The sequence below is a fragment of the Blennius ocellaris genome, assembly GCF_963422515.1.
Source record: "Blennius ocellaris genome assembly, chromosome: 3".
In the NCBI taxonomy this organism is placed as follows: Eukaryota; Metazoa; Chordata; class Actinopteri; order Blenniiformes; family Blenniidae; genus Blennius; species Blennius ocellaris.
This window is the reverse complement of record NC_137652.1, coordinates 10,678,809-10,750,897: the sequence shown is the minus strand read 5'-3', so window position 1 is coordinate 10,750,897 and position 72,089 is coordinate 10,678,809. Positions and strand designations below refer to the sequence as shown.

The 72,089-nt window shown below is 39.5% G+C and overlaps 3 protein-coding genes across 3 annotated transcripts in view; 1 reads left to right on the top strand and 2 right to left on the bottom strand.

The window, feature by feature from the left end:
* Positions 1-37,767: 37,767 nt before the first annotated feature.
* Positions 37,768-64,124, bottom strand: suclg1 (succinate-CoA ligase GDP/ADP-forming subunit alph). The gene is made up of 9 exons (XM_080520776.1): positions 64,049-64,124; positions 62,172-62,272; positions 57,371-57,487; positions 56,950-57,162; positions 55,933-55,990; positions 55,367-55,450; positions 49,982-50,133; positions 44,978-45,166; positions 37,768-38,184 (listed from the first exon to the last, which is right to left on the bottom strand). Exons 1-9 carry the CDS (start codon positions 64,080-64,082, stop codon positions 38,158-38,160), a joined length of 975 nt encoding a protein of 324 aa, XP_080376902.1. The 5' UTR covers positions 64,083-64,124; the 3' UTR covers positions 37,768-38,157.
* A 1,192-nt stretch (positions 64,125-65,316) lies between these two features.
* Positions 65,317-68,435, top strand: cisd2 (CDGSH iron sulfur domain 2). Its single transcript, XM_080494172.1, has 3 exons — positions 65,317-65,506; positions 67,289-67,503; positions 67,606-68,435. Exons 1-3 carry the CDS (start codon positions 65,404-65,406, stop codon positions 67,693-67,695), a joined length of 408 nt encoding a protein of 135 aa, XP_080350298.1. The 5' UTR covers positions 65,317-65,403; the 3' UTR covers positions 67,696-68,435.
* Positions 68,436-69,779: 1,344 nt separating this feature from the next.
* LOC308149363 (sodium/hydrogen exchanger 9B2) overlaps positions 69,780-72,089 on the bottom strand; it is a 10,124-nt gene continuing 7,814 nt past the window's right edge. Inside the window, exons 9-13 of the mRNA XM_080521074.1 lie at positions 71,825-71,974; positions 71,482-71,590; positions 70,766-70,902; positions 70,417-70,639; positions 69,780-70,082 (exon numbers count right to left, since the gene is read on the bottom strand). Of these exons, the coding sequence (XP_080377200.1) occupies positions 70,021-70,082; positions 70,417-70,639; positions 70,766-70,902; positions 71,482-71,590; positions 71,825-71,974 (681 nt within the window). The 3' untranslated portion in view covers positions 69,780-70,020. The remainder of the gene's footprint in view (positions 70,083-70,416; positions 70,640-70,765; positions 70,903-71,481; positions 71,591-71,824; positions 71,975-72,089) is intronic.

Below are 72,089 nucleotides of genomic sequence, written 5' to 3'. Positions count from 1 at the left end.
TTCCACAGATGGAGGCAGAGGGCAGAGCGGTTTCAGGATTTTTTGATTGTGCATTTAAGCCGACCTGACAAGTGGCTGAATGTAGAACAGCGAGTCCAGAGGAGTTCATGCTGTCTGGGATCATTGCTGGGCCTCGAACACGAGGAGCAGATGGAGCAGTGCCCGGTGGCATCGGCGGTGAGAGAAGGCAAGAGAGAAAAACTGCAGATGTTTCTGACAAAGACACCAGCGTTTGGATTAAGAGTTTTTTTCTTCATGTCAAGTATTTTGAGAAACATTAGCAAACCTTATCTATAAACACTGTATTGGAATTGTATATCAAAATATAGCTGCATCAAAGAGGAAACCAGGATGTGTGTATAAGGTATGAATTTGATATCAGCGTTGATTCTTGCCAACATAAAACACGTGGGGTCGTGTGGTAAACCCAAATTATGCGGCTTGGTATATGCGCAGCCGCCCGTATTAAATCCCAGTAGGTTAACTGTGCTTATAAAATTATACCCTCAGGCTACGTGTCCCACTTAATGCCTCAGTGTTTTTTTTTGTGTGTGTGTTTTTTTTTTTTCTGTTAGTCATCTTGACTTGGCATTTCACAAGTTTTAATTTCCAAACACAAAGTCAACAGCTACACCCTTGTGGCCAATCAAGGCCGTTCCAAATAATGTGTTGATGAAAAATAAATAAATAAAGGACAACAAGTACGTTGCTGATTTGCATGTTGATTTCAAATACAATCAGGCAGCATTTGGTATTGCACACTTGACAAGTGGTTTTAATCTCCAAGCAGACAGTGGGCATGAAGATGGGGTGGGGGGGGGGGGCTTTGTGCTTTTTGCATCCACCCGCTGTTGAAGGAGCACACCTGTGTAGTGTCAATCACACAAAAGTTGCACATTACATTAGATCTTGCCAGACATCAATTACAGAGTGCAACTGGAAGGAGAAACAGTATTCTCTCCAGGATTAAGCTGCTTTTAAATTGGCTGCGTCGAACAAGATGAGCTGTGGTGCAGAAACGTAAAGTAAGCCAGAGGATGGAGGCAAAGAGAGCGACGAAGAAAAGCTTTGGGTAATGAGCTTTGTGTTGAGAAAAGAGGGGGGGGGGGGGGACTGCACTGTTGTGCTTAACTTTAAGAATAATGGCTTTGATTGTCTCAAATAACACACAAAAAACTTGAAAAAATTATCCACTGACTGGTAATTCAATTCACTATAATGCTTTAAATCAGCTAAAGAAATTGCTCTTCACAATTAGCTTTTCTTTATTCCTCCTTAGTGCAGCTTTAAGGATATTTGTATGTGTTTGTTTTACCTTAATTTTACAAAACACGATGTTTCTTGCCACTTTTAAAAACTATACACTCAAGCCTTTGATTTATTTTCCTTTGGTTGAAAAGCAGTTCAATAAATGCACATCTTGAAGCATGATGAAATCAAACGTTTCAGTGTATTAGCATTTGAATTTATGAATATATGGTTGTTTTTTTCTTATGATAATAAGAACTGCTTTAGAAAAGCTGCAGATTAAACAAATTAGTATCTAAATCAAATACTGTATACATACCCTGTAGATCAAGCAAAAACAATTCCCTGCACACGAGACAGTATTGTCGTTACCACACTCACGTCTTCTCGATTGCCTTTGCTGGTGGGCTGATGTGTTTTATCACCAGCCAATTTGAAACTCAATAGAATTGCTAAAAAAAAAAAAACGTCCTCTCACTTTCCCTCCTTGTTGGAAAGAGCTCACAGTCGCTGTGTGAGTGGGTGCATTTACAAAATGCAGCATGTTTTTATTATGATAAATTAAAACTTTCTAACTTAATACGTTTTTCACTCCTGTTTCAGGATGTAGGGTGCCCATGGATGGGGTGAGGTTGTACTTGGGGTAACACACATTTGGAGGCAAACTGCACATTAGATCGAGTTCTATAAGGTTCTCAAAATGTGTTGTAAAGGAGTGATTGCTTGGGTTCCAGGACTCTTTTTGACTCTTTAGGAATCAGAGATCACATAATTGGCACAAAGTTTGTCTGTTATGAGGTTAGGATGAGATTTAAACATGTTGAAAAAAAAAATTTACTTGATTCTTTCTTGACTAGAGGAGAAGTACTGTCTGTTGCTTTGACTTCAAAAGACTTCAACTTTTGGCAAAAAAGTTCGCCATACATTGTACACCAATCGTACTTTATTATTCCCCTAGGGGAAATCACTTTTTGTCCCGGCATTGACGAGTCCTAATGAAGAGATGCAGCCACATACGGCCCTCGAGGGAGTTGGTGAGGATCAAGGGTCTTGCCTCAAGTCCACACCTTGAACCTCAAGGCCACCATTGCCCTAAAGACCGATTGACGTGGATGCCACGTCCACTGGGACAAGTTTGGGGGTCCTGGGTTTTGCTCAAGAACACTTCAACATCCCGATCGAAGGACAAACACTCTGGCAACCGAGCCACAGCCATTCCCACTGTCATGTTTGAGCAAGTCTGCGATCACAGCAGACTAATCTGGGGTGTTCAGAGAAAATAAAAATCATAGGCAACCACACATCGAAAGGTTATCCTCACACGAGGGTGCTAGATATTTCTGGATGGGATAATAATGTTAACACTTGGTGCTTTTGTTTTATTTATGAAATAACACTGCCTAATTTGGTTAAGTATTAGCAAATGTTTTCTGTTAAAATGACTGCTTGTTTCCTTCATGACATAAACAAGATGAACGTCCCATCTTTGTGAAATGTTTCCGTACAGATATTCCTTCCATCTCAGCTCTTCCATTGCTCCCATCAGATTTACTGAAACCCTTACAAATCACAGCATAAGAAATGAACTTAAGAAGTGCTGAACAACTTAAGAAGTTCACTTTTCATGGTCTTTAAAAATTGACCCCTGCTGGTCATTGTGGTAGGGCAGGTTTAACCATCTACACATTCGATCAATGTTTTTTGAAACTCTCACTCTATTAAATTGCTGCCCAGAAATATGCATATAATGCTCCTGGCAAGCAGCAGATAATATTTTAAAGCACTGAAAAATACACAATAAGATAATTTTTTGTGGGGTTGCAAGAGTCAGATGAAGCATTTTAAGACTCCGATACAACAAAAGTGATCTTGTTCGACTCAAAAGCAGTTAAAAGTTATTAAGGTGAGACAGATAATCCTCCAACAGATGAATGTATCAGGTTCACCTCATGTTATCTTTGAGATGTAGCAGCATGTACACCAGGTTTCTGTTCCTTTCTTTTCATAATTATTTTAGAGGACTATGCAACTTCAAAGGCATCACTGTCAGAAGATGTTGCTGATCCCAACTGCTGTGTCTCTCGTCTCCTTCCCAGACACAATGTTTCAACACAAATGGAATACAATTAATTGCTAAGGAGACTGGCAGCTGGCAGGAAATGACTGAGGCAAAAATAATAATAAAAATCTCACCCATCAATATGGAGCCGAGAATTTACTCCTGTAGACTGAGTCGTACGGAGCGCAGTCATTCTGTAGATCAATAGAATTACACTAAATATATGTCCTAAAATGATCAAAGAAATGATCTGCTGAAGTGCATTCTATGATACTGAGACATTGGGCACACTGTAAATCATATACGGCCCGTTCATTTGACCATATTGGTTTTGTAGTGTCAACAGCCATGCATCGTGAATGAGATCCAGGACAGTGGGGTAGCAGGAAAATACATCATACATAATAAGTAAACATCATCGGTGCATTCCGTGTTTTTATTGAAGAGAATGTGCCGGTCCAAGTTTCAGTTTTTCCAATTTTCCAAATAATCTATGGAAAAGAACATTGACGTCAGCGCCCAAGTTTCTGCTGAGACACATGGTGCCTTATAGTGACCAGGGCAGTGGATACCACAACTGGGTCATTTATGAAAGTATCGCTAAGACGATGGGGAACAGCAGCTACAGTCATAGCTGGCTGCAATGCCAAAGAAAAATACATCACTTGAAGCTGGCACATAGAAAGGCCAAAGATCAAAGAAAGCAAATCAGAAAGAGCCAGGACGTCACATCGTGTGAAAAGCTTGAGAGCTGTCGCGTCAACAACTGACAGTTGTGGTCTGGGCCGGATGGTGTCGCTGTGCCATAATTTTCTCCATTATTTCTCCAGGTCATCATGGAGTAGAGTTGGCAAACAGACACTCAAGGGATATGAAGAGCTTGATGCAGTCAGCAAAAAGCTTGATTCATTCTCGCACAGACAGAACCCCCCCCCCCCCCGCGTCAGATCACGATACAGACTGAAAAACACGTCTTCTTTTCCTCGTTAATATGCATCTGACATTCCGTACATGGTGAGATGGCTCTTTTTCAAAAGGACACATTTGGACGCTCTGTTGATAAACACAATTTTAAAGGCAAAATGGCGACTCGAGTCTGCGTTTGATCCCTTAACACTGCATTCCTTCTCCACCTGTCTGCTGCAAGTCTATTCTGAAAGCCAAACTACCCTGTTTGCAAAATAACTCTGCAGTCTTGAAACACAAGAGTCACACAAGCAGTAAACATGTATATACAATAGATGGATCCTATTTGCAATACATGTTTTAACTTCTACTTATGTACTTCTGTTAACCCATTAAATGCATACATCCATATAAAACCCTTTCCTCAACAGAGCCTGAATGCAGATTTAAAAAAATCAATCAATCAATCAATCAATCAATCAATCAATCAATCAATCAATCAATGTTTAGGTTCTGACATGGAGGTGGAGGTGGCATCTCCAGCTATTGAGGGGAGAAAAAGAGCAGCAGATGAACAACTGGAACAAAAAGGAAGTCAAGATTTTAGGTTGCACTGAACTCCTTCATTAAGGCCCACGGTCTATTTTTCTGCAAAACAAATCGACCCATGGCTACCAAAAATAAATGACCTCAAACCTTTTTGTCAAAAACAATTAAGACCCAAGTTCAAAGGTCAAACTGAGATTCATCCAAAAATCCAACATTCATAATCCCATATTGCTACAAATGCTTTATTCTCCAAAGCAGCAGCAGTTATTTTTGATCAATAATATTTGCTTCATTTCAGTTATCACACTATCACATTTGGCATGGTGGCAGTATTAATCTGCGATTAATTATTTTTTTTGCCTTTTTCAAACTGTTAACACATTTCCACCACTCTTTACTCATTTTTCTGTCAAAACACGTCATGCTGTTAATCCTTATATCAGCCGTCCACCCACTACGCCACAGATAAATCCGCTCTTTCATTTATAAAAACACTGTTTATCTCTTGTTTTCGTGGTTATTGCAAATGGAGGGAAAAACTATGATGAATGTGCTTGTCAGTGAGGAGCCCTGCTCCGGATAGATTTGAATTAAGAAAAACAACAAATTAAACTGAGGTAAATATTTGTGATTAACTAATGAATTTACTGGGCAAATGGCTCGCCGGCATGCAATTCATGTGACAGTAGTTAATAGTTGTTTTACTATTTTTAAATGTGTGAAGAGTAATTATCTCGGGGATCATCCAGTGGAATTAACTGTGTTCTTTAAAAAAAAAGAGAGAATAAAAAGATTTGAAGTCAAGTATGAATCCTGCGTGAGCTCAGTAAAAATGACATTTTTCACATGGCATTATTTTCTGGGTGACTCAGTGGTTCAATGTTTAGTGCCATCAATTCACAGCGATGAAGTTAAAGGTTTTAAGTTGTGTCCAACACTGTCTTTTGTGTATTTCCTCCATTGCTTTCACACAGTCATCAGCACAACCTTTTACAAAGATCTAAACTCTTTGTATCTCATTGTAAAAAAAGACCATTCTGCTTTTCAGAGCCTCTAAACTCTCCCTCCACGACCTCATCCTACAGTCTGGTCCTAGAGTCTCTCCAATGTTTTCATCAGTCATTCTTCCAGTCTGCTTCAGTGTTTTCCACAGCAGTAAATATTATCACCAAGACTGATTTGACTAATTATCAGCCTTTTAAAATCTTACAGAAATCCCCATAAAAACTGGAGCAAACTCATTTTACTCCTCAATGTCCATTGCAAAAAAAAGTGGGAGAAAATAAAAAGAGTATATTCCATTACTTTACCAGCTGCATAGTTCGGGGGGGGGGGGGGGGATAAGATGGATTTTCAGCTTAAGCAATAACTATAAGTACATAGAAGGAAAACCTGTGGAATTAGTGAAGTGATTTTCATTTGGAGTGCATTTACACTGAGATTAAGGGACACTAAAGTGTTGCAAAATTTTTTATTTTCTCGCCCGTACACTACAGAAATAATCATTTTCAATATTACAGTGCAATTCTTATACAATCTGTTGTTCTTACCTGTTGTTGACTATGTTCAGCCTCAGTCCGGCCCAGTTACCACCTGCGGAGTCAGACAACAACAAAGTGAAGAAAGGAAGTGTCACAACAGCTCAATTGGATCCTATTCAACAATAAATTACCAGTTTCATTTGATCCACATCAAATCAAATTACATGATCAAGTGGAAACCAATAATCCCGTGCTCAAATGCATTCACAATGACATTGTTTTAAGATCAATATATTTGATCAAGAAACCACCAAGATTACATCATCAGAAAGAACAACAGAACTTTGAGTAGGAGCAGAAAAGAAAAGCAGAAATGTGACAGAGAGGAAACAATCTCCCAGAGCAGGCAGGGCTACAATAAGCCAAGACTGGAGATAAATGAAGAAAAATGCTGACAAAAATGTGGAACAATTTAAAAGCAAAGGACAAAACACCACAGGCATGGTGATGATTTGGGAATATCAATATACTGAAGGTTTTGAACATAGCGCTAACGTAGAAAAAGAGAAAATTGTTGCTTGGAGTGACCATGCTGAGTTTTTGTTAAATCCTGGAAATTATTGGTGACTGCAATAGACGGGTCCTGCAAACATTGTGACTTTGGACTTCAGGATTTTGAACAAAGCACCCAAACTATGGTGCACCGCCATAGTTTAAATTTCAAAACGAAGCCAAAATAACTTTGTGTCTATAAAAACACAAAATTTACTTTGCAGTACACCTCCTCATTGTGTTTCTCTGGGTTTTGTTCGTGTGTGTGTGTGTGTGTGTGTGTGTGTGTGTGTGTGTGTGTGTATGTATATATAAAAATAAACATAAACGTCTACCATAAGTTTGGATTTTGTTCCAATGCAGGTCCACGACTTTAATTTGAATATTTCTAGAAATGAATGAACAAAGTGGCAATAATATACTGTAACACACACACACACACACACACACACACAGTATAGAGGAGAATCAGGGAAAGAGAGAAAGATTAGAAATTAATATTTTACCTGCAAGTTTTTCCTCCAGCTTTAGTGGTTTGGGGGCTGCTGGTGCTTGCAGCCAACATGCCATCCTGCCGTTTTGCTGAAGAATTACTACTGTGGCGTTAAATTCTGCTTGACAATGTAAAGCTCATTAATGACTCACTTTCTCAATCAGCCATGAGGTAACTTTTAAAGTGAAACTTTCTGCCTTTATATCATCCCACTTGGTAACGTGCTGCTCTGTAGTCACAGTGCTGCATCGAGAGACGCTGCACATGCTGGTGCTCCGGGTAGAGGAAGTAAATAAAACTCCCGGAAGTAAACAAAACTATGTTTAAAAAAAAAAAAAATACGTCAATATTATTTTTTTTCATTTTCAAAACTAGAGAAATTACTCTTTCAAAAAATCTAGTAAAGTTTAATAAAATGTAAAAGTTCGGAAAAAAATATCCATCACATTCTTCATTTTAACATGTGTGCCTGCAGTTTTTACTGTATTTCTCAGTCAAAGCAGCCTTTTGTAACAAAGAACATCTGACTGAGTGTACAGAGTCCCAAAGTATGTGCAATCAGCATAGTGTTTTCAGAAAATTAAGAGAAATTTAACAAATGTTGCCAGTTATTTTGCGAGCTTATTCGTATGTTCATGTCATTTTGTTTTTTCAACAAAAGTTTCAGTGTGAAACACCTGACCAATCACTGCCATTCAGTTTGTCATAAACTGCTAAAGAACAAGTCTATTACAAGCTCAAAAAAGAAAGAATGCTTCATTAACCCTTCTGAGGGAACTGATTTCTCTGTATCGATCATTTATGTGAAGGGTTTTGTTCAGTTACGCACAGTGGCAATCAAACCTGCAAACCTCCAATCACACCAATTTTTTAACCTCTTGGGGATCATAACCCTGAAAACCCTGTAAGTTTTGCTCTGAAAATGCAGCAGATTCATGCATTGAAAGAAAAAAACCACGAAGGCTTCTATGGTGCATCGACATGCACTACACCCAAGTGCAAAATTGTTTATATCAATATAAAAATCACAGGTCAGCAGACAGACTATGGTGAATTTGAATATGTGCATTTTTTCCCATCCTCCTCGACAAATCAAAACCTCCATGATGCAATCAATTGAGATGACAGAGCATCTTGTTGAAAACACGATGCACTGCTACTGGGTTAAAAGCTCAGCTATAGACGGATAAAAATATAGTATGCTAATGTTTCCCCTCATAGCTTTGAATGACCAACAGCAGATCAGGCATTGATGATGAGGATGTAACGAGGGTGAAAGGTTTGCCCATGTCTGGTCAGAAAGACGTATCTACGTGCGTCACATAAGGACTTCTCCCCGAGGACCTGCTTACCTGCTGTGCCCTCGAGATTAGGTTCAAGACCTTTCCTTTGCTTCTCGATGAGATAATACCATTATTACATAACACAAATCCTGCTCGGTCTCAGGGAAAGGGCATTTTAAATAATAATGTGTGAATTAAGTGCTTTGCCTTGACTGGCTGTGCGAGTGCCTTGAAGGCAGCAACTGCAACTTTAAGCAAAACGCTGGTGCATTAACACAGTTTTTGTAAAGTTCTTTTAGTAAATTATGTTGGCCAACAGTTTTCTCTGTATACAACGAGGTTTCTGGTTCTCAGCAAATGTAGGCGTAGAGCTTCCAGTTAACTACAACCAGCTGCAAGGAAAAATCTGTTTGATGGGAATGTTGAGACTGAACCAAAATACAGGCAAGTTCATGGCTTTAAAATAGAAATAAATGTGCTGGGAGATACTGTGCATAATTGAAGAAAGATTTTCTTTGAGATTTTAGGAAGATAAAATAGCCTATAGAGTAAATTCTGTTTTACATTGTTATACATTTACTCCCAGGAAATGTTTGAATATAAATGTCAAATTAGCTTGTATATGTTTGCCTTTTAGAAAATGATAAAATACCAAACCTAACTGGGCCCACTCACAAAAATCTCATTCAACACAGTCACATGAATTTACTTAAAAGACCCTTCAGACCAAAACCTGTTAGGTTGGTGCAATGCTTGCCAAGCTTTCCAAATCTGAATGACGCTTCTCTAAAGAAGAACAACAAAATAAAATTATAGTACGTGGTTGTGATCCAAACAGCAGCCTACACCGAAGAGGACAGGACAGCAGGTGTGTGAAAAGACCTCGGCAGCTCCTGCTGGTCTGGATCTGAGCTCCCAGGGAGAGAGCGTGTTGGCAGGTGTCTTGACATTGAACAACCAACTGTCAAAAAAGCATGGCTGTGCCTTATTAAGTTAGCATTAAGCACTATCCCGGTGGTTTTTGAGGTATCCAGTGAATATATGACATCAGGTTTGCCATACTGTTGCTATAAATACTTCTAATGACAGCATGTGCCAGCCAATAAGCTACCAGGCAATTAGCTAATTGACCATTTGGGGCAGAATTATGTAAAGCTGCTCACTACATGCATGTAGGAGGAACATCTTACAGCAAACAATGATCACCTTCATTCATTTTTGTTTTTAATAAGCCTATTTCCAGTTCAAAGAGAGAAGAGACCAGTCACCTGCTGTATATTGACATGAGCCATATAATCTGCAATCTCAGTGAGTTGAACATATTTTACATTCTCACTCTTTGTCACCAATATAATGTTTGTGGACCGTTTTATTATAAACCTGTAAAAATCTGTCAATGAGTGTTTGTTGCTGACAAATCTGACAGAAATCTACGATGAAAAAGCAAGGAATGACACAGCCGATACATCTGCATCACTGTTGGGGGCAGTGTTTAGCATACAGGTTAATACTTTTTGATCAAATGATCAAATGATCAAAAGCAGAGATCAAATGTATTCTTCTTTCAGCTGTTTTTAAGGCTTACAAGATTATAGAATCACTCCAATAAAAAAATTGAAATGATAAAATATTGAATTTAATCAAGACTATTATTTTGATGGGTAATTCCAAATGCAATTGAACATATTTTGAAAAACAAATGAAAGAGAAGTAATTAAATACTTGAATTCATAGAAAAAACCTCACATTTAACATTTTTCTGACATCTATACATTTTCTTAAATGTATAAGTCAACGGATTATTGAGAGTGGTAGTAGAATTATAATGGCATATAAAGAAAGCAATTCACAAATAACTTTATCTGTGCTCATATAAATTTAAGTCGAATATGTACTATATGTAGAAAATTGAATACAATAAGTATTCAGTGCACAAGCTGGCAATGTCATGGCAAATTGATATCTATCTATCATCCATCTTTGTTGCTCTTTCATGCTCAGTATAAATGGGGGTCACGGCAGCATTATAGAGCGCAACGACCAGACCCGAGCTGTAATCTCTCCAGCAGAGCCCGAGCCGACCTCGGAGCCTCCTCCCAGTCGGACGTAACTGGTAAACTGGACAGGTCTGGAGTGAAGGCCCAGAAAAGCATGTCCAAAAACCCGTGAAAAAAGAACACACTAAATCCTCTACTCTCCCTGGACAAGCCACATGGGAGGGCAACGTGGGCCCACATCCCACTCAGTCCAAGATGGAGGAGCACCTCTTTGCTTAAGCAGGGTGAGAGAGCAGAGAGCCAAGTGAGGTCACGGGCCCCCGCAACAGATGCTGGCTCTTCAGAGTGGATTCATGTATTTGTAAATCTGACTTTGGAAGATTCAGTGGCTTATCTGTCACATCACATGTTGCACGTCACTGTGCAGATGGAGGAAAAGATGAATGAATGGTGAAAGGGGCAGTTGGTGGAATGTAAACAGGCTGCTTACTCCCACCCGAATTCTACTTTCAAACTAAAATTCTTATTCCTTCTTATTCTTATTTTTATTCTTATTATTGATTCCACAAAACATCATCCCATCAACAAATTTACATCTTAGGTACACGTTTACCAGATAAACATATCAACCCATTCGTTATAGGTGAGTACCTTCTTATCATAAACACATTTCGACTTAGAATGAGACAAATAATGATAATGATAATGATAATGATAATGATAATGATAATGATAATAATAATAATAATAATAATACTAATTGTGTAGAATACTCCTGTCACACCCCTGATTATTTTCATTTCCTTCTTACAAATCTAAAAAAATAAGCAAGCAAAAGATACATGTGAAACCTGACCATATTAATTAAGTTTAACAACAAAATAATAAACAAACAAACAAACAAACAAACAAACAAACACACACACACACACACACACACACACACACACACACACACACACACACACACACACACACACACACACACACACACACACACACACACACACACTATAGAGAAGAATCAGGGAAAGAGGAGAAATTAGCTTTTAGCTAATTCCAGCTTTAGTGGTTTGGTGCCTGCTGGTCAGCCCACATGGCAACCTGCTGTTTTGCTGTAGAATTGCTACTGTGGTTCTTTGAATCTCTCAGATCTTTGATTAAAAAACTTGAATGTCACTTGTAATCCATTAATACGCAGCCTTGCTACACCTAGATTTAAAAAATACATTTAATAATCTGTTTTGGCTGGTCTAAGTGGCCTAATCACTGTTAGAGGGAGGTCGCTTTTATCTCCCGTGCCGTCAGAATACTTCAGCAGACGGGGGTCACTTTGATAAGAGTCTAAATTGCACTGTGATTATAGCGTACCCATTTCAAACTTAATGAACTTACCTTTGTAACCATATTAATCATATCATAACTAACCTTTAGTAAACTACATAAAGTTTGAGCTAACCATCTCTATCTATGTAATGTCTTTGATCTATAAATTCACTTTCATTTTAATATCACATTACAATGAAATGTATGTTTTTGATCAGTTTATCGAACAAGTTGTTTTTTTTCCATATACAAAACTTAAATTTGAGAGCTACTCTGTGCTACAGTAAAGGCAAAAAATATCTGCGGCAGAGCAGGCTTCAGGAGAATCTTCCACTCGACACTGCACCCTTTGGCAATAACTTAATTATAGCTACAGCACCTTATAAATCACTGCTCTTCACTGCTCTACCTGTCTCACAGAGCGGAAAATGGCCCTAAGGCCCCAAAAGAAAGAAGAGGTCCTTCACCCATCAGCTCCAATCAAAGGTTGATCCTCCAACGTAGCGTGAGAAGAAGTTTTGAAATATTTTCTAAGAGAGTAGCAGCAAAGAACTGACCACAGTACACCTGTCATCGTAAATCATCAGGCATGTAGATCACATATTCCAGTCAGTGAAGTTTTCCCTTCCCAGAGGATGCTACAGTCTTGTACTGTTAGTGTATCGCAAGATGACATCCTCCAGTCTATGAATTGTTGAGGCCTCTGAATATAAAAGCCCCCCTAGTGTATAATGTCAGAACAATAGTGGTTATGTACTGAAAGGATGACTGACTGCAATGTTGGCAATGAGCATGAGAAGTCCAAAACCTTTAAGCCGCTCTGAATTATTATTTTGTTTTTCTTTGTGCGGGCAATGTGGCCATCATATAAGATTATTCAAATGCTAAGATCTTTAAAGAAAAACATGAAAATCTGTCAGGAAAGTATGAATATTTCTGGGGTTTTTGTTGTCCTAACATTGTAGTATAAGCAGGCTGTGGCTGCCTGCCTGCAAGTAGACAGTGTGTGTAGAGGTCAGAAATGTGATTTGTCTGACCGTCTCATGATGATTATGTAAAGTTGCAGTTATTATCTATTCTATTATGTAAACTTATCTTTTGCTTTTTTTCCCTCACAAAAGCAATGGAGACTGGTGGACATGGGTAAAGGAATGGAATGCTTCGAAGCTCTCCAATGGTTCAGATTTGAAGCACAAACCTACTACTCTTGGCATAAATGTCAAAACACAAAGGCATTTTTCGCCGAACTACACAATATTTATGTGCATTCATATGCAGCTATCTGTTTATAGACACATGTTGAAGTCCTGCCCCACATACTTAGCATCAGTTATCTTAATATATTGTGGCTACACCCGTGCCCCCAAAGTAATGGTCACTGTCCCCAGAGGCCAACTCCTCTGACTTATAGTCGATGGATTCCAAGATTGCTGGAATGCTCTCGTCTGTGGCATTACCCAGGAGACTGCCAGACGGCTGAACAGACTACATCATAAAGTGCTGAGCCCATCACTCCCGTGCTTCGGCCTTTACACCAGCCCTTTTAATCCCCCTGACTTTACTATAAGACTCCACTTCTGGTTAATAAAACACAGAATGACCTGCCTCCGTCAAACATTTTCCCCTTGCTTTCTGTTTATCAGCCGCATGCTTCTCTGATCATGTAGTGTGGGAAATATTGTTGTTTCAGAAATGGATTTAAAATCTGGAGAGGCTGCTTTTAGTCAGTCCTCCCCAAGAACTATGGAACAGAATGCCAAGATGACCTGAGATGTGGCCCTAATCTTATCACTTTCAAGAGTATCGGCTCAGAAATTCCTCTTCTGCCGAGATTTATGCTAGTTTTATCAAAAGTGGCCGTTTGTATGTGTGTGTGTGTGCGTGTGTGTGTGTGCGTGTGTGTGTGTGTGTGTGTGTGTGTGTGTGTGTGTGTGTGTGTGTGTGTGTGTGTGTGTGTGTGTGTGTGTGTGTGTGTTATTATTTTTGTTAAACTTAGTTATTATGGTCAGGTTTCACATTTGTCTTTTTGTTTTGTTTGCTTATTTGTTTACTTCACGGTCCACATGGTAAAAGTCATTACCCTTCAACAGAATTTTGTGAGAAAGAAGTGTGTGTGTGTGTGTGTGTGTGTGGGTGTGTGTGTGTGTGTGTGTGTGTGTGTGTGTGTGTGTGTGTGTGTGTGTGTGTGTGTGTGTGTGTGTGTGTGTGTGTGTGTGTGTGTGTGTGTGTGTGTGTGTGTGTGTGTGTCGGGGGGGGCAACTGAAATCTATTTAAACACATATCAGAGGTACAAAGCTTGGAGCAGAGCTGCAAGGATATGAATGGAAGCCACTGCAATCTATCTGTATGGTGTGGAAATGTGTGTGTGTGTGTGTGTGTGTGTGTGTGTGCGTGCGTGCGTGCGTGCGTGCGTGCGTGCGTGCGTGCGTGCGTGCGTGCGTGCGTGGGTGCGTGCGTGACTTTGGCAGCTGGAAGGACTCTGCTTTAATCTTGTGTCATGCATTTTGGGCTTAGTCTTTTACATTGGCGGTAATGTTTTTGGTATGAATCACACTGAATACCTTTGTAGGGCTGCACAGGGGGTCGACGAAATAACAGTGACAAGTGACAACTGAATTCCAGTGAAGTAGTGGCTTGGAATAATTGTTATATTTGTGAATCTCTATATGATTCATAATATTTTTTTTAATTAATGATAATTTGCGTAACTACTTGTGCATGAAGAATAATTATCAGCGGACTCCCCTCAGATCCACAAAGCTACGTGGTATCTTTAATCTTATTTAGATTTTTGGGGCTTGTTTTTGTTTCGGGTCTCATCACTTTGATCAAGAAATTTCCAGACACGGCAAGCATCTGTTTTCATAAATACACTGTGGGCTACCTACCCAGCTGAGATGAATCATCTATAGACAGTAAGTGAGTGAGTGCCCTATGGGAACCAACCAATAGATGGTGCAACTGTTGTGTTTTACTTAACTTTTGTCTTATTTTCAAGGCTTGTTCTTTTTGTGTTTCATGTCTCAATCAGGTTTTGATCCTGTTCAAACCGATGTCCTGTGTACATTTTTTCCCCTGCTTTAATTTGTGCTGGAACCTTGTCTTAATTATGGGAGCTTTCATTTCCCAACAGCTCAAATTTCCATTCAGTCTCTTCTTGTCTTGTTCTCCTCTCCCCCTTTCTCCTGTTCCCACTTTAGGTACCTATTTCAGGATGGATGCATATTCTGCATGAAATTTACAAGAAATTTGCCAGTTTTCTTGAGGTGGCAGGAACAAAGGTAATTTGGGTCAGGCCATTTCATATTTCAGGAGAAATTTGAGTGCAGAGCTCCTGGAAATCCCCACATGGCTTAACCAAACACACATCAAATTACTGACCATTCAAAGAGTAGTTAGCAATAAAAAGATAATCTGTTGAGAACAAGCTCGAGGAGATTGCAAAGGGGAAACCATGATGCTATTCTTGTCTCTCAGAATGGAAGAGTGAACAGAATTCTCTGTCCTTGTGGAGTATGTATAGACCTTTATTCCTGCCCGGCTAACTGCCTGTTTTTTTGCCCCACATTTTGATTGCTGTTTGACTTTCCTGGAATACATTTCTGTTGCTCTTTTGTAAGTCCTTTATTTTTTGTCTACTGTTTTTTGATCATTCTGCCCACAAAAGACTTCTTTGGGTTTCTTGCACCACAGGTCTTTTCTATGCTCCTGAAGGTGGCAGATGATCAAGACAGTAACCAGGTCAATGTGGACTTGTAGTCTGGATAATAGTTTACTGAAACTATTATGTCAGTAATACATCCAAATCCGGGCTGCTGCTCAGCTATTCAAGTAAATACAGTTTAGACATTATCAATTAAATAGAAAATATTTCCTATGGGCTTTGGATATTGCATAGAGAGAATTAGGGTGGAATTCCATACACTGATCAGCCATAAGATTATGACCATGTGAATATGTGAATATTAGCTCATAGGCAGCAAGTGAAGATTTCGGTCCTCAAAATGGATGTGTTACATGCAAAAACCATGAAAAAAGTGAGGGTCTGACAAGGGCCAGATTGTGATGGATGGAGGACTGGTCCAGTGCATCTCTAAAACTTCAGCTCTTGCAGGGTGTTGCTGGTCTACAGTGGTCAGATTCTGCTAAAAGCAATCTAAGAAAGAAAAAGAAGTGAACCATTGACGGGGTCATGAGCAACCAAGGCTCACCAAGTGCACATGTGAAGAATACTCCACATCCAAAGATGGGCTACTTTGTCTCAAATTTCAGCAGAAACAATTGGAGCTAATCGTCTGCAGGATGTTTAAACATGCAGAAATGACACTGTGCAAAAGCATTTTGAATCCAACAAAACAAATGTATTGCTTTAAATAATACAGCGGAGGCATCAAGTGCAGGTTGATTCAAAGTGTATTTAAGCTGACAGCGTATCAGTTCAAAATCATTTAGGAACCTGACAGTAACGCACAACCTGCACCGGCTACTCGAGTAAAAGCCTGCCATCATAGAGAATCAATGAATCACATAAATGGAGACTTTCGGACAGACTCTGCTCAAAGACATTCATGGTGTTTCACTTGATTGCACTTGATTGCCCCCACGCAGAATATCCCCACCTGCCCCCAAATCTCTCTCTCTCTCATACACACACACACACACACACACACACACACACACACACACACACACACACACACACACACACACACACACACACACACACACACACACACACACACACACACACGCACGCACACACACAGAGTATAAAAATAAGAGTGAGGCCGTTTCAGTGCTGTCTGAGAAGCAGCTCATTTGTACCACACCGTTACTGTTTTGTACTGTTGAGGTTTCTGTTGACACTGTTTCGATTTAGTTTTACTGTATCTATTTTTACGGCCATTAGTATTTTTTTTTGTTTTGTTGCTGTTGTTCTTTTGGATTCCATTTCACAGTGAGGTGTCTCTGTTATTTAATCTTCGCCCAGTATGTGGACACGACAACTCAGCAGGCTTCAAACCGCACAGGAATTACAAAGTTGTTATTCTCTAGTTTGGAAACTCAAACTGCCACTGAGACATTGTTGCTGTACACACGCACACAAATCCACATGCATACAGCCACACAAAGTCACTGGATGGCAAATGGAAACAGAAACATGTGCAACAAAGTGTAAAAAATAAAGTGGCTCATCAGGACAGAGAAGCTTGTTCAGTTGGATGAAATCTTATATCACATTTCTGTTTAGTGTCAAAACATATAGACACAGGGTTGTGGCCAAGAGTTGAAGTCTGTCAGAAAAAAACAAACGTTTATAGCTTTACTTTTTATTGAATAAGTAGAAATTAACTTTGAAAGGACTGATTTGTGCATGTATTTTATTCTGGTCTCAAAATTCTGAGCAGCCCAGGTTGTTCAAAACTGGAAAAACACTATTCCACATCAGCCATTTTAATGAAGTGTTCTTTTTTTAAACAATGAAAACTATACTTACATATAAATGAACTACTATGACTTTTGAGTTCATTCCTTTTTTCTTTTCTTCTTTTTATATGACACAGGGCCATTAGATGCCCTTTTTTAACTGTATTTTAGATTTAAAATCATAGATGGCAGACAACTTCCTCCAGCTCAACAAGGACAAAACTGAGGTTTTAGTTATCAATGTTACGGGTTCATAGTGTCAGGACCAGAACTAATGGTGGGGACAGGTTCTGTCACTATGGCCCACGTTTGTGGAACAGCCTGCCGCAGGGCCTCAGGGCCACAGAGACTGTTGGTGTTTTGAAAAACAGGCTCAAAACCCACTTTTATAATTTAGCATTTAATTAGCTGACTAATTAGCTGATTTGACTTACTTGTTATTCTTCTTTCTAATGTTTAATGTTTAGTGTTTTACCTTAATCCTTTATTTCATTTATGAATTCATTTTATAAGCTCCTACTTATTTATTCTTATTAATTGATTAGTTTTACTTTTTATTTTCTTATCTTTTATTTTCATTTATTGATTCACTTTATCAGCTCCTATTTATTTTATCCCAGTGTCTCCTCATATGGGCTCTCTGCATCGGGAGCTGAGTCTGGTGTGCCTATGGGGGGCTTCGTCCTGGGGATCGTTCTGGCCACAGCGGCAATAATGTGGTTCACTGACCGTGATGTGGGCTCCTGACTGGCGGGGTCAGGGTGGTCCCTGTGGCGGGGTCCCCCATAGCTGCAGGCTGTGGCTCCTCTTGGTGTGGACGGCCCACATAGGATGGTGTTTTCTCTCCTGGATCATCAGTGCCTGGCCATTCTTACAGCAGTTTTTATATTTTGTTATGGAGATTTGGGGTTGGTGGTGGTGGTGGTGGTGGTGGTGGTGTGTGTGTGTGTGTATGTGTGTGTGTGTGTGTGTGTGTGTGTGTGTGTGTGTGTGTGTGTGTGTGTGTGTGTGTGTGTGTGTGTGTGTGCGTGTGTGTGTGCGTGCGTGCGTGTGTGCGTGCGTGCATGTGTTTTTATTTTTCATTTTCTTTTCAGTGAAGCACTTTGTGTTACAGTCTTCATTGTATGAAAAGTGCTCTATAAATAAAGTTTGATTAGATTTGATTTGATTTTTAGAAATACAATAGTGGATGCCATCTACATCCTTTAATTGACAATCACAGGTGGTGATGCATGAGCAACCATTAGATTACATCCATTATAACGGCGCTGTCCCTGCCATGTAATCACGTAAAAAGATACATAAGAAAGGAACACTTTGTCTGTGAAGAATGTTCTGTGTAGGTCTGCACTTAAAGAAAGTAATTCCTGATTATTCATGTTGAGCAAATGTTGGAAAGCTGATAGATGCCCGGGTTTGGTGCAGCCAAAAAGGAGGAATAAAAATTATTTTAGAAACATCTGCTTGGTCATGATTGATTCTCTGGATCAGCATAATCGTAATGAGATCCCTTCCATCTAGTGTCTGATTGATTTAAACAACACTGTCAAATGCTTCCTTCCTGGCCAGTACTAATTTAAAACAGATGGCATCGCCCTTTTTTGGCAGGCACCTTGGAACAAGCAAAGCCATTAAACAAGTGAGACTATGTATACATTATAAAGGTCGACTGGGCTTGTATTTGTCCTCACACTGGCCTATTGATTAAGCATCAAATAACATCAGACAGACAGTAGATGTCTGGAGGTCGTCTAATCTGAGAAGACTCAGGTAAAGCTCTGCCCTGTTCGGAAAATACAGAAGGAAATAGTCATTCCTTTCAAATGACACCAGACGGAATATGTAAAGATGATTACATCACGCTTGTATTTGGAGCTGATCAAAAAAGATCCGCAGCAACATGAATGAAAGCCGAGCTGCTAATGACCGAGCTAAACGACGCCAAAAGATTCAAATACAAAACCGTTTCACAGAACTGGAATCAATTTCATGAAGTTTTTCAAGACACGGCAAACCTGAAAGAATAAGTGAAGAGTCAGGATGAGTTTGAAAACATTCACTTCTATGGAGTAATTATCACTAATTAAGTCATGAGGGGGAAAAAATTCACTTTGAACATTATCTCTTTTTTTAACATAAAAGTCTGTGGAAGCACTCCGACATTAGGATATGCACAGATAAAGGCACTTGAGCAGTCAGCAAGACGCCCTACAGAGTCTGTCAGTATCTCCCTCTGGGTGCAAGCTATCTTGTAGTGCTGCAGCCAAAGCAATGCGATTGAGCAGCGAAAGCTCAATGAATGCAGATATATTTACTCGGAGTGTTGCTCTGGGAAATCTATCTGATATACATTGCTACTCAAAAGCCTGGTGATCATTGATTCACAAAACGTGCAGAAATGCTTTGAGGGTAGGCATCTCTGAGGCAACACACACTCTATGTACCCGCTCTCAGCTAAAGTGCAATGCTGCTGGAAAAGAACAGACAAAAGGAAAAGAGGATGATGATTATGATGAAGAAGCATATCCCTCTAAGAAAATGTATGCTGTGGATCACTACAAGTCACTTCAAAGCTTCATAGAAAGCTTTTCCTCAAATAACCCTGCAAAAATTATATGCAGTACTACCATGGGTCATGAATAATGAATAAGTTGTGTTTACCTTTTATGGCTGCTTTGCATAATTTGCCGTGACTCCAGTTAAATTCACTATAAAGCTGCTCTATATATTTCTGTGAAATTTTGAAGACGTGTGCCTCTGAACGGACAAGATAATTTGAGTAACATTTCCCTGTATTCATAGCTTCGGGATGAAAAATCAATAAATAGATGGTGAACACTGGAAAAGTGTTTTTTCAACTCTGCAGGAGACGGTTATTACCTGTGATTAGCTGCCTTGAGACACGAGGAAGGAAGTCAAGACACATACAGTAGATGTTTCACAGGCCATGCAGCCTGCATACCGAGCTGTTGTATTCCAGCCAGGTGAGTGATGAATCTGTTCCATGGTTTCAGATGGATAGTCCAGTGTCTGGCAGGTTTTTTTTTTTCTGTACCCAAGTGATTCAAATTGATCCAGCATGAAACATGTGCTTTCTGTGTTGGGAGAAGAAGAAGAAGAAGAAGAAGAAGAAGAAGAAGAAGAAGAAGAAGAAGAAGAAGAAGAAGAAGAAGAAGAAGAAGAAGAAGAAGAAGAAGAAGAAGAAGAAGAAGAAGAAGAAGAAGAAGAAGAAGAAGAAGAAGTCAAGGGGTTAAGGAAAGGTGTTAGAAGGCTTCCTAAAGGAGTTAGTGAAAGGCAATCTTGCAACCACTTTTATAGGATTTTAGAAATAAAGGGAAGGTTGGATCGTGGTCTGTAACTTGCTAAGACACCTGGGCCTTAATGGAACCAGACGTAACCCGGGTAAACAATCACTGAAAGAGGATCAAACTGTTGCTTTTCTGAATGTGTTAAAAAGGGAAAAAAGTAAAAAAAAAAAAAGAAAAGAAATTGCTTTTCATGGTGTGCTTCTTTTTTCTTATAACTATACTGAGACCTAAAAGTCTGGGACGCCTCAGATGCTGCTACTTCAAATGTGACCATTTGTTTTTGAAGTTTGCCTCTCATGAGTTTCCTACCTCCGCTAAAGTAGGTCTGTAAGAACACAGACATCTTATACACTTAATTAAATCAACTTCAGAAAGTATTTCGAAATTCCCTGCAGCTGAACTGCCATGAACCTAAAAACATGACTCGGAACACTTTTCCATTCAAAGGCACAATAAAAAAAAAAAAATGTGACTGCGCAGATTTTCTTCTGAAATACATCACTGCGCAAAATTTTGGAGGAGGCCGGTGGATGAGAAACAAATAATTCTTGATTGTTGATGGAAATTTCTGTGAAGCGAAATACAAAAACAAAAACAAAAAACCCCCCCACCAAATTAGTCAATATGATGTGCCCTGAGAACAGCAGCAGTTTTAGTCAGAACATTTATACAGTTTTCCAAGGCCCTCTGCAGGTTAGTCGTTTAAAGCATGAACTCATTACAATACTTATGTGGATTCAGGCCGTCTCGGCTGCTCCTGTCTCCCCATGTCATCTCAGACGGATGTGACGATGTGGAGATCTGTGCTCTGCAGGGACCAGTCCATCTGTTCAAGGGCTTTTTTGTTCCGTTTGCGGCTGAACACAGTTCTCTGTCACTCCGGCTGCATGTTTGGGTTCATTGTCATCATGTGGGATGGATTTGGGACCAATTAGACACCTCCCTGATGGTATCCCTAAATGAATCATTATCTAAATATCTGGAGGGCACAAAACGTTAGAAGAGCACTGTCTGTAGATTTTACAGGGTCGTGTGGTGTGGAAGTGGTGTCTCAGAAGAAAAGCAGGTTCTGTTTGAATCTGTCTTTCTGTGCGGAGTTTGCATGTTCTTCCTGTGCATGCGATTTGGAAGGGTGGTCTTCATTCCTTCCACCCATTTAATACAATCCATCTAATGGTCGAAGTGTTGCAGAGAAAGGGTAGAAAAGTATGAATATAGTGATAATTGGTCATGAGAAATCAAACTTCACAGTGGTGCTGGTGTGTTGCGATGGATCAAAATTGCCAGCGATGGTCATTTTCAAACAGAATAACTATCCTTTCCAGATTAAATGTTTGTTGTTCATGATGCATTTTTTTTGACAATTGCAACGTACACTATGAGCAACTTTAGTCCAAAAAGTATGGTAAGTTTTATTTTTTTTTTTTTCTTTCTCTAAGATATCTCTCCTCCAAATGCAACAGATCAACGTGAAAAGAGCAAAACTTCACAAGACACTGGTTCATTAGTATTTCAGGTAGAAAGCAGCCATGTTTAGCACATGCTGACAAAAACACCAGCTGTATCTTCTGTGTTTTACCAAAGGAAAATATGTCATGGGCTCAAATTAAACCATGCCAGAATAAGCCTTTTAAAAATGATAATGCAACTTCTTTAAATGCTACAATCAGTTATACTGAAACTTTTATTTCGCCAAAGTAAAAAAAAAAAAAAAGGAAATTAGATTTCTGCTTCTTTTTTAACTACAAGGGATATTGGTGCATATTAATTGAGGCACTAACAGTAGCTCTCTTTTAATGGTTAATTACCAGGATGATAAAGCCTGCATGAAGAAACACTACGGCACTTCACTCATCATTTGTTCAGCATCACTTCTGATTTCCCCGGACACCTTCAGGGAATCTGCTATATCAATTTGCTTAATTAGCTACGTAAACATCTGCAAACCTTAAAAAAAAAAAGGAGCATATTATACATTTAAAAACTTCCTGTATCTATGGAGGATGGTGCTCATAACAACCTTCAATATTTCATGAGCACCCTTAATGTGCAAACCATAATCACACAGAGTTCTTTTAATGTGAACAAGACGACAAAATCTCTTCAAAAAAACACCTTGCGCTTTCCTTTCAGCTCCTGCGAGCCGCATTTCTCTCCCAACTATGTTGTTATGCAAGTGTTCAGTTCAGACTCTTGCTCATTCACAATTCATGCTCATTGCTTGTACACCCACATATTCAAACCTCTCCACTGCACCCCCCCTACCCCCCCCCCCCCCATACAACCCTTCTCTCCTTCTCCCCCCCAAAAAAATTTAATTTAGAGTCCCACAACACAACATCTGTTTTCATCAGTTCATTTTGCACTCTACTGATGGTTTGTGCCTCCTGGTATGTGTGAAGCTCTATGTCACTTCCAGGACAGGCTGTCATTTATTCAGCAGAAGACATTTTGTATGCTCTTTGTCACATTCTTCTCATCTTGTTGCTCTCCCGTGTATGGGAATAAGAGGACACCAGTGATGCTGCCAGCTCTTCTAATTCATTTCAACATATTATATCAGTTAAGCAGTGAACGACAGCGTGTTAAACAAATGTTTATAATGCATAAGTTGGAGTCCAGCGTGGCACTGCTGATCCTTTGTAATGACAGCAGTTATCTAATCTACACCCTCCTCTCGAGCCACTTTTGTGTTGAAATTGCTCCGCTCTCCAGCGGCGTGTGTGTGAAAAAACCCCGCTATGTACAATTTGAACGCCATCATTTAGATGTGAGCACCCAGCGTAGCAGAAGTGATATTCTTATTAATGTCCTGATCCCATGTCAGCAGTTTAGTCACTGGCAGTCAACAAACTGTAGAGTCAAGCAGAACCTCTGTACTGCGAGGAGCAGATTAAAACCCAGTGTGACTGGTGGATGGCAATCCTAATTAGTCCATTTTGGAGGAAAACAGGGACTTCTTTTTGTTGTGCACAACAGTATACAACAGAGGCAGAAAATCCAGAATTGTTTTTCCAACACCTGGTAAGTCATGCGGGGTCAAACTCACTGTTACAGGAGAGAGAAGCAGGTCGTCTTTCAGCAAACTGAGAGAACACACAAAAAGAGAATGACCATGAGATGTACCACAGGGGAGAGTGAGATATCTTTTTGATACCAGCTTTAAAAGGTGCAGAGATAATAATCCACTCTGGGACTTGGGAGCCGCTAAACATTTGTTGTTGTCATCATAATAATATTATGAACGGCAGGTAATGGGCAGACCTGATGCTGAGACATGTTGTTTATGTCCCTCGGTTTTGTGAGAACCAGGTATGTCGTATGACTTATCATGCAGCTCATTTCAGAGAAGAAAGGGGAAAAAGAAGAAAACATTTAGAAATTACAAAATCAGACCGTCAAAATTAGCCGATAATACATCAAAACTGGCCTTTTCACACGTCCCTCCGCTCCTTTGTTTACCACACAAATTTTGCATAATGGCTGAAAGAGTGCATCGTTGGTCAGAAAGAAAGACAGAGCAGACTTCTTAATGTTTTAGGTGGAAATAACTATGTAATGGATAGTTATATACTGTAGCTCCGCAATAATTTTGGAACTCTTAAACCTCTTGACCTCTGCTTTCAAAAGAGAACCATCCATAGTGAATTAATAGATTAATGGATTAATGGCCAGATTACATGAGTGCTAATACTGCAAGCTTTGCCATTTTTCATTTGCATCATTTCTTAATTTTTTTCTGTCTATCTTTTCCATGAAGTATAAATCACGGATTCCCTGTGGTGTTGGCTGGAGACTAGATCAATCGATCTTATAGAACACGATTATGAAGAAAGACCATAGTGTGGATAGTTGATCAACGCAAGTGAACTCTCATGTCTCATTAATTTTTCTTCTGCATTTAATCCGACATCAGGTTGCGATGGATTTGGAACTAATCCCAACTGACTGAGGACAATATCGGGGAATGCACACACGGGGACATTTTCTCTTTAAGGTGATAGTCCGAACCACAACAGCTTGAACCTTTGAATAAACATTTTTTAAAAAGCGACAAAACAGTGATAGAAAGTCAGCAGTCTCTAGAACTGATAATGCATTAAAAAATGGCAAGGAGCAAAAACACATTTAGATTCAGAGCTTAGCTTTATGATTGATTGTGCATATTCTCCTTTTTTTGAAGAAAAAAAGGAGGTATGGATAGGGTGGGAGTGAGCTGCAGACCGTGAGCACCGGGTACATATGACTTCAGTTGGCAAGATAAATTGCTATCATTGGCTGGATTCACTGGAGCATTAACTCCCCCCAAATCTGCAAATAAATATGTTATCATTGCCAGTAACCTCACAGGCTCAACATGCTAATATTTGTTGCCGGATACACAACCACAAGATACACATTTCTTTCCACTCCTTACATTTCTACTGAAGTATTTTCGATTTTGTGAAGACACATATCAAATCAAACAATTTTTTTTTTTTTTTTACTATTATTCTTTCTGAATTCAGCTTCAAACCTTCCACTAGGTTTGAGAAATGTGCTCATTGCTGTATTATTACCGAGATGCAGACACAACGCAGCTGAGCTGTCAACACTATCAGTATCAGTTTGAGGTCAAATGATGGCATGCACACATTATTTTGGTCTGTTTCGGTTCATTAGTTATTATTTGAGTCTGGTATTTTCAACTGCATAACACCTGTTCTTGATAGAAATGGAAGGACTATTGATGAAGAGGAAGAGGCAGCAGGAACAGTTGAGATGAACAATGTTCAAACAGCAACAGACGGATCTTAATAAGGTAATGTTGACTTTAAGGCCTTGACTTCATCACAGCTGCTATGGATACGAGCTACTGATACTGTTACTGATGTCCAAACACCTCTCACCATAATGTCAGCACGACTGAGTTAGTTCAGGATTAATGAGGGGCTCCTCTCTGGTCTGCAGTTTCCCAGACTGATCAATGAGATCAATGTGACTCAGTCATGTAAGAAAACATAATAATCTGGTCCTTTTGTTTTGATTTAAATGATTCTCATTGACTAAATGGTGCAACAACTGTTACCTGGAATCTGTTGATGATGCAGGCTTCCGTGATACAAATATATTTTGATACTCTTAAGTTTTTGAACCTTTTTCAAGTATCCTTTGAGACAAAAGCTTTGGCTGAAGCCAGAGCTCACAATCTGAAAGAGACGAGCGCTGAATCAGCTCCTCCTCTGTTCACACATGCAAATGGAATGAGCTCAGAGAAATTTGATAGACTGTTGATATGTGTTAAATAGTACTACCGTGCTACTGCTAAATATATTCATGTATTTTCCTGGTCACAGTATTTGCCTTATGCTCATTTGAAATATGACAATCATCTGTCCATACAGTGTATATAATCTAACTAACTAACACACACCATCCCTCTTATTTTTCACATTTTCATTTCAGTCATCTGGTGACGTCCTTCTGCAAGTGATGACTCTATTGACTGACCCCCTGGCTGCAACCCTTAAGTCAAATCTCTAGGACTAATTAATGTCAGTGGTGTGATGCATTGACAGGCAGGAACAACATGTAACACGGGCTTCCCTCTGCTCAAGCACTCGGCAGCAGACGAATACTTTTCACACCAGGTTGAAACGCTAAAAAAGAATAAAATAAAGAAACTGCATATTCCCACCGCAAACTTATGAATGCCATGCTGCTCCCTGAGCAAAGAGCTTTAAGAAGCGGCTAAACTGATAATACAGATTTGAATAAATGCTGGTGAGAACCTGTGTCGTGTCTTGGGAATATAATATCTTTGGTCAAGAAATTCATGAGACAAATATTTGCTCTAAAAATATAGAAGTAAAAAGCCAGGGATTTGAGTCCCACACCTCGCTGAGCAATGCTGGTTTGGTATTCATTTCCCAGCTGGATGAGAGCAGAATTTCGTGGACACGTAGATTATTCATGTGTGACTCCAGCAGTACCACTTATAGCCCCCATATCTCAACAACAGTCCAGAATGTAAAAGCGACCACATCCAGCTGATCGATGGTGCACGTGAGATATTTATAAAGCAAATGTAGCGTCTTAAGAATAAGACCACGGCAACTCTTTTCAAACAGGAGCTTGCATTTTCCTCCCGACCCTCATCGATACACCCGGGAAGACAGGCAGCACTGTCTCTTGTCTCAGGCATGAAGAGTCAGACATGCTGCTGAAGAGAATAACATCTGACAGCACAATTAGATTTTTTCTTTTCATTTTCCTTTTCTGAACAAAGCAGAATTGGCAGGAAAAATTGCATTCACCCAATTCCATTTTTGATGTGATCTGGGAATTGTTAAGTGTGTGAGTGATGGCCTTAAAACATAGCGAATTACTGATGGTGGGAGATGAGCTGGTAATAAAATTAAAAGCCCAGAGCATGCCCCCCACACACACACACTTCCTGCTCTCACTTGTTGTCCTCTCTGCTTCAAATGCAGCAAAGCTTTTTCACTGAGTTACCATAGAGATGATTATTGCAGTCGCTGTTGTGAAAAATTTGGCTCTAAACCTGAGGGACGGTACGAGCAAGGCAGATATGCAAAGCATAGGCGGAAGAGGAAAAAAAAAAAGATAAATAAACAGGCACGCTCAAGAGAGACTGCGGAGGTTTTTCGGGGTCAAGAACTTCGAGAATCAAGTAGTTTACAGCCTACAAGAACTTAAGATATATTAATATTAATTTTTTTTTTTCTTCTTTTTCTGTGGCAAATGTTTACCCTCCTTCCCTCAAGTATTTATGTATATTCTTCTTACAAGTAGCTCCATTTAATGGAGAACAGGCGAAGGTCATGTCAGGCCTTGGAGGCCTTGTCGCGGCTCTCGTCCAGGCGCCCTTGAGTAAGACACTTAACCTCGGCTGCTCTCCACTGGAGCTCTGCAGTGGTCAGCGGTTGCAGACTGGGGCTGTGCTGAGCTGCTCCCAGGCGTGAATGTGTGCACACTGCACCATGAATGTTAAGCAGGGCATAGCTGGAACAGAGCGGCCATGCTCAACTGACTTTCCCAAGATGAAATAAAAGTAAAAAAAAAAAAAAAAGCTACGAGTGAAAAACCCCCCCAAAAAACCATGTATTCTAAAAGTATGTCATTTTCAGCACAGTGAGCTGTGAGCCAAAGGTTAGGACTTACAAACACGGTCAGAATATGGAAGCGAGAGAGTGAGAGGTAAAAACAAAAGGTGACGGGAAAAAAAAAGTCTCCACAGCTGTGAAATAAGATTTTTGCTCATAAAAAAACAATGTGGGATTGTTGATTCCAGTGTTGGGCTTTTGCCCCCTAACAGAAACGGTTGTGACCACACGAGGATTCATAGAGGTTTAAGTAAATGTGAGACTCATTAAAATTATTGTATCAGTTCATTTGTAAATGTGATACATAAAAACAATGTAAATGTGAAACGGGTTTATGAATGATAAAACTCATTGTTTTAACCTGCTGAAGGATTAAAATGCACGTTGCTCACAGTATCTCTGTAGTGCACATCATGCCCAAGTGGTAGAGAATTTGGATGTATAAATGAACATATTTTTTCAGCTGATTCACTATTCTCTATACAGCTCCCAAAATATAAATGGTTCATACTACTTTGTGCCAGTAAAGCTAATTAAAGCTAGTTAACTCTGCTGTGATTATTTTTTTCTTAATTTGGGTATGATGTGGGTGAAACAAACGTGGCTCTAATGATATAATAACTTCTCCTGAGTGTAAAAAAAATTTTTATTTTGATATTGTGATCTTACATCGAGTTCTGATAGTAGGAAAAATATCTACAGGTTTTTGTTGTTGAACACACGTGCAGTAAAACCTATCCCTGCTGATACCATTCGAATTTGCAAAACGTATGCATTACTTTCTTTGCAGAAGAAAATCGTTGTGTATTCAGAGAATTTTCAGTGGTGTAACACACTGCAATTATATTTTGAAGGAACAACTGTTGCAACCACTGATATAATCATTACTATTATATCCACAATATCCAGTCTTTAAGTACAATATCTACATTAGTTGACAGCATTTAAAGTAAAAGAAAAGCGCTCAATGCTTTGGCTGCAAGCACTGGTATCTGATGTTACAGTCACGTGTTTTGCATGCCTGTTGTCTTGATTGTGAAGCTTCTTGTCGTTATTGCTGTGTCTTCACCGTAGTCCAGCATGAGTTCCCGTTGAACCTGAACATAATCAGGAAAGTAATTTGTGTACATGGATGACCTCCAGAGGTGGGGGTGTCTATGGTTCTCCTTTGAACAAAGCTACATGAACATTTGTTCACTTAAGAGAAGCTGGTTGTCAGATATTGAACTTGAGATAGTATAAGACTTGTTGAGACTAGTTTTCTCATGTTTCTGATTTACATGTTAGGCTAAGACAATGAGCTGTCTAGAAACTTTTGCACTTTGATTTTTGCTTGAAAGAACACTACATCTGTGTTCATGATTAATTATCTTTGCATGCACAACTATGTTCACCTTTTGATGAGCTGTGAGATACTTCAGCCGACCTGTCGTCTCAGTAAACAAAAAGGCCAGCTGCAAGCTTTGCAAAGAATTACATTTTTTGAGATAATTGTGTTCAATAAAAGACAGGCTTTCAGGATCTCAAACACATTTCTCAGAGAATTATCAAAATGTTGAGCAGCTAGAGTCAGCTAATAAAATATGAAGGTAAAACGACTAGCCACACAAATGAAGAACCGAGCAGAAGAATAGTAATGTACTATTTTTAAAAAATCAAATTCATGTGTCATAACTATATCCAAGTTAACAGAATTATGCGGATCTATAGCTTGGGAATGTGGGATCATCACTGAGTAACAACATCTGGAGCACATTCTGACATTCTTGTTTCTCAGTGTTGAAGATACACAAATGTTTCTTCTGCATATAGAAAAATCCATTTTGCAATGAGAAATGTGTGTGTGTGTGTGTGTGTGTGATTATTTGAGCTTGTTAAGTAATATAATACGCATCTTACATACCTGAATGAAAATCACACACACACACGCACACACACACACACACACACACACACTTCAACCACGCTGTTATAAAACTCCCCATTGGATGTAAGGCCAATGAACATGCTCCTATTTTCTCCCATCAGTAGACATCAAATCTGTAACCTTTAAATCACAGGAGACTTCCTCTCAGCTTTTTTTTTTCCCTCAAAGAGTTGTTATACAGGAGCGGTTTCCCTCTTGGACTTTTGTCTACCTATCAACCTGCCCATAGAGACTCTCTGCTGCTCCGACACTGACACGAAATTTAATAAAGGCGCAACCTAGAGAAAAGCTTAAACCCTGTTAAGTCCTACATTACTGCATGTGTTGTGTTCACTCGGGGCATGATGGATAGGCAGCATGAAGAAGTACTCCACGGCACTCTGCTATAAGGAACTGAGAGAGAAGCCTTTCTGATGAGCCTCCAGGCAGTTAGGCAGCCATTATGCAGCAAAATGCAGCATTCTCCCCTTCTCTTCTTTAGCGAAAATGCAGGTAGGCTTACCTCTGTGCTGCAAGGAACTCCAATCGATACGTCAGTTTGGGCTGGAGGCAGCTGTTAACACTACCCTGGTCTTCAGACACCTATCTGAAGAAAGAGAAGTTACAATGCCTTTATGGCCGGTGGGACTGTGTTCATAGAGGCCCGGAGTAGCTCTGTAAAGGACAGCAGGTGAAAGGCTGGAGCTCAGCTGTAACTGTCCACACAACAGCCTAGATGAATCGATAAAAAACATGAAACTGTGTCTCAACAAATCCATGGGACAGTTAGCTTGTTTCACCCATCCTTTGGCAAAGCTGAACTCTTAATGCACATTGTAATGCACGTCATCGTCTTCTACTGCTTCTCACATCCTCAGGCATCGCCTGGAGCTGCTGATCATAACATATGAAGAGATACCTCTATCCTGAGGCTGTAAACTGAAATTTGAATAAATGTTTGGGGGATCAGAACAACTTATATTTAATATACATACATCTGTAAATCCAACTTCATGCCTTCTTCCCTTCAAAAACACAAGTGTTACCGAACAACACACAGAATATGGCTGCTACACGGACGTCAACTAATAAATGTTGGAATAAAAATGATGGAACGCCCCCCAACTGTGCAGATCAGAGAAGTGAACACAACTATCCATCCATCCATCCATCCATTTTCTGCTGCTTATCCGGGGCCGGGTCGCGGAGGCAGCAGTCCGAGCAGTCTTTCGGTCATGACACATAGTTCATGACCATAGGTGAGGGTAGGAACGAAGATCGACCGGTAAATCGAGATCTCCGGCCTAGGGTGTCCTGGTGCCACGTGCACTTATGGACACCCCTGTGCTCGAACATGGTGTTCATTATGGACACAACTAGCCAAATTTAAAATACCCCTTGATGCTGAACAGCTAATGACAGGTAGGATGAAAAAGTACATGTCCAGCACTCTTTACAAGTAAAGGTTATTTGTACTTTAATTTGATGACCATCTCTGTGTGCTCTTCCTGCCATGCTTTGAGTGCTTCATGCTGCTTTCTGTGACTCAAGGGTTTCAACTGACATGTGTTTCATGCACTGAGTGCATCATTTCCATTTCGAGACAACTCTTACCATGGGAATTTTGAAATGCACATATAATTATAAACTTATTGCAAAAATGTGGAAAGGTAGAGGTGGCCTAGCGGCTGAACGGTCGGGTTGTGGTTGGAGGGTCATGTATTGTATCTCACTGCTCGGTTAAACGAGTTGAGCAACATTTCTTCTCTGTTTCCTGTATATTTGTCAAATAAGTGATTGTTCAAAATGCTTTATTATAGTTGAATCACAGATGTTTTCAATCTCTTCTGACCTGCGTCATCTTCTTTGAATTAATGGATTCATTCTTTGACGCTGACCCTCCCCGTTTTCCCAGTGACGATTGTCGATGCGAAGGTTAGGCCAGAAGGTGAGAGATGAATGGATAATCAGGTATTACTGCCACAAACTACCAAATGATAATCAAGATGAATCATGCGCATATAAGATGGATAGTAAAATGTTACAAATAAGGCCACTACATAGGCACAGAGAGTGAATGATTTATCCTTTCGGCAGCGATAAACTTAATGGTCTTTCAGGATGTTCATATCCTCAGAGGTCATATTTATATAAAGGTGCCCCTGATTGTTTCAGTCGTCCACAGCCAGGGTCAATAAACTGCATCCTATGCCAATTGTGGCGATATTCTTCGATTTGAGTTTTTGATGAGCAACAAAACCATGATGCGGTATGTCATAATAATCTATGACAATGATAATAAAATGGTCAAAGGTTTAGAAACGTGTGTGTGTGAACATGAAAGGCTGCTGGTTACATATAACCATAGGGCAATTTGCCTTGGTTACAGCCCCAACCCGCCATCTATGCACCTCTTTCAGCTTGATTTTTTTTCTTTTTTTTTCAGGAGGACGGGACGCATTTTTTGTCTCTTGCAATCGTAATTATATTCACTTCACCAGCAGAACCTTTTAACATCAATCTATGCAGAGTTGTCATCGTCCCTCACAGGGGTGAAACTGCTGTATTTGACTCTCACAGTAAGCACGGTTTGCCTCACACGAAGTTGTATAATTTTAAACGAATTCCCATTTTATACATGTTGTTTATTTTCATATTTTCACTCCAAAAACATAATTTTGGAGAGATGGTACATGTTCTTTTCTGAGCTACATCTACAGAGAAGAAACTGAAAAGAAATATTTCATGACATATCTCAGAAATTACAAACGCATCTATTGAATCAAGTCAGTGTGGGAAAAGCAGCAGCTCATCCTCTGCGCCAAGCAGTCTCCTGTCTTTCCATCGTCATAAGCCAGACAAATAAAACCCTTCCTCGATCAGAAGAAGAAACCAATCCACAGCTGACTTGGGGGGGAAAAAAAAGAAAAAAAGAACGGGGCTCCGTTCCAAGATCCCTGTATATCCGCTCCTCTGTCCTCATTCTTGCCCTCAATTCCCAAAGCAATCTCAAGTCAGTGGTTCTATTAAAACAATACCGCCTCATGCAAATTGCTACTGTCAAGCCCCTTGGTTTTATTTCTTGTCCTCACCGCTGCTCCCCGATGCTTTAATGGAGACTGTGCCAAACGGAATGTGCAGCTTCAGGTAGCTTCAATGGTATCAATAAAACTATCCGACACTAATCGCTGCCTCCGTCAGGCTAAGAAGAGCAATATGTGACATTGAATGGATGAGCTGCTAATTAAAGGGTGGTGCCAGCAAAGCAGGTAATTACAAACCAAAGGAACACATCTGACCTGCTCCATGTGCAGCCTCTAGGTCACGCATCTTCTTTTTTTCTTTTGGTACAGAAACTTTATTATCTTAATTGGCAGGTGGCAGCCTGCACTATTGTTTCAATTCAGTGGTGACGTTAATGACCCAGTGTACACAGCATGTTAACTTCTACTCATCCCTGAAAACAGGATAAAAATTAAAGGAAAAAAAAGAGAAACTCTTAACACAAGATTTATCTCATCTGTTTTATTAGCAACTGTTTAATTAAATGAGTGATTTACATGCTGGGCACCTTGGCACTGTTCAACCTCTCCTTACATACATTAGTCATAAGGTGTTGCAGTGTGAGCAAGGGCACTCGCAGAGTACCCTGTTGAGTTCATTAAGGCTGCCGTCTGCTCTGAGGAATCTTCTTGTTTCTTCAACTCAGACGATTGGCTGCAGTCTGTACTCTGTCCTGGTAATGAGGCAGTGGGTCTGTTGGTTCTGGCTTCAGTCAGCCATTCATGGGTTTATGAATAAAGTTAACTCCCCGGTCTGGGAGAATAAATTGTCAGTTAAAGCTCTTTGGCTCCTTTGGCCAAAATGACAACATCAAATGCACCTGTCAGCAGCATGGCTCTGATAGAAGAGACAACTTTTAATTCATAATTCAATAAAGCAAGCATGATGAAAATGCTGACAGATTCTCTGCAAAGACTAATGAACTATGTATTCCAATAGTATTTGAAATTGTTTTAAGTGATTGACAAACTTGTGTATATTCCAAGAATATATTATTATTGAAATCAAAACTTATTATTAACAAATAACATAAAATCAAAGTGTAATTCTTACATTTTAATTGTGATTTGACTGCAAAATAAATAGTATTTATAATCATATGCCCCTAAAGTCTATAGATATTGTACTTCTAAGCTGAAATTTAAAAAGTAAATAAATAAATCTAAACTTAACTTAACCTAGACTTAACTTTCCATTGTTTTATAGTTTGGGGACTTCATCATTGTCATGGAAACAGATATAAATACACAGTTGTGTTAATGTCCAAACTAAGGCTCTGCAATAAAACATGTGCAACACGTAAATCTGTGCCATTATTGGTAAACTCCCAAGTGACCCACAGGATGAAAATAATTTCCATTAAACTCTTCACCACACACTTCATACCTGTACTTCATTACTGTACTTTCAAAAGTGTTTGTATTTATAAATGGAGTCTTAAAAAAGGTTGGCGTATCACCAAAGGTACAACTTTCTACTCCCTTCTACATTTGTTCTCCAGAATCTGAACTTGGTTTTGACCCAGTAAATTAAATCAGTACTTTTCCTTTCACCATCCCATAATTAACACAACTGTCTGTAGTTCTACTTTGTCACTCTCAATGCTCTTGACTTTATTTCCACTGTAAAAACTGCCGGAGGTGACAGTCTGAGATCGTGGAGGGCTCAACGCATATGAAAAGGTTCTAACAGCCTCTGAACTTATATAAGCATCAAATGAGAGGCACTATATATACACACACACACACGCACACACACACACACACACACACACACACACACACACACACACACACACACACACATATATATATATATATATACAAATGTACATATATATAATGTACATTACACAGGGATTCTGAAATACAATCACTGTTTAGCTTTGCAGTAACAAAGTCCTCTGAAGTATAACTTCATCAAATCACTGTGTATTAACTGCAGGACCAATTGTATCACTGTAATCCATTAATATTTTTGGCTATTTGCACACTTTCTATGATAAAAAATGTGACGAGGTGACGTGTTCAACCAATCTGTAGTTGTTGTTGCTGCTTTTTATTGCCAAGCAGGGACGAGTGGGGCAGCTGGTGTAATGGCCTTCAAGAGGCAGAACATTTTTTGACTCCAAAACTCTCTGTGACCATGGCAGTCGTTTAAAAGTGTTTTGGATATCTGCCTTCACGGCTGCCATTTGGTTCTGAGTAAATAAGCAGCACACGTGTTACTGGGCAATGAAACCTGCGAAGAAAATGTCTGATCAAGGTGTGGCGTAGCGTCTCTCACAAATCAGGGAGTGTTCGGATGGCAGAATTGACTTTTCATGTCTTTTTTTTTTGGTTTAGTTTTTTGTGTGGCTGGTGTTGAATTAATCCATTCTGCATTAAACCCCACACAAACGTAGGCCTTCTTTGCAGCTTGCACACAAGTTGCAGCAAAACAGAGCTCAGCTTGGCAACTTCAGTGAGAGAAGTAACTTCTGAGCCTCTAAACAAATAAGCTTTCTGTTCCACTGTCAGTCATTATGTTAATTCGCTAATGCAGATTAAAAAGTAATTGTTAACAATGTGTACACAGAATAATCTGCCTTCGGTGACTGCTGAGGAGCAGATAAGAAAAGGGTTTTGAGATGTCCAGTACAGGGCATTATATGCTTCATTACACCCTTTTGTTCCTTGTGCGTTAATTTAAAAAAAGATTCAGCGGGAACAGAAGCAGCTATAACCTTATCTTCCCCTTTCATTTTCTCCCACGTCTAATTTTCCCTAGCATACAGTAATGAGGGGTTAATTTAACATTTTTATTAGTATTTTCTATACAAAAGTACAGAGGCTAATCAGATGATTTTCTTTGAATATCTCACATCAACTTGATGTACATATGTAATTGATGGTGCCCAGGTTAATATGTAACACAGTAAAAGCAGTATTTTATATTTCTAATAAAGGTTTTTAAAGATAAGAGCCCTTTTTTCCATGGGAAACATTTAAAAGAGGATAGCATATAAATGAAGCAAGAAAACATAATTAGAGAAATCGACTGAATGAATTAAAAAAAAAAAAAAAATCAACGATCACGCTGTTTTGGGAACCACCATGTCTCTAATGATGGCATCCTTCACATTCACTCATCCAAGTAAACAAATCGTATTCTTCCCAAACACGATTAAATGCTAAACTATGAGAGAATAGTGAAGTTCGAGCTGGCCATAGTGCCATGATGTCCTAATCTTGATAGCAGAGTAACAGGCAGAACAGTCTGCCTGTTCAATAGAACAGGTTAAGGATAAAAGTTCAGACTCATTGAAATCAGTGAGTTTTTCTCTTTTCGAGGAAAGTGATAACCAAAGAGAAGTGAACTTATAAGTGATTCGAAGCCCCCTGATGGTCACCTCTGTGATCCACAAATCCTCCGTCCACTGTGTTGAACCTGGAAAGGAGCAGCTGGAACTTGTATCTGGTATTTTTTCCCCTTCGACTCTGTGTTTCATGTGATTATTCACATTCTCACATTCCTTGAAATTTCAGTCAATCTAATATTCAGTCACTTGAGATATACTTTGTTAATCACTGTGTCTCGTTTCATCTAATAGAGTTAATCCAAACCCAACACGTGACAGAGAGAAACAATACTTAGTGTGGCCATTACGTAGTTTTGTACTTGGAGCAACAAAAGCAAACATTGAAGAGCACAATGAGGCCAGGAAAAGTCTGCTGCCAAACATCTGAGTATGTGAAACCTGATAAGCCCCGGAGAAGGAGCGCTGAACATGACCAGATCAATCAAGTCGATTGACTCCATGTGACGGAAGTGTGTCACTTTTAAAAACGTCAGTGTTGAACAGCGCTGGCAGACGTCTCGACCACATGCCAAGTCCATCCTGTCTCATTTTTATTTGTGCAATATTAATTTCTTTGATGAACATATATCCATTTTATACAGGTAATCTGTAATTCTAAACGATCATGTTGTGCATTCAGATATGTGGGCATTTACTTCAAAGTTGTCCAAAGCCCAGTGCCAAAATCTGATTTTCAAAATGGGATATTTTCCACATATGGATAACTTGTCACAAATTCTATAGCTATCGACAATAATATTAAGATGTTATTGAGGGGTCATTTACCCTGGGGTTCAGTCATAGCATCACAAGACCCTCATTGAAAAAAAAAAATATTGACGCCTTTAATCTTTTAGTCACCACTTCAATTGCAGATATTTAAAATGTGGAAGGACACTGGAGCACCAGGAGAAAACTGATGCACGGAAGTGGCGATCATGCAAACTTCACACAAAAAGTCCCAGCTTTAACAGCACAAAAAACAAAATACAAATTTTAATTGTTCTTGTGATTTGACACCAACAAAATGTAGAGCTGGACCTGAGTGGAACCTGACTCAACACCTAGAATAAATGTTGCTCACAAGATTCTCAAATTAAATTTTTTTGTTGTTTTCATAAACAAACTAAATTGTAAGCTTTTGTAAACAATTATAAATGAAGTCTTCAGTATCAGAGATTTTTGCAGACGAGTTTAAATTGTTTCCACAAACTGAGGAAAGACGTGTTACATTGAAAGTTCCACTGAGCTTCTGAAACTGGAGGAGTTGTTTGTCGAGAGAAAGCTTTGACCTCCACTCCATTCAAACTCGGGCACGATTGAGGGAGAATAAAAACTCACAGCGCTAACAAGCGCGCTCATTTATTTACAGCATGGTCGCATCCTATTTTCAGTTTTCACTCCCTCTTTAAACACTTTAAAAAAATAAAATAACTAAATGTTCCACTAAACAGTAGAAATAAGCAGAGGTAAAATCGGATTTAAAACGTGACCAGACCGTCAAGCAACTGACCAACTGCTGTTAATTGTCGGCTCCTTTTGGTTTATCCTTTGAATCACAGCTGCACTCGACGAGGTCTGCATCGTCTGCTATCATTTGCCAGGTAAAGTTCTGAGCTATTTGTTGCTTCAGTAACGTTAAAAATGTGAATGCGCTCTTCTCTAATGAGACATCTGTCTCTCACGTGGGTTATGTGAAAGTAGAGACGACACGGCTACAAAATGATGAGAAATATTTCTTATTCAGGTGGACAGCCGTTAAAACTGGTGATGAAATACATTGCACAGCGGGAGTGAAACAGAACGAGACAGATCACCTTGGCATCGTTCATTCAGCTGCTGATTATGTGAAAGAAGGAAGAACATCTATAAAGCTTTTACATCGTGTACAATGACTTCTTTAGGATTGCAGTAATACACTATGCATTTAATCTTTCCTTTTATGTGCAAGGTACGAGTTCATGGCAGAAATTACAATATAAACACTTGATGTGCGCATCGGTCGCTGAAATATTCAGGGTTCAGACAAAGTTGGGCATATCCACCTCCGTAATCAGGCCGCTCATCTCGATTTCGAGGCAGGGGTCAAACGGTCAGTAGCCTTTTGCGCAATTTACAACATCTTCCTCTTCTCAAACTCCTGCAGAGACGGACAACAGAGGAGGAGAAGAAGAAGAGAAGAAACGTGAAGCAAAGTCAGACAGACATGAATGATTTAATAATGCAGAATTTACACCGGCTCCATTTTGATCCCATGTATCAGATCTGCTGTTGAGGGGCGGGAGGGGGAACGGAGCCAGCCAGAGTTTCAGAGTGCCCGGTGTTTTGTTTTGTTTTTTTTTTCCTGGAGAGCGCAAATCATGTACGTATGTGTCAGTAACTTCCAGTAGTCGACGTTAAAACGGCCCACTTGGTGTGATGGATAGGGGTGACACGTCTGCAAACATCTGATTTATGTGAGGTTACAGTTGCCGTGTTTATCAGCAGAGTCCAAGCATGTGACTATAAATGAGCAAGCATTATGTTAGCCATTAAAACGGATGCCGCTATTTACATATTCAATTTGGGAAATATCACACAAATCGTGGGATGATAGAAGACGTCGTTCCCTGAGAATCTTTTCCATTCCACGGGGGGGGGGGGGGGGGAGGAGTAACTTAATGCAAATGTCACTTATCAGGTCCACAGAACACACAAGCGTTCGTGCACATTTTGGCTGGCGCCTCCGTGGCCTGGAGATACGTGAAGCTCTACTGCCACCTTGAGGAAGAAAAGGGTTTGCCTTTGACAAAGCTTTAGAGAGCTTTAGGGGCGGTCCAACAGCCTGTCTCACCCCGAGTCTTCACAGAAGTGCACCTTGTGGTCGGTGAGGTGGAGTAGAGACGAGCTGCAGCCTTGTTCACCACAATTTGCTTTACAGATGAGGTTATGTTAAAAGAAAAGTGATTCAGTAATTAGGGAGAGGGCTGTAGAGAAAAATTAGGACAAAAAAAAAGGGGGGGGGGGGGTAATGGGATGGAAAAGTGAGAGTGGAGAAAAGCAGGATGGTGTTTGTGACCTGGGCAGACCGAAGTGATGTGAAGTGAACCCAACAGGAATCACAGCAACGCGGTATGAGAGCAGCGCTAATTCTGAGTAATTGGTAAAAAAAAAAAACACCACTCTTTTCTTTTAGGTGACAGAGTCAGACATTTGACAAGTCAAGAGGAAGTGGGGGAGGAAAGGAGAGGTTGCCACTCAAAAGTGACGAGTGAAAATGGATGGATTCAAACTGAAGGAGAGGCGGAGAAGAAACGACGCCAAAGACAAACGTTCACAAGCTGGCAATGACGACAGCTTCCGACACAGCTGGGCCCAGGTAGAAGAGGAGGGCAGGTAGCAGGAGCGTGGCCTCTGCACCTCCTTCGACTTCAGAATTTGGTATGCAAACTAAATGTTGAGATTAAAGTGCTTCTGATTGTCTGCACAGATCTTTGCCTGCAATCCTCTGTTGGTATGGAGCTTGATGGGATAATGCCGTCTGATTAGGAGCGGCGGATATTTTGTAAACAAGTAAAAGGTCGGAATTATTCCACCTTGCATATGAATTAAGTCCTTTTCAAAGTTCACTGATATCTCATCCTTGCACCAGTGCCACAGAACATTTTTTTCGGTTAGCACTGCAAGAGCTGCATATTTAATATGATCTTGCCAAGCAATATGAGGCTCCGCACACATTTTTCTGCCAAAATTAGAGCAAGTTGCTTTCTTTTTTTCCTTCCCTTTGACTGCAGTGATTTTTAAATTAGGGTTTCTCAACCCATCTCAATTCCTGGAACACTAGATTATTCATGTGCTGATATTTGTGGGGTTGATTGTACATGTTGTTTTATAAATGATAAATCAACACAGTCCTGAGGAAGCAGGTTGGTTTCATTTTCAAGAGCCTTCTGATAAATAGGATTTTGTATTTTTTTACTCGAACGTCGACTGTAGCTTAACTGCCATGAATATTTCAGGCTTTAATTAATACTTAATATATTTGAAGAGAAGAGGCCTGGAAGAAATTGAAAGTACAATAACCATATAGCTGAACATGCAAACAAATGTTTGAGCCCCTAAAAGAAACCATCTTTAATGATGGATGTATACTAGACATAACATTTGAAATCTGAAACCATAACATTTTTATCCAACACAAACATGCTGCAGATTCCAAAGAGCCACAAACACTAGAGCCAGTAGCCACTCTGATGATTGCAGGAAAAAAAGACAAACAGTTTGGCATAAAAATCAAAAATGGGACCATGAATAAAAGATTAGATGGAGAAACAGATTCATGACTTTAAACTTTTAAACCTTTTCAAGGCTCGTTAATATACGAGACTTGAACTGGCTATTATCTGAATGTCCTCTTATCCCCCATTGCAGTCATTCTTAAAGGGAAGGGTGGGTCTCCCCTTTGGGTGGGGATGCAGGATGATATGCAGTTAAAAAAAAAAAAGAGAAAAGAAATTAAAACACATTTTGACAAAAAAAATTGTCTTAAGTTTCAACATTTAAGCAGATGATTTTAATGTATTTGTACTTCTAACAGTGCTCTTTCTGTTGCCCTTAGTTTACACCAGCTGTGAGTTTGGATTGTTTTTCAACAGCAGCTTTTCAGAAGAGAAGCAGTTTGCAGACGTTGTCATGTTGAGTCACATTTCCTTGATTTTTGTGCCTGAGGCATGAATGCTTAGAACTTGGAAACATGTTTTATGTAGTCCAGTCTTGTAAAAAATGTATTTTTGCACTTGTTGATAATGGAACATTCATAAATGTCAGCTATATTGTGCAGCTCTAGTACAGAGTAGTAAAGAATAACAGGAGCAGAGTTATGTTATGCTAGAGTCTATGAATATCAATATATGTTAACATTTAGAACTTCTATTAAGATGATTGGGCCATCGAACTCCCACAACACCTGCCCTATCTGAACTTTAAACTCTTTTAATACCATGATGTCAGTCTTCTGCTGGAATGCCTGCTGATCTGAACTGACTGCTGACAGGAGTTCAACTAGTTTCAGACAACACTAGTTTGGCGTATACGAGTGAACAAAAGAAATGTAAAAATCTGGCCTGCCACTTCTCACACTTCCATCAAACTATTAAATGGACAGAGACAAGTCCTGCAGAGATGATGGAGACGGCACAGGCATGCTGTGTTTCGTTTGCACTGCGTCTTAAGTTGGCGGCGTGTATCTGTGATCGTTTCTTTATGAAGAACAGTTTGAACAGCGTGTGAGAATGTAAGATTGAGAGGAAAAATAGCACGATTCCCGTCTGATTTGACCATTTACTGGGAGTTTGACCGTGTCTGACGTGGCTGTGGATGCAATGTACAGTTGAGGTCACTCATGTTTTCATCTGTATGAATAATTCATCTAACATTCATGTCCTATAAAATATGATGACACGCATATGCACTTTTGCAGATGCACGTTTTACAAGTCAGTTGCTGCAGAAATCCCCTCCAACAGCTCAGACTTCATATTTCTTTGCCCACACGGTGAGCTCAGGGACTCGGGGTGTGGGCACCCTCTTACGTGTTATTACTCCGACTCCTGTGCTCAATGAGTTTAACAGAGATGTATGAACACAGCATGCGGCAAAATGAGCAAGCGCACAGCACGTTTTTCATCATTACGCACAATGATTATGAATTAAACTTTGGGTGGGGGGGGGGGGGGGGGGGGGGGGGGGGGTCATGTAAATCTATATCTGCGTGCAGTAGTACCAGCAGTGGTAATGAAAGTATAAGATGATGAATGGGTGTAATACATGCTTTCACTTTTTATACATCTTGTTAACAGTGCTTCCCTGGAGATAAACTGAAATAAAGAGGCGGTGACACCAGCTCAGCCACTGTCAACACTTTTATTAATTTCTGCCCTTCTTTTTGGCTTTCTCTTTACAGCATATTAAAAGTTCAGTCTAAAGCTCGGGACTCCCAGGGGGAGGACGATCAGTTCCCCTGTAAACCTTTTTAGATTTGTAGCTGGCTGTGTAAGGAGAAATGCTGCTACAAAAGACCAGCATCTTAAAATATTCAGTCCCAAGGAGAAAATATTACATTCATATTGCAATATTTCTTTAAACCCCACACAAGTTACACAGTATGTCTATATATTTAATTAAATGTATTTGTGAATACATTTGTAATCGTTTTTATTACACTAATCTATATTTAACTATTTGTTATTAACATCCAACAGACTGACTCTGAATTGGCTCACGTTTAAATTTCAAGTTAAAGATAAAGCAGGAAATTACATCCAAGGGAGTTTCAGAATACGAGATGTGTGTTTTGGACCATGTTTTCACCTTGATAAGGCATAACTTCAGAAATTCTACTTTGTGTGGTTCAGCCCTTTTAAAGTGCGTGTAGGTAATGGTGAGAATATAGTTAATAAATGTAGCACATTGCAACTTTAAAACCAAGGGCAATGTAACTTTGCTGGATTCCATCTGTCGGATTGATGGCTTTTCATCATTCAGAGGTGAAACGTTATGTAAATTATCAAGGTATTGTGAGGCAACAGAACTCTTACAGGAAGAGAAAATATCACAGTAATGTAACCAGGTTTGACTTTGACGGAAGTGATTCTGCCGCTAATTCAAAGACCACAATATGAAATTCGCATCCCATTTCCATAACGAGGTGACAGTGGAAGTTCTCACACCTCTTTGTAGTGTCAGACACTAACATCCCTCATGTCACATAATTACATGCTCACTATTAACATTTTAAGATCTGAAGTGAAATAGATGGAGTTTGGTTCTGTACGCAAGGAAAATGATGGCTCGGGATGCTGAGAATGGAAAGAGAAGAGGAACGATGGCGATGAGGTTTATGGGTGGAGTGGTGTGAAGGAAGGAGGATACAGAAGACAGAGAGTATAGGAAGAAGGTGAACCTATAATGGGAAAATGCCAGGAGAAGAAAAGGTTTTTACGGTTAACTCTGAAAAGGTGATCCTGCCCTTTCGCACACTGAAAACAACACAATTACTATCACCAGTAATGGATGAGCTCCTTAGAGACAGTAATCTAAACTGCAGCCCAGAAACCAAAAAGCTCCAATAACAGTAACATGTACTGTGATTACCACCATTGAAAATATAATTGTACAATGTGCACAAACTAAAAGTGGGTGGGCACAATGAGTAATTTAAATTATATTTGAAATTCTTAATCGTGTCTTCAAATCATTATTTTCGTGGGATTTCACTTATATAGCACTGTTTCAGCGGTCTTAAAAAGCATTCGACATTTATCACAGTTGCTCAATCCATCCATTCGGAGAAATATGGGCTTTTGTCTTGCTACAGGACTCTGCAACACAAAGACGGTGGAGAGATGCTTAAACGAACCTGCAACCTCGCAATGGAAAAAAAAAAACCTGATGACTGAGACACAGTAGCCTCACATTACTCAACATGCTAGAAGAACTATTTCATTAGTGAAGGTGATTGAAACGCAATCCATGGTAGCTGCCTTCAAGATGTGATCCACAGCACTGACTAGTAATTGCCATAGCAAGTAACTGATTACCACAGCTGTCAAATAATTGTTTCTTCCCTATCAAATTCAACCAACTTCACTGATCCATGGTAAGATAATACATTTGATCTTTATAGAGCTAATCCAAACACAAGCCTACAAAACTCACAGGGAATGTGTTTTTATGTCAGACGCAGCACATCAACATGTAAAGGGTTGATACAAGGGCACTGTGGAAAATAAAATAGCCCATTTTGCTATGGTTCATATAAACAACCGCATTTTAACAGTATGCAACAGTCATTTGAAATGACCGCAGCGGCTGTTTGACAGCAACAGGAGGGAAGGACTTGGCAATAGTGCTTTGTTCTCCTTAGGGGCGCATTATAAGGCCGCCTGAGGGCATCACAGGAAATTCAATGGCCAGAACACGGTCAGATTGGCTGATGATTCCTTTCATTTTCTGGGCCACCTGCTTCTCCCAAAGGGAGCACAGAACTCTCTGTTGCACTCCAATTAGTTACAGTTTTGTAAGAGGATAACTCTTACAAACTAGTTTGACTATTCATCATTTTCTAGCACTGAAACCACTGTAATGTCAAAGAAATGGGGAAACTCAAAGGACTCTTGATTGATAGATTGATAGAAATGACATGAAAAAGGACCCTCGTGACAGACTCTAATTGGACTGTGTGATCGTGTGCATGGGTGAAAATCTGCATTGTGATGGACAGACCAACCTGTTGAGGGTATTATAATCTGGCTGTTCAACCATGTCAGCTGGGAAAGGTCTCAGCTCATATAACCCTATTATTTAGAAAGTTGATGGAAAAGAAGAAAGAAAGATTGTGGTGCTTGACAACTGTGTTTTACATTTGATCCAAATCGAGTTCAAAGACACATACAGCAATGTGCATCTATCGTGTAATACCATGAAGAAGACTCGATGTTGTGGCCACAGAGCCCTGATCGTAAACCAATCGAGTCTCTACAGGTTTACATGAAGAGACAGAAAGGACCGATGCGGAGCACTTTGACAGAGCATATGCGTCATGGTTCTCTGAGATGTCCTGAAAGTCGGTGAAAGCTCCTGAAAGAAATGTGTGCAAGTGTGCTGAGAACAAATGATGCTGTTTTGAAATAATTTCTCAAATCTGAATTCACTTCGTAAATTGTTTCAAGTGTGAAAAATGAACTATCACATAATTTTTGTCAGATTTTCCACAGCGCACCAATAACTTGAGCTTTCTTGCCAAACACAATGACAAATGTTTGTTGAGGCACAAAGTATGACAGCAAGAAACTCAGAACTAAACGCTGAGGTCAATAAAATCAGTAATTATTCGGAGTAACCCTCAATCACTATTTATGAAGTTTTGTCTTTAAACCTCCCTCACCCAAGACTCACCTTGAACATCGTGCTGCCCAGCTGAGCCGGGGACATGCTCACGACAACTCCAGCTGACTGGAGGGCTGCAATCTTCTCTTTGGCTCCGCCCTTTCCACCAGCAATGATGGCACCGGCATGGCCCATACGACGGCCCGGCGGAGCAGTTAATCCGGCGATGAAGGACACCACGGGCTTTGCATTCACGCCCTGGACAAAGGAGAAGAAGACAGAATGATTTGTGCATAAAATATGAGTAAGCTCAAGGGTTATATGTGGGGGGGGGGGGGGGGGGGGGGGGAATGAAAGGAAACAGAGGAAAGAAAAACAAGTTGGGGTGAGGAGGCGCAGCACAAAAATAGCAAGAATGAGTTTCCTGCACCTGCATTTTATTCTTTCATTAGAGATTAAACAGCCCATGTCCTCCCATTACTGAGTCCCACGATAACAGGCTTGTCTAACCAGCCATCTCTGTCTCAGCCTGCATTATTAAAACAAAGGGTCAATCAAGCCATTTAATTGCATGGGCTGGTGTATGACCAGATAGGGGCTCCGTCTCCTGCCATTTTGTATCATCTCATTTTTGAAATGGTAATTAGTCATGCAGGCGCTGATTAGCTCAGCGGCTGTCTATGCCGCTTGCTCATTGATGGATGATACATTCAACAGTTCAGATAATTTCCAAGGTGAAGAGAGCCAATATTTCATCTTCAGCAATAACAGCATTAGCAGTAAAGAGGGACAGAGGCTGTGTGTGCACACGTACAGCAGATAATATTTCGCAGCAAGGAATAATTGCCCATATATAGATATATATAGACACAAACACAGTGCAAGTCCTGGCTTTTTGAGTGGAGGCTGTGGCTCATCTGGCATACTACATTCAGAGAGTGAATGTGGCAGGTTTAATAGCCCCTGCAATACAGTGAGAGCCTTCAGACATCCACTCCTGCTGCCGTCTCATCTTCAAACTCCACCCCGACACTGTCGGGGACAAGATGGCAGCCTCAAACATAGTCCACAAATGACATTTGATGATCCAAGACGAGTAGGGCGTAGCTCAGCCAAGGAAGCGTTGAGGACCTTGGCTCAAAATTCACCACTAACAAGCCATTAACACTTAGGGGGAAGACAAGGAGGGAGGGGAACTCTGAATATGTTAAAAGGATCAGTTCTATGCATTCAAAAACGTATTTAACAAGAAAAGCAGGCACAAAACAAAAGAGCGTCAACATCCAGCACTCGGTAGTCAAATCACGTCCTGAATAAACAAACCACCCTCATGCGAATCAAGCCTCAAATCTACCTCAAACGAAAGGGGTTTAATTACTCTATTAATCCCAGCCTCTCTATGCGCTAAGTAACAATTCATATGGGGAGGGGAGTAGTACTACGATTCACATTACCCGTCTTTTGTCTTCCACTGTTAGCAGTACAGATTTATTACCTTAATTAGGAGACCAATAGGGTAGTTCCCCTTGTGCCAACATAACACAGAGGGGGGGGGGGGGGTCTTCTATAAATACAAAATAGCCCCCCGCTAAAGTGAATAATTGGATTCATAAGCTTCAAAATTCAAACTGAGACAATTACACGCCTTTAGAAACATGACGGGAAGGCATGCAGAACCAGCCCATGTGTGTTTACATAACACACAGCAGCAGCACATTCTTCACCCTAGCGTCCCACTGAATATAACCTGTGTTAATTTTTCTGAGTTGTTTTTTCACAGAATTAAAAGGGGTTTAGTTAAGGTCAATGGAGACAGACTGGGCAGCAAGTCAAGAGGCTGGGAAAGAAAAAGAAAAAAAAATCTGTAAAAGTCTGTGGCGGCCTAGATGCCAAATTCTCCACCTACTTGATATGCATGAACGAGAATTTAATATGTTTGTACGTGTGAAACGTATTTCTAACTCCAGAAAGCCTTTGAGATTCTGGCAATATGTACACAGACCTTTGATACAGGTGAGTGTATGTTGGCAGTGAGAAGCTGCAGCATAGATGAGGGCTGGGCGTTGAAATATGTGCTGCATCACAATAATTGACAGCAAAACTTGCTGGGAACTACTGGGTTGTTTTGAGTTTTTACAGAATTAAGGCATCAGTACATAACAAATTTGCAGGAAGTCATGCATACTGAAATCAGTACACCTGTGGATTTCTGCACAATCTGTCAATTCAATGCATTCATTGTTGCATGACACAAATCAATCATCACATAAAGATAATGTGATCATTTTAGTATGATGGTAAAGACTATTATTTAATTTACGCTTATCACTCTCAGTTGCAGGAGATGGATAACAGGAAACATTTAAGGGAGCTTGCGATGTTTTTTAAAATTGTTTTGGCCATTTTAAAAGTTAATAGACCTTGTTAGATCTGCCTTCCTTGTGGTGCAAATCGATGTTTCTAGGATTACATAATTTGTGCAAAAGGTTGGTCACTTAAACAAAAATTTCTTAAAACTGAAGAGGAAATCAATTTTTCCAAATGCTACACCGACTGACTGTAAATCTCAGCCTACATCTCCCTGTAGAGCGATCACTTTACACTTCGTAATTACACAAATATTTATCAGCCGACTCATGTGTCACTGGGGATTTGGCTCAAACCAGCCCACTTCTGCAGCTTTTGTTCTACATTTGATACTATAGTATGAGCTTAAAGAGTGGAGTAAAATAAAAATATCAAGCTGCTAACTTTATATCAGCGGTATAAAATAAACCACCTGGTGTTTTATTCAAGCACAAAGATGCTAAACCAGTATGTAGTCGCAGGCCACTTGTCTGGGCTGAAAAGTCACCAGACAGCAGGCGTCCTCGCCACGAAAGTGGCCCCTGGCTGTCCTTTGTCACCAGTTCTGTTCATCACTTTGATGGACAGAATTTCTAGGCACAGCCAGGGGCTGGAGGGGTTTCGGTTTGGAGACCACAGGATCTCGTCTCTATTTTTTGCAGATGATTGGCACCATCAAGACTAGACCTTCAGCGTGCACTGGTGCGGTTCACAGCTGAGTGTGAAGCAACAAGGATGAGGATCAACACCATGGCTTGCCCCCTACAGGTTGGTGGAGAGCCATTGCCCCAAGTGAAGGAGTATCTTGGGGTCTTGTTCACAAGTGGGGGGGTATATGGAGTGTGTGATCGACAGGAGGATCGGTGCAGCGTATGCAGTTGTGCGGACAGTCTGGGTCCGTCGTGGTGAAGGAGCCGAGCCAAAAGACGAGGCTCTCGATTTACCGGTCGATCTTCGTTCCTACTCTCACCTATGGCGATGAGCTTTGGGTCATGACTGAAAGCACCAGATCCCAGATACAAGAGGCTGAAATGAGCTTCCTCCGTAGGGTGGCTGGGCGCACCCTTAGAGATAGGGTGAGGAGCTCAGTCACCAGAGAGGAGCTCGGAGTAGAGCCGCTGCTCCTCCACATCGAGAGGAGCCAGCTGAGGTGGCGGGGGCATCTGTTTTGGATGCCCCCCAGACGCCTTCCCAGGGAGGTGTTCCGGACATGTACCTCCAGTAGGAGGCCCGGGCAGACCTAGGACACGCTGGAAGGACTATGTCTCTCGGCTAGTCTGGAAACGCCATGGGGTCCCACCACTAGAGCTGGAGGAAGTGTCTGGGGCGAGGGAAGTCTGGACATCCCTGCTTAGACTGCTGCACCCGCAACCCAGCCCCGGCTAAGCGATAGACAATGGACGGTTTCATCAATTCATGAAAGTTGATATATCTATCCTTTAATAAAACCCAAACCCATACACAAGTCACTGATGTAATTTGCAATGTGTAAGTCAACTGTTTGAAAACTACTAGTTGGTGAGTTGCTGTGAATCAGATTACGTCTAACCCATCCATGCAATGCTGATAAAATACATTAGCAAGTGTTTAATGTATGAAATTACTATCTATAAAAGTTTTCTGTTGTCTTCCTAGATACTGCTGTGATGAGGGTTCCTATTCACCAATTAATATTTAAGTTCATATACAAATGTTTTTAGACTGAGGGGTCATAATATTAAAAAGAATTAATAATTTATTCGGGGGCTTTGCATGCTGATTTTCACACACTGCACTTCATATTCATACAATCTTCACTTTTGCCTTGCAGCGAGTCCATGACTTGAATTCAAATGTTTGAATCGAGACAAGTTTGATAAAAAAAAACTCCAGAAGTCTTTGCACTCTGTGAGGTAAAGGTCTCTGAGCACTAACTTATGTATGATTTTCTACACAACTGACTTACAACAGGAGATCTGCAGCTTAGTCCCATGCTCTGTTGGGTTTTTTCATGCACGTGTTTCATTCGAGCTGTCCTTTGCTGTCAACACTGTGGCTCACTGGGTGGGGGGTGTTTGTACTTTATTTGTTGAGTGAGAGAAGTTATTCTCCTGAGACACCAGCAGGAGATTTGCATGCATTAGAGCAGCCGAGAGCAAATCAAATCCGTTTCTTAGCTTGAGAGCGCCATGAGCACAGGCACGCGCGCGCACACAGAAACAAAAACATATACGGCTGAAAGAATTAGTCTAAAAGTCAGCTTTCAGGCGCAAAACACTGACTTCAGTCCTGCTGCTGTTAAGAAATGTCAGTTGAAAGCTTTCAGCTGCTTGGCTGCATACGCCAGTCATCACTGTACTGCTCTCCACCGCACGTGGGCATCACAAATGGTTCCAGGTTCATCGACACTGCAGTTTTCTCAAACGCGTACTATGAATCATACCTTTATCCGATCTATCATTCTTTCTTGATCACACAAATCACATTGTCAAAAAAAGGAAATAGAAGAAAAATGGAGAGGTTGCAGCTGCCCTCGCAGAGAAAGGAGTCTAACGCCTCAACCTCGTTCTTGACGTTCAACGGTTTTCAGTGTTCATTAGCTGCTGACAGATTAGAGAGAGAGGGTCAATTCAGAGAAGGTTCTATCTTTTGTAGATGAACAACTCCACTAGGTTAAGTGTTGCAGGAATAAAACATTACAAGGAGAGTGAAGTGAAACAGTGGGTGTAGACAGTCTTATTTCCTCACAGAGTTGTGCTGATTCAGGTAATCTGCTGCATTCTCCTCTGCGTTTCCTCCGATTTCACCAATGAGGATGATGCCTTCAGTCTTGGGATCCTGCAGGAACACCTCCAAACAGTCTATGAAGTTCGTGCCATTAAATGGATCCCCGCCAATACCTAACAGGAGGAGACAAAGCCAAAGACAAAGAATAATTTAACACTCAAGACTCTCCACTGACAATGCCTGTGAATATCTGAGGATAGCATGGCGGTTCAGTCGGAAAGTGAAATGAGATATGGGTGAAAGGCAGCAACGGAGCATGTACAAGCTGTACAATTCCTCACTGGGGGGGAGGAGGGGTCAGAGGGGTCTGAGGACGGAAGGGAAGTAGCAGCTACGCTACCCAACTCATAACCACAGTGCATTTTTGATGTCACCTGTCACCTTATATTTTATTTGGAGTTCTTATTCTTTTGCTATTTCTGCTTAGTTAAGGTTAGTGAAGAGCCTATATAATATTGTACATAACTATTTATCTTATTTTATTTTTTTAGACTTATCCTATTTTATTTATGTTTTATTCTTTGCTCTCTGTGTGCTGTTCCTGTCCAGTTAAAGCTGCTGGAACTCAAATTTCCCTGAGGGAGTCATCCCAAGGGATGAATAAAGTCGATCCGAATCTGAATCTGTAAGAATAGAAATCCAATGATTTATTATAGGGTTTCATATCAGGCATGAGTGCTCGTACTCGTAAAACTGCCACCGATACCACGACACCCGATACCGCTTTACGGCAGCGCTCATGTTGTGTATTTAGACCTACTAGGGCTGCCACGTTGAGACGGACACAAGGCGTTGTGGGTATTGTAGTGTGTTGAGTTTCTGCAGCGGACCGCAGCTTCTCCGTGTATGTTCGGTGTGTACATAAAGATTAATCAGCTACTGGAGTCCATACCCTTGTTATGTAGGAAGATACACTGAAGACATAACAGTGCGCTTTACTTCGCTGCAAGGCACGATAAAGAGCACACATCACGGGCAATGAGGAGCAGTTAACACCCTTGCCTCACAGCCGGTGGAAAGCAGGACATGGAACTCAGTTTCTGAGATGAACACTTGTATTTATCTGCCAGTTAGTTTTATATCCAGCTTTGTGCCAGACCTGCTCCACATAAGCGCGCGCTCTCAGGGACACTGGTCAAGCTTGCGGGCACGTCTGTTAAAGCGGCCACGCACACAATGTTTTCTAACTGTATACATTTTAACTACATTTAAGTACTTTGTATGAGTGAGTACTCAAATGCAAGTACTCATACAGTACTCATTTTGGAATGGGGTTAGAAGGGTCAGTGAATGTAAAATGAGGAAAAGAGATTTTGATTTAATCTTTGGCATTTAGAGTTGACTGATGCTGTGCAGTAACATAACCACCTTGTCACCGTCATTTGTCCGTCTGCTGTTTGGCGCGTCCCAGGTAGCTTAAAGTGACTTCCTCAAAGCCTTTTTTAATTGCGTAACAGCTGCCGCCTGTGGACTCAGTCTGCAGGCTTAAACAATAGAAATTCAAGAGTTTTTACAACAAACGGGCTTCAACTTTAACAGCTACTTCACATCCACAATGGAAAATGTACACTGTCTCTGAATGGCCTAAAGCAAACTACTTTTGCACAGTTATGTTAAGCACACAGATCTGGGTGTACTAGTTCCTAAACTCTATTATGTATACATGTGATATATTCTATGATAAACTCACTTTTGCACCGTTTTAATCGGAAAGTGTCACAGTGACCTAAATTGTCCATCAGCCTTGTAAAAGCAGCCGTACACACAGTAATAGCAGCAGGTAAACTGAACGGCTTCGATTAGTGGTTTCCTATAACAAAATGCCAGTTTTATTCCCACTCAAATGCAAGTCTAATAGCAAGAGTAACCGTCTTAAAACACCATTCACTTTAAAATCCAATTTCTTTTCAGGAGTTGCCAGACTTGTGTTTCAGACATTTTCAGGTCTAAAACTTTGATTATCAAGACTTTTTAAGGAGCCTCTTAAACTCTGAGTGAACCAAAACACTGAGCTGGAAGATCACAGAGCTCAGGGGAAATGTGGACTACTTCATGAGACATTTTGTTAGAAATAAAGTATCACCGGATTGAGGTTTATAGTAACAGCGTTTCATCTCCATGGAGGTTTGATGACAACTTTCCTTTCAGAGCAGAAATGTGAAGTCAATGGCTTTTCTGCAAAAGTACGAGTGTCCGATCGTAATATTCAAGACTCACTGCCTGCTAGATCTATGAAGACAAGGGCAAAGCCTCCACGGGACAAATTGTCACAGACAAATGTGAACTAAATGTATCCACATAACATTAAAAACTGGCAACACAAAGAGAAAAACAAATAATGTGAATAATAAAGCAAACCACATTACTGCAAACTAAAATGTAGTTAAATGGAGTAAGGTAAAGAACTTGCTTTTGAACACATCAAAAACATGTGAAGTTTTCGACTTTTGTCTCAATAGGAATCAGAGGTCTATTACTATCAATGATTCTGAGGTGCAGATTGTTGAGAAATGCTAATTCTTGGGTGTGACTTTTTCGCATGACTTGAATTGGAGCTCTAATACCAGTTCCATTGCAAACAAAGCAAGACAGCGCCTCTTCTTTTTGCACAAGCTCAGTGATTTTATTCAAAATGTTAAGATTCTTTTAAACTTCAACTATCGTGTAATCGAGTGTCTTAAGGAAATGTATTACTGTGTGGTTTGGAAATCTTGCTCTGAAAGAAAAACATTCTTCGAACAAAGTGGTTCGCTCAGCCAGTAAGACCATTGGCTGCTTCTGGAGGCCACAAATAAAGCTAGACTCTTGAATCGAGCTTTACAAGTCATGAATGACGCCACAGGACACCCTGCCGGGGCTATTTTTGAAATGCTTCTCTCAGGGAAAAGTTATCGCTCAATCAAATGTTCCAGTGCTCACCATTTGAACAGTTTCTTTCCACAAGCTGTGAAGACTTCAAAACAAGACATTTTAATCTTGAATGGACATTTTATTGTACAGTATTTTATAGTATTGTATTTTTGTTTGGCCTTTTTATTGCACAGTATTTGACCCTTTTTCCCTTATAGAATTTTATGTGACATTGATTGACTGTTTTTTGTTTGTTTGTTTTTTTATCATGAAATGTCTTTTAAATGTTGACAGTGCACTTTGAGCTCCTTGCACATTTTTTTCCAATGTGGTTTCCATACTACTAACAAACGGAATCTGAATTACCGGCAACAGAGATGACAGTGATATTAAATATTGTATTATCAGTAATTTACTGTAGCCTTGGGGTCATGCTCAAACTTAAGGAGTCGCTAGCAGACCCACCAATAATCCCCCTTAATGAACTCTACAATATTTAATGCTGGAGAAGCACTGGCTTTATGAAGTCTGGCTGGCGGATACTCCATAATTATAGTGTCTAAATAATAATGAAGCCAAGCTGATTTTTTCCTCCCCATTCATTTCTAGTGCTCAACCAACTCTTTATGAAACTCTTAATTTCTTTTAAAATTTTGCGGGTGCGGCTTATATTCAGGTGCGCTCTATAGTGCGGAAAATACGGTAGGTACTTTGAAGCTCAGATCTGAGAAGGAAATTTAAAGCATCAATCATGTCTAAGTAACATTTAAGCACGAAATGCAGTGCTATTCAATGCAGCGTATTGGTATCGGTGCAGAATGAGCCTTGTGGATCCTCTATCTAGTCTTTGTAGGTCCATTAAAATCTTTCCTCATTTGAATTTTTTCCAGTTTTTCAATACTGCTTTATTCAACTAAAGGTGGCAGGGGGCAGCAGGTGCCAGCTGACAATGGTTAAAGGCCATCAACAGGAAAACCCAAGAGAGACAAAACCAGACATGCTCACATCAACACTAGCTTAGGGTCAAATTAAACTCACAACTTAGTTTTAAAAGTGTTTTCCACTTTGGGAACAACCTCAAGTGCCTGGAGAAAACCTGTGCGCAGGGAAAAACATGCAAACTCACCAAATTCACCAAAATGTACTTCCTAATGGTTTTCCAACAGTACTTGTTCCCATAACCTGTCTACGAGGCCACAAAAGTTCTTGCTCTAACAATTAGCAAATGTGTGCTCATACAGGGGAATTAGAGATTTTCTCTTCTTGACATCATGCAGGGAAATACCCACTCCCTCTGGTAATGGACCCTCCCTTTGACCCTCCCACAGGTAGATGACTTCTGCCCTCTTAAATAACGAGTGGGTGGCAATTTTATACATAGAGGAGACGTGAACAGATCCAGCTCATTAGCATTTAAAGGTACAGGCACAGAAGCAGCCCGTTCCTGGCAGATTTCAATCGAGGGAATTTTAGACTGGCTGAAATTTTCCTGGCAGGGCAAAGCCTGGACTTGGGGAAATACACTTTAATACAATGTTGTTGGACGTCTATGTTATGAAACCTTTAAGCTTGATATACATACATCATGAATGTTTCAAGTTGATCATTGTGAAGGATATACAATTTCCACTCACTACCACAAGGCCAAACATAGAAAAGAGGGCTGCCAGTTGCACATGTCTGACACAGATCCTACATTCAAGAACAGGTAAAGTACAATGAAACTACAATACTTTTTTGGTGCTTTTTTTTCATTTGCTAAAGAAAAAAAGATATCAACATTTATCATTTTCAAACCAGACCTGATACCTCCAAGTGCTCACAGCAACCTTGAGAGTAGCACAGTCTGTTCTCAAACAGTAGTCAACCGGTCAGCAGAATGCCACCACCTCTGAGTCTGGTTTCTGCAAAGGTTTCTTCCTGCTAGAGGGAGCTTTTCCTTTCCACAGTCGCAAATAAACCTGCTTGCTCATGTGGATTTGTTGGGTTTTTCTATTTTCTCTGTTAAAAGCACCTAGGAATGACTGTGTTGTATTTGGTGCTGTGTAAATAAAGTTGAATTGAATTGAATAGTCAGCATAACCGTGATTTGAAAATGTGTGATGACTTACTAAAAAAAAAAAAAAGGTAAATTGTACAAAATTTCTATATATTTTCAAAAGAAGAAATTAACGAAATGAATCTTATTACTGCCAGTCACATGCTTAAAAACAATTGATTTAATGGCAAAATGAATGTTGCTACAAGTATACATTTATTGTCAACTGAATTTATTCAGAAGTATGAATATGTAATGTCATTAACAGTGTCCATCATTAATCTATTCCATTGTATCCAGCGACCAACTATTTCAACACTTTGGGTACTTCAAGGAAAACCATGCAACTCTTGTTATTCAGGACATTTGTAACAAGTAGCTTATTGTAGCTTCTTATCACTGTGGTACCCTTCAAGTGGCTCCTACAAAAACAAAAAACAAAAATACCCACAGCTTACCAACACAGAGAGACTGTCCCAGGCCCACTTGTGTAGTTTGGTGCACAGCTTCGTATGTCAGAGTGCCCGATCGAGACACAATGCCTGAAAGAGACATTATAAAAACATTTAATCATGTTTCCTATATTACCACTAAAACTTTTCAGAAGGGATGCAAAATGCAGCTGTCATTTTCTGCCCGAATAGAACTGAATCATTTTATCACGACAGGAAAAGGAACCAAAAATGGATCAAATCACACCGGAGCTCTGTAACAGCTGCTCTGTCTGAGCTTTTGTGATGATTGTAGTCAATTTACTATAAAACAGACTTTCTATAAAAGGTTCACGGGCCAGCGGAAGCACATGCTGCTTATCAAGCTGTGAACGGCACAGGCTCCATCTTGGATTTAACACGAGTAAGAAAGTTCAGGGTTTTTTTTTCCTTCACACTTTTGAAGGCCAGTATTGAAAGTCTGAGTTTGTTCACGGAGAAAAGCAGGAAAGCAGTCATAGTGGACAAGTCTGTCTTAACAAATCTTTAAAATAAATGTTACGTAAACATTTACATATTTGAATATATCTCACCAATGCGGCCCTTCTTGTGAATGTGGCCTGGCATGATGCCAATCTTGCATTCCCCAGGCTGTAAAAATAAAGCATAATTAGACCGATTTCAACCATAAACACAGGTGTCTCTCGAAATGTTATAATACAATAGAAAAGTTTAATTACCCCATAGTAACATTTTGTGAAACTGACATGTATTTATGATTTATGACACAAAGTAAAATATCCCAGGCTTAGAAAATATCAAAAAACTTGTAATGAAATCTAAAGTTTCTTAAAATAATTAAATATTTCATGAATTCAGATGTTATTCTAATATCTTTATATAACAAAGAAACATTAAATTGGTTAAATCTTTTAATCTTATGATTATAGTAATGACTGACAAAGTAAAGTCAAAGTATTTTTTTTTTTATTCGCTCAAATGTGCATTTATCAACAGCAAAGTAATTCAAGAAATGTATCATTGGTTCAAACGTACCTGCACACAACCTAAACTGACTTGTTTATCCAAAAGGGATGAACAATTTTCTATAAGAATATATTTTTTTCTCAAGGTTTTATGAGATAAACAATTTGTTTTGGTTGAACATTAATCATGGTAATGTTACAAAATTATAATTACAAACTGAAAGTATTATTCTTTAGCTTCACTGCTTTGTTTCATCCACCTCCATATAACTAAAAATAAGATAAAATGTGCAGGACAACCCTGAAATATCTTAACTGCTTTCAAATTTCCAACATGATGAAAAAGACATCACAAGAAAACTGCATGTTGCTACACAAACATGCTCTATATAAAACTATCTACTTGACCCCATATCTTTCTGCCCATGCTCTACTCACATGCACCCTAGTACAAATCAGGCTCCAACAAAATGTTAACAAAATAATGTGGGACACCAATCTGCCTTTAAGGTTTTTCACTGCAGATTAATAATGCAGCAAACTAAAATTAACAGTGGACTCATACTTTTTTTTTTTTTTTACTTTCAAACATCTGAGCGTAAACGCGAGTGTGTGTGTGCTTACATTGATGACTCCAGGGCAGTTGGGGCCGATCAGACGGGTGTTGCCCTGGCGCAGGAGCTTATGTTTAACTCTCACCATGTCCTGCTGGGGGATGCCCTCAGTGATGCACACCACCAGGGGTATCTCTGCGTCAATGGCCTCGATGATGGCTGCAGCCGCGAACGGCGGCGGCACATAAATCACAGTGGCATCTGCCCCTGTGCCCTCCTTTGCCTGAGGGGAGAATAAAAGTAATGGTTGTGCATTTAAAAAAAAAAAAGAAAAGAAAAATGCAAATTCTTTAGTTATGAAATACTGCCACCTAATGTTTCTTTCTGAACAAAACAGCTGAAAGGCTTCACAGATCTGATCCAATGTACAATTCACTACCTAAAATACAAGATTTCAAAACAACAACTACAAATTAATAAATAACACTCACCTCTTTAACAGAGTTGAAGACCGGCAGGCCAAGGTGCGTCTTGCCGCCCTTGCCAGGGGACACACCTCCAACTAACTGGGAGCCATAGTCAAGAGCCTGCTGACTGTGAAACGTTCCCTACAGGAAAAAAAGAGGGGAAAGAAGAGTCAGAGTGTGTGTGTGTAATTAAGTGTGGCGCTGCTACCTCTAAAAGCGTCAACACTGAGATATCATTGCAGACAGAGAGGAAGGAGGAAATATGCTGCCATCCAGGATTAATCACCTGTGCTGAGCAAAGGGAAGGGTGCAGGAGAGAGGCTGGATGAAGCTACTGGTAAATATATTCAATGAGGTTGGGGGGGGGGGGGGGGGGGGGGTATTGAAATGTTCCTGGCAAATAAATAATGATGTAAGCTGGGTTTAATCTCCTCGCGGTACATTCGGGGAAAAACAAATCAAAGGCAGATTGGGATGTTCTGCGCTGAACAAATGTAAAACATCTCTCTGAAGAAAAAGAGTTGACAAAACTATTTCAAAGGCAGTTTGCTCCATGTACTCCACAGAGAAAGTGCCATGGCTGCTTTTCTATGTGTCTTAATGCCTCACAACACAGTTCACTCACGTCAACCACACTTATAGGAGAAATAAAATGTATATAACAAGGAATCTAAACATCTATGTATCATGTTTCAAGGTTTAGTGGTGCTGGAATCATTGCTGGACTCAAAGTGCATTTAATCAAAACAATTTTGAACAATGAGCATTTTATTTCAGTATTTCTCCCATGTGGGATTTTATCGAGAAGCCCGTTGCTACCAGAGACTTAGTTACTGTGGCTTTTTGTTTTTTTTACTGCTCTTCATAATGTTCAAATGTGACATATGGTTCTAAATATACATTTGTGGGATAAAAAACACTGACAGGTATTCCTTTCAATTTCAACACCACTTGAAAACCTTCTGGGTTTTTAAATGGCTGGAAAATGTTACAATCACTAAGATGAAAACAAGGCTGTTCATTCCTTTCACTGATAGAGACATGGATAATAAAATGTTGCTTAAGACATAATGAGACTTTAATTGTAAAATCCTACAAAAATGGAAGAACATGAATAGAAATGTGCTGTCAAAAATGTAGAATGATTTTACTTTGTATTTCTACATTAATAAAAAGACTGAATGTTTTTTCTACTACCTGTTGTGACCCAACAAAAAATACCTCTGATAAGCTGAGAGCACTTAATTGTTTTTACTTCAATGACAATGGACCGATTTATCTTGTTGGATCATCATGAAACAAAATGCTCTTCCTCCTCTAAATGTTACACAAAATGTCTTCAGGTCCTTCATTTCAACTGCAATCTTCTCTGAGGCCTTTGTTTACTTATCTGGCCAGGCAGCCTCGTCTCCAACATCCCTCATTCAATATGTCCACTATTGTATTTCTCCTCACCACATGTCCCAGCCTGGCCTTGCTACTTTTATCTCTGAAGAGCTCATTCTTAACTGTTTGATCTGTCTTTTTTAAATATTGTTCCATTGTGCTCTCTCCGAATAAAAAATGTCAACATCGTTAATATATAAATTCCACAAAAAACTTTTTATTTAGCTGTTTTTAAGAGTTGAAAATAACGGAAATTGATGCAAATGAAAAAAGTTTGTCACTTTGAAGGCTTGTTTTTACGTATTGGGTCGCATGTTATGAATATATATAAGTAAAGATAAAAATGATAAGACATTAAAGTTTGTGATTAACATTGTGAATAGCACTGTTAACTCTCTTCAGTCACATGGCTGCACTCAATCCTTTGATTCATTTAGTAAAGTTTCCTTTAATCAAATGGAAAAAATGCTGACAAAAAGCTTGATACATGCTGTGTAACATTTAAACTTTCAGTTCATACATTTCACGGTGTTGACATATAACTAAAGGTTGATGCATTCATGAAGAATATGTTGGTATTGTACTCGCATTAAGAGGATAATGAAAAGCAGAACGCTGCTGGTTATCACCTTCTGCTCAAAACGATATCAGAGAAAGTTTATATAAGAAAATAAACACGATGAAGCAGCAACAACCACTGTGGGAGTAAACAGGATGTTGGAAAGTGAATCTTAAAAAACCAAAAAAGCAATACATAAAAGTCAATCTTGCTATGAGTGCATGGCGATGTGCACTACATAGCTTCTGCTTCATTTCTCATCCTTTTCTAATTATCCAGAGTGTTCGCTGAAACTGTGTTTAACAACCTTTTATTAAGTTGAAAAGAAAATGGAGGGATGAAGAAAAAAGGAAGGACAGAGGGGGTATATAAATCTGTGCAGTCCATATTTCTGCCTTGTTGAACACACTTGCCAAGGATTTTATTCTACAAGACTGGAGAAGGTTCAACAGAGAAAACACCTGTTTCTTTCCACACTCAGAAAAACAACTTTGAAGATCAATAATCTGTCATTTAGAGTTGTTATTATTTATTGTAGACTACCACAATGACAAAAGAGAGTCACTGGAGAAGAAAAAAAAAAGTTAAAATGAAATGTATTTTCTCTTTAAATCTACCTGAAAAATAAACGGAACAAACATGATTTATATGGCTTTAAAAGCATTGAATCAACTTTGACAATTACATGGCTTCAACAGCAAACTAAATTACTGTAACGCCGAGAGCTCCAAGGACAAATTTCAGCATTTACACTGAGAAGAAGAAAAAAAAACAACAAACAACAAATCATTTGAAAAACACAATATTGCTCCAGTTCGCACTCTGGATTTCCAACCACTTTTGCACTTTGCCTGAAAACATTTTCACCTGAACTAAAAAGGTCACATATGACAGAGTCTGTTCAGTTGCTTCGTATTAAAAAGGGGTCAAAACACCAAATCAGTGGCAAAAGGAATCAATGCGTTCCTTGAAATAATAACTGGCATTGTATTCTGCATGCTTCTCTTTTCTGTAAATCTACTCATGTTGCTCGTACACGTGTTCCTGCTCAAAGTAAAAAGTAAAAAGTTAATCAGGAATATGTTTTAGTCATGTTTGTGTTGACAGACAGTCTCTCATAAAGGGTTGGGACATTGTTGCTCTGCTTTTGTTTGCATTGCTTTAAAGACAATGTTAATTATTTTCCGACTGATGTGTGCCGAGCACCTCCACATACACAAAACACACGCCGTGACTGCGTAGAGACTCACTTTATTGACAAATCACATTAAGCAGCCACTCAGTGGTAAATGCTATTTAGAAAATAAGCATGCTGAGGTTTTTCCATATTGCTCAGTACTTCTTAATGCACTCTGTTAATCCTCATGAAGCTCAGTTATTTCTCGTCGAGGTCCATGGCTGCCGACTAGTCCACCGCCTTCACAGAAGTGTGTGCAGTGGAGCAGTTGACAACATCAGATTTTTAATAGTGGATAATTAACTCAAAACAGACCAAAATACCATGCGTGAATCACTTTTGGATTTCCTCCCAACTATAACTTGAACTGAACTTTAGGAGCCAGTAATTGGACTGACCTATAGTGCTGACAGCTTCGGTAACGTGTTACAGCAACGCTGTAATACTAATACAACTATGAGCAGCTTATTAGAGCTGGTCACACAGAGAAAACACTGAAACCAGTTTATTTAGGCAGTTTTTTGTTAATCATAAGCCATAAATTAACCTTAGTAGAATTTAAGGCTGCATGGAACAAAAATTGAGACCTAATAACTTTATTTGCAAAGCACCTTTTATCGGGGAAAAGCACCTTAAAGTTCTTTACCACAAAGAATTACATGAACAATGAAATGAGGTTTACTGTAACATTTCCTGCTTGAAGGGAAATGACTAAAAATGTCTTTAAGGAGTCCGTTGTGAGGACGTCCTGTGCAAAGTCAGTCAGTCAAGAGATTGGCGTTGAGCTTTGTGGAACACACATCTACAGTTGAAGAATATCGGACGACCCAAATTTTAAAAAGATTGGGACAATTTAGTACTGCCAAGTAAAGCAGCTTATTTTTTCTTATTTGTGAAACATCCATCCATAAATAATAAATTACAATTCTGATGCTTACTTAGTAAAAAATGCAGGAAGCAGCAATTCATTTTAGCAATTGTTTTTTTTAGCAATAGGTGAACCTCTGTCCATGTTTACATGTGAGAAACTCTCAGAAGTGTTTTTATTTCAAGTCATGCTCCTGATCCGTTAGAGTTCTTAAAAAAAAGAAATTAAAAATGTAAGAGTAAAATGTTTGTTATACAATCCGTGCAGCATAAACATGTCACTGAAGTTGACTCACATTTCAAATTCTGATAAAAATTATTTTTGCCACTTTTCATTTCCCCTGCGACCATTTTTGAAATACTAACAAATTCAAAATAATCTAAAATATTCATGAAGTGATATAATGTATTATTGTGATTTTATTCTGATTTAATGTTTATGTTCCACTTTAAACAAATGATGGGTTGAGATTTGCAAATGACCATTTCAAATTGTCCCAACACTTTAAAATTGGGGATGTGCTTATCCAGTCATGTACTCAAAGACAAACTATCAGTTTGAGGTATTAAAAGTAACATTTACCATAATAAAACAGACATAAGAAATTCAAGTGGAAAATCTCTATGACAACATGTGTAAATCCTATTGTGTGTGTGTGTGTGTGTGGTTTTGTTTAATGAATTAAAATACACTTTTACCATATCTTCTCCTAAAAGATCTCCCTCATACAAAGACCTTTACTGAGATATGAAAGATACAGGTAAGTATAAAGTGTGAAAGAATTACTCCCATCACTGATATGAAGCAATGATGAAGAAATGATGAGGGTACAAACCTGCTTCCCTGTGAAACCTTGGCAGATGACTTTTGTGTTCTTGGTGATGTACAGGTTCTTTCTTGATCCTGTATAACAGTGCCTGACTCCACTGTGCTGCACTGTAACAGACACAAGGAAGGCAAATGGGCAGTGTTAAGGTGTCAGACGTCGAAGCACAAGTCGCCTTCAATCAATACTTGTTCGGTGCATGTGAAGCTTTAAGTAACTCGTGTAAACACATGAATTTGATCTATTGTTGGGAATTAATACAGGAGTAGAAAAGTCCAAATTTGAAGAACTGTTCACTGTTTAAAAAAAAAAAAGAAAAGAAAATCTGGACTTTCACCCTGCAGTGCTTCAGCATCAATCTTGTATTTCTTTTACTTGTTACCTTTATCGTTCACTGTCAAGTTGACTAAAAACACTTAAATTTTACAATGCATATTTTTAATATTTTGATTTTAACCCAGAAAAGATGTTTGAAAACATAGCACATGCACCGTCACATCTATGTCACTACAAAAAATGTTTTAAATTTAGACACAGAGACCAAATGTTTATTTACACTGACAGAAAATAGAGATGCTTGTACATTAAGCAGTTTAGGTTTAAGATGTGTAATCTAATGAGAATGTTTTGTGACAAATGTGAAACAATGGGTGGGACAAGGACAAGAAAATGAGCTTGACCTTGCATAGAAAATGAGCTACATGCTGCAAAATGTATCCTCTTAACATGACAGACATGGCAATTGGTCAGTTCGATGCTTCAAATGCTTGTTTTGTTTGAATTAACATGAGAATGAGAATCAGAATCGGGTTTATTGCAAAGTATAGTTTACAAAATACGAGGAATTTGTTTTGATGACATTGGTGTAACACAGTAGAACAAACAAAAAATCTGTGCAAATTCAGTGACTTAAGTGTCCAAGTGAGATTATTTAAAGTGTACATTAATGTGATGTAAACAACAACAACAACATATTATTGAAAATATGATTAAAAGTACATTAATTTGTGGACCAAAGGAAGTAAGTCAATTAGTCATATCTGCAGGCTCAAGCCTTTACAATATCATTCCAGGTTCTATAAACTTGTACAATGTTATTGCACCATTTGCTTTTCTGACATTCCAACCACTAATTTGCTAAACAACATTAAAACAATAAAAATAGCCTTTGCTGGAGCCCTGGAGGTTGTGTTGGGTGGTCGCTGTCAAAACAATATTCTCATCCATTCCAAGATATGGAAAGTCTCCAGATTCAGCACAGCCTGTAACGAGTTTAACATAAACCAGCAGTACATACAGAAGCATACATGACTGAACTTTGCTCTGCTTCTATCGACTCAGAGCATCAATACCATCGTGCAAAGTTCACTTGCCACACAAAATGTACCGTCTCTGCACAACAGCAGTTTCCAACATGAGCTTTCTGTCAATGCATTGCGAGATGTGGTCTGAATCAGGCTGTTTAAATTATAACAAACAAGGTGAACAACTATTTTAAGTTTCAATCACTGCAGCGTGCAAACTAACGAGGCATACGGACGCCTATACCAGCTTCTAATGACGTTTAAGTTGAGTAGAAAGCTTGCATAAACTACCCGCACATGCAGATTTGTCGATGTTAGAGTGAAATTTTAGCTGGAAGTTTCAGAGACGCCAGTTGGTCAGCTTATTGGCTAACTGACAGCGAGATTCACTGCATAGTTCTACGACCCAGGCTAACGTGGCTAACTAGCATTGAAGCTAAGTGACAGGAGAACTTGGGACAGTAACTGTCCCTTAAAGCTCCGCTGACGCACACCGGGGAGCCACTGAACGTGCCCGTACCGAAGAAACAAAGGTGACCAGTGCGCCAGGTGATTAAAACTGTTGTTTGTTGAAATACTTACAAAGCAGCCTGGCAAACAACCTGCTGTGAGACATCTTCGGTCATTCACCAATGACACTGGAGGCTGAGGACCTCACACGTAGACGTCGGCTGACTGCACAGTTCCCCGATAAGTTGTGATTTTAAAAATAGACCTACCCTTGATAGTATTTCACTAATGATTTTTTAAATTCTCATTTTTTATTCAATTTTAAATGTGTGTGTTTTTCGAAATGCCGTTTAATATATAAATTTTTTTAAGATACCAACACATTTCTTTTCAGGCGAAGCATGGGGATGCTTTAAATCGTACGGATTTCTGGGTAGCGAAGTCCTTCTCGAGGACGTTAAAATGATGGCCACTAGAGGTCAGAAAAAACCCAATAATCACAGAAAATGCCCCCTGAATAACCTTCAGGACAGGACAGTTAAACATGAACGTTGAGTTAAATGTGTTGTTGACCTTTGGTAGACTACAACTTTTGTAAAGATTAAAGAAACATTTTGATCACTAACATAATCGGTTAGTCCCTTGCGTAAGCAGTGAAAGACATCAAACGCCACCTAATACTAATCACAAAACATCCATAAATCACTTAACATTTTTATCAAGATTTTTTTAATTGTTTTTGTATTTTTTATAGTAACCACAATAATAGAGTAGGAAAATATTTGTAGACATTTTATGTATTTCAAATATCAAAAAGGACAAAAATAAAAATAAAAAAGTATTACAAAGTATTGTACTTGTTTTGATCAAGGCAAGTCAAATCTATTTCTATTTCACCATTCAGACACAAGGCAACTAGAAAAGATTACAAAAGTACATCAAAACAATTAGGAAAAGCATAAAAGAGACAGTAACAAGTACAAGCTTTATTAAGATACGTGTATATAGTAAATACTAGCTATTGTTTAATGGAAGGCCTAAGCAAATAATAATGTTTTAAGACCTGATTTGAAATACGTGACTATGTCAGCATAATATTATTATTATTATTATTATTATTATTATTATTATTATTGATAATAATAATAATAATAATAATAATAATAATAATAATAATAATAATAAATAAGATTTTAAGGGGTACTCGTAACTTGGCACTATCCACCGCTTCCTCACGCGAAGTTTAAGTTGTCCAATCAGGACGCACCAGCTCCTCGGGCGCCAATTGGTCCGACGTCGCCGTCACATGTCGCCGTTACGTGTATTCACGACGCGTCTGCGCCTTTCTCCCCTTACGTCCGCGTTCCCTCGGTGTGAGTTTACGCACCGGCGACAGACTGCGCTCTGAAACAAACGCAATGACATATACGAAGCCCAGGAACTAGATCCAAATAAAACACAAAACCTGTTCCACTGAGCGGTTCGAGATGGTTTTAGAAACTATTTCCAGGATAATAAAAGTCCAGCTTCCAGCCTACCTGAAGAAGCTTCCGCTTCCGGAGACGATCGGCGGCTTTGCGAGTTTAACAGGTAAATAAAAGCGCTGCAGCTGTGCTGGCCGTCCCATGCACTCATCGAGGACACTTCAATGTAGCTTTACCTAAACAACCTGCGAATAAAACTTCTTGAAACTGAAGGGAAGTGTCTCAGAAAACTCTTGCAACACTTTTGAAACGCTGAATACTCGACACAAAGATTATTTTTAAAAGTAAAACTTATTTAGAGGCAACTCACCGATGACCTTAAAGCAGTTCTTATTTTAAAACGGGACTGTCCCCAACAAGTTTCCACGTGTTGTTACTTCAACTTTGAAGAGTCACAGCACAACAATACATTGAGATTCAGATCCCTTTGAGAGGGGATGTCAAGTCTCGTTCCACCTGTCGTGTAAAAACAAGATTGAAAATGAAACTATTTAGACACTATGTACAAGTTTAGCGGGTCGGTTTTAAACACCAGGGCAAAACCACTGACACACATGAACCGTATGAATGAACCGCGAACACAAATTCAGCTCAGTCCGTCCTGCCAGTGGTAAATGACAAATATTTATGTTTTCTGTCATTGTTTGCTAAAATTCATAAATGACAGAATTATTGAAAATGATCTCGACCTCTGTTTTTTTTGTCTACCCACGCATATTGTGATTTGGTGAGAATAAAGGTTGTCAAGCATTTGATTCCATATAATTTCTAGCCTGTCCTGTCCTCAGTGCTTGTGAATCATGCCAGTCTGCTTTTCAGGATTTTATCAGGAAACAAATCCATTGGAAATTTGCTTATGTTCTCACACAACATCTCCTTTTTAAACGTGTTTGCAACTTTTCAATGTGAGGTAAACTGTTCACTGAACTGACAGACACTACATACTGGTTCTCAAAGCTTCTGTTTGGACATGTGCACAGGAATATGGGGGGGGGGGGGGGGGGGGGGTGATAGTGGTTCAAGAAAAACAAATTGATCTCAAAGCAGATCACCTTGACAGATGGAGAAAAAAATTGTGACAATTTACATACAAGCCCATTTATTGATGACTTCCAGTATATTCAGTACAAAAAACAACTGAAGGACTTTTATGAATGTAGTGATAAAGTTTGTGTCAGACTTGTTCTCATATATTGAAGTAGAACACCACATGTTGTTAAAAAATCCCTTTGTAATGTTGTGTCAGCAGTTATGAAATGGAAATAAATTCAGTCTGTGCAGATTCGAAATAAATAGCTGAGCTCTTTATCCATCCATCTTATATTTTAATCCTGAAGGATTAATGTCCATTCCAGAATTAAAAGTTTCTTCAACTTCCATCTATCCATCTTCTTTACCATTTAGTCCATATAGGGTCGTGGTGGCGCTATAGAGATCAAAGAATCCCAGGGCTCTCTGTCCCCTGCAACTTCCACCAGCAACTCGGAGGACCCACCCATAGATACAACGTGCAATGTCCACTCAGAAAGACCCTAAAAACCTGAACTCAAACCTGGTCTGTCTCGTTGTGAGGCGAGCGCACAAACCACGACACCATTTTGCAGCTGCAACAGTATAACTGTTCACACTTACTGTTCTGCTTCCCCTTTAAGGTGCAACGTTTCACCTAATGTTTGTGGAAACGACATTGTGACTATTTGCCAATATTATTGTACAAACAGTTTTTTTTTTCTATTCTAAACGGTCAAAAACTACAAACGTGGTAGCTAAATGAGTTCTGTCCAACCTAACTTGAATTACTTGTAAAAAAGTAGACTCAACCGATATTTGACACTGAAATACAACTATTTAACGACAAATTTAATCTTTAGATTGAATTCCTTTGCAGTGTCTGAATGGCTGCGGTTGCTGCCTCTCCTGGGTATCCTGGCACTGCTGGGCTATTTGACCATCCGCCCTTTTCTGCCTAAGAAGAAGAAGCAGAGAGACTGCCTGATCAACCTGAAGATCCAGAAAGAGAATCCAAAAGTGCTCAATGAAATCGACATTGAGGACCTGAATAGCACGAACGTGTGTTACTGTCGCTGCTGGCGCTCCAAAACTGTAAGTTTTTGTTTTCGTCACTGACTGATGTAGTTTGTTTGTTTCTGTTGGGTGATTTGGCCTTTGTGCGATCTGTTAATATTGTGCCGTTTCCCATTTTAGTTTCCGGTTTGCGACCAGTCACACTTAAAGCACAACAAGCTGACTGGAGACAACGTGGGACCGCTCATACTGAAAAAGAAGATCCTATAATCCAGCACTGATGGCAGTTATCCTCTAACCTGATTGTAGTTTGTTTGCTTTGTCACTTCTTTGTGTTATATTTTCTTAAAGGACAATCAACAGTGTCATCCTGTTAAAGCTGTCATCTTTTCTTCTTTTTTTTTTTGTACAAATTGCAAGGTTTGACTGTTTTTTGTTTTTTTTAGAACATGCCATTTGTTCACTCCTGTGGTTTAAGAAAGCAGCTTTTTGATAGAACAGTAACATCAGTTTAAGTCTTTTTAGAATGAATTACATGCCACTGGGACCACCGAGAGGGCAAAACTTGAACGATAATTGAGGTAACTTAAGACTTTGAACCCATCAGGGGGAGAAGTTTTCTTCCCAGATGAATGACCTGAACTAAAATGCTTATGACAAGTAACTTATGGAATTCATCATTTTTACTGTAAGACTGTTTATTACACATCCAGCCTTTTTCTTTGTTAAAGCTTCCTTTCTTCTGCTTTGGATCATGTCTGTGCCAAATAACACTCATGATGTGAAATTATTCGCTTAAAATGTTTGACTTTACATGCTGTATTCAGTTGTGTTGCCTTCCAGCATATCAAACTGCAGTTAAATGGTTTTCAACTCGATGACGTCTTGAGATGTGAACATTTCTGCTGCATCTTTTTGCTGTGTTCCGTTTCAGCTTGTTTTGTAATGGCTGCATGTTATGTGACATGTTGTCTTTTTCCAGTTGCAGCATTTCATACAGAAACAGCTTTTATTTTCACATTTTTATCAATGATGTCCATGAATAACAGTAAAAACTCATAAATCATTCTACAACCATTGATTGGATTTATTCATCTTTAAAAAAGAAAAGGAAAAAACGGTCTGCTTATTCATGTCTACTCGAGGCTTCTTTCACCATTACAACGGGGGAATGCGTCATCCACTTTCAGTTGTTAAATTCAATGGCAGAGAATCAGAGTGCATTGGTTTTAAATGTCTGTTTTTCATTTCAAGTAAAACTTGAGCCACATTATCAAAATATTAAATGTAATCGACTGAAGCAGATAAATGGTTACAAATGACACATCAATAGTTTTTACTTGATGTCCACACAATTCAGTTCAAGCATGAAAGTTAATGTGCCTGAAGGGCGAAAAGTGAAGCACCAGATACTAAATATAAAAATTAAGTGAAAAGTTGAATGGAAAAGCAGTTATTAGAACATCACGCTTACGAACCATTACTCCTACTTTGACTTAAAAGAAACTTTAAGCATCAGGAACAGACTTGACATTTACTTAACCATCCATCCATCATCTAAACCAGGAACATCATGGCTGTGAGGTGAGAACACGCCATGCGGCATGTACCCTACAATCATTTCACATGTTGAGTCAAGAAAACAACAATATAGAGTTAATTTTAATTTATTGTTGAAATATCAGGTAAAAAAAAAAAAAACTACTACTCAAATCTGTAAATTCATACATTTTTATGCACAATCTTTCATATGAGATATAAATTGAAGCAAATGAAAACAAAAAAGTTAAAATGATTAAAAAAAAAAAACCTAGTACATAAATGTGAAACATCTACTTTCATTTAAAATAAAATTGGAAAAAAAAAAAAAAAGGTTTGGTTTACGTGGATGATTCATGATGGTTTTGTCTCATGACAGTGAATATAGAGCATTTGGTAGATGACCAGTGTGTGGTTTATCAGCTCTGTAAAAACCAACCTTTTGGATTATCATGAGTTTTTTTCCTGAGTGTTTGTAAACTATATAAATCTTTATCGCCAACACATGCAGCTAATCACACATTAAAATATAAAATAAAATAAAAATTTAAATATACACAACACAGCTTTATAAAATGTACCAACTAAAATATTTCTACTTTGGAGTCTAATCCAAACAAAAATAATAAAACAGTGGTCATATCAAAACATTCAGTTTTACAGCCACTCAAATGAAAATGCTTAAAAAAAATGCTTTTTTTAAGTCAAAATACAATAAATTAGGAAAATCGAATCATAAAAATGGAAAGACTGAATTCATGAGTCATGTCCTATGAACATAAGTAACAGTATGTATCGCCTCACGTGTATTTACCCTAAACTGCCACTCACTCTTTATTGTGCGGCTCAAACAGCAGGCCAGTGGGATGTGGGTCATTTGTGTAGAGCTCGGGCCTCGAAACCACCGGGGGCTAAAAATACAGAGTGATTCATGTATTCCTGCAGGATAGCGAATATCAGGAGCTGAGACAAAGAGAGCCACTCGGTGGCTAAAGTAAAGCTCAAATATCTGAGGTGTCGGGAGTCTCTTTAAATGTCTTGACTACTTGGATGAGGTCAGAGTGTACTTTCATATGTGACAGGAGTTTCATCGTCATCTTCAGCTCCTGCTCCAGTGCCTGGGAGGGATGAAGAGGAGACAGATTTAAAAAAAAAGAAAAAGAAAAGGTTCCAAGTTCAGTAATAAAACTAACAAAATAGAAAGTCTCGAGCACATGTATGAATTGCACTTTTGCACAAGGAATATGTCATCACATTGAGTCTACAACAATATCACTAGGGAAACAGGTCAGCGAAGAGCTATGCAAATTATCTTCTGTGTGTGCAGCTATAACAGGTGAAGCAAGGAAAGCTGGAACAAGGATGTAATACTCACTACTGGAACACAACTACCAAGCCACATTTCACAGGGTCGTTGAGCGGAGTTCAATTGTTGAATTTGAATGTACATACCCAAGAAGAAAGCTGATAAATTGGGTTTGACTCGCTCACCACCGATTGAATTCTTGGGCCTCTGGAGGAGGCGGGGTCCACAGAGCCCTATGATAAGAGCACCTACTGGAGCTGTGAGAAGGATGGCGAGCACGGCCACAGTCAGCACGTCCATGCCATACTTCTGCAGCGTCTCATCATTCATTGTTCTGGCCATGTCCAGAGCTTTGGAGCCGATAGCGGCCTGAGGAAGACATCACACCCAACCTGAGGAAGATGTTCTCAAAGACTGACATCAGCAGACTTCACGTGACCTATCCAGAGAGAGCAGCCAACTGAAGAAAGGCTTTGTATTTCATCATTCACATACCTGCACCGTTGCTTTGGGCATCCATGCAAGGGCAATGAATATTTTTTCCCTCATGGTAAAGCCCGCGCACAATACACAGACGAAGGTGAACAGCACTCGAACCAGCAGAGCGATGAGCAAGGAGGCGATTCCCAGCCCTCGGGAGAGACATGAATATCAAGCAATACTGTTAGAAAACAGAGCCTCCTGTGACACTGACATCAACAGTGTTGTGTGCAGTGGATTGCAACAATAATGTTCAGAAAGCTCAAATTACCATAATTTCCGGACCATAAGAAGCTACCGGTACTCCTTTCACACGCTTTTAACTCTGCAGCCTAAACTATGGCAGAGCAAATTTATGGATTTTTACAGGTTCATGAGTTTCGTGTTGCCAATGCATAGGTGATGCGTTCAGGTGAATCACGTAACTCCAACCTTTTTTTTCTTCTTCTTTTTGAATTTGGTGTGAAAAGCTCATATTGATGTCGTAGTCCAGAAATCACGGTAGTGTCATCTAGAAAACTATCTAAAAAAATTTAACTTTCTATATCTTTGCTACTGTCATAAGTTTTCTTTAGTGAAAATCGTGATCATTATCATTGACTGAGTACTTTTCCGAAAACAAATGCAGTGTAAAGTGCTTTAAAAAGAAAAACAAATAATGCATTGTGAGGCAAGAATCAGCCAGTCCCATTAGAATTTTTTCCGGGGGGGGTGAGGGGGGGCTATCTCACCGACTGTATGCCCTTCCAGCTGAGAGACTCGTATTTCTGCTCCGATCAGTCCAAACAGTAGAGGCTGAAACACATCCCACGCCCATCCCACCACCTCCTCCACACGAGCCTCGAGGCAGAGAAAGTACAAAATGTCTCGTAAGCTTTTTAGTGGAGACTTTTAAATAATGATAACATCTTAATGTAAATTCCTGTGGAACAACAGTAAATATGTTTGAATATTTCACTATAAAATACACATTTCTGCTGAGCTGAGCTTTTCTCAACAGAACTTCATAGCAAACAGAGAGGAGAAGAGCAAATAACATGAGAAACAAGTGGAGCATAAATCATTCGAAATTACTTTTTCTTTTCCCCAGCCGAGGCCGCCCAGGAAAGCTAACACCAGAGTACAGAGGCCTCCAGAGCCGGGAAAGCCTGCGACATCACTGCCAAACACAGCGAAGACAGAAAGACCCAGCACAAAGAAGGCGCGCTTCATCACCAGGTGTTTCTAGGACAGAAGGGAAATAGTTTAGAAAATGTCAACATAAAAAATAAATAAAATAAATAAAAACATTAAAAACACTCAATTTGACAGTTATTTGGCAAAATTGACACAAGTTGTC

Coding starts and splice junctions, on each gene's coding strand:
- suclg1 (XM_080520776.1), bottom strand. CDS start 64,082: ATGTCTCACAGCAGGTTGTTTGCCAGGCTGCTTT. Junction 55,451..55,932: donor TCACAAGAAGGGCCGCATTG/GTGAGATATATT, acceptor TGTCTCTTTCAG/GCATTGTGTCTCGATCGGGC. Junction 50,134..55,366: donor GGGACAGTCTCTCTGTGTTG/GTAAGCTGTGGG, acceptor TCCTCCTGTTAG/GTATTGGCGGGGATCCATTT.
- cisd2 (XM_080494172.1), top strand. CDS start 65,404: ATGGTTTTAGAAACTATTTCCAGGATAATAAAAGTCCAGCTTCCAGCC. Junction 65,507..67,288: donor CGGCTTTGCGAGTTTAACAG/GTAAATAAAAGC, acceptor ATTCCTTTGCAG/TGTCTGAATGGCTGCGGTTG. Junction 67,504..67,605: donor GCTGCTGGCGCTCCAAAACT/GTAAGTTTTTGT, acceptor TTCCCATTTTAG/TTTCCGGTTTGCGACCAGTC.